Source organism: Azolla caroliniana, unplaced genomic scaffold (genome assembly GCF_043228905.1).
Source record: "Azolla caroliniana isolate FFs.n. ecotype wild unplaced genomic scaffold, voAzoCaro1.0.p SCAF_11, whole genome shotgun sequence".
Lineage (NCBI taxonomy): Eukaryota > Viridiplantae > Streptophyta > Polypodiopsida > Salviniales > Salviniaceae > Azolla > Azolla caroliniana.
Window position 1 is genome coordinate 4763161 of NW_028230446.1, and position 72089 is coordinate 4835249.

Here is a 72089-nt window from a genome sequence, read left to right on the forward strand (position 1 = left end):
TCGAGAGTTCGCGCTGATGAAGATCCACACGACCGAGAACGAGTCAAATATGTTGACCAAAGTACTGATACCCGACAAGCTGGATGCATGTCGGAAGCGGATCGGACTAGTAAGACATCCCATGCCGGAGTGAAGGGGGAGTTTGTTAGGAAACAGGTCCCTCCACATGGGATGTGAGAACAATAGTGTTGATGGGATGTTGATGTGAGAATCCGGATGTGAAGTACCCGACAACGGAAGACCCGGCGAGAACCGGATGTAGAGTACCCGACAATGGAAGACCCGGTGAGAACCTCTCATCGGATGGAAGGGACATATATGTAAATATGTTCCAAAGAGCCCACTAGGGCTTTATTTGTAAATAGCCCGAAAGTCATATTAGTATAAATATGACCTAGGGAAAACATAATAGTTACGATGATGATGATAGAGTTATTGGTGTAACTTCTGTACAGTACGTAAGAGAGAGAGAGAGAGCGATATACAGAGATTGTGTCTCTGTTGTAACCGCCGCTAGGCGAAGATTGTGAGTAAGAGGTCGTTGCCTCTGTGCTCACTCTTGTATTACTTTACAGAGTGATAGTTTGGAGTCTGTGGGCTCCCGTGGTTTTTCCCTCTCAGGGTTTTCCAAGTTAATATCCTGTGTATTCTCTTTCTGTTTTGTGTACTTACCTCCATTCCCATTTCGTCTGTGTTTTGATTGTCATCAAGTGATCTACACTTTGGTTGTGGCTAGAGATTAATCCGCGTATTCCACGTCAGTCATTGGGGGAGCTTCCATTCCGGTGTGAGCCAACAAAACTCGATCGAATACGGATATTGTGGAAAAATCGGTCACCTCCATTCCCATTTCGTCTGTGTTTTGATTGTCATCAAGTGATCTACGCTTCAGTTGTGGCTAGAGATTAATCCGTGTATTCCACGTCAGTCATTGGGGGAGCTTCCATTCCGGTGCGAGCCAACAAAACTCGGTCGAATACGGATATTGTGGAAAAATCGGTCACCACGAAGAAGAGTGTAAGAAGATGCGTGAATCAACTTCCACTAGCCGACAACTCACCAATTATACCACCAACTCCGACTATGATGATCGTGGCGGAATGTTCGTGATGAGACATAGAGAAAATTCTATGTCGGTGTTGAGAGACAAGCTCAACATCTGCCAGATCGGCTGAAGAAGCCGAGGACCGGATCGGCGGGGACCGATCATTTAGGCCGAGTGCGTAAACCGGGAGGTCGTTAGGAAAGATATTCCATGAGGAATATATTTGGGAGTTAGTGTAGGAGCTCTTGATGAGCATTGAAGTACTGTCAGTACTTCAGTCAATCCTTCTAGGACTTGTATAAAAGTTTTCACTGAGCACATCTTATGTACAGATTGAGTATTATTGTTGAATATAGTTCTTGTCTTCTCTCTCACTCTCTCTGTCTCTCCCGCATATACTGCGTAAGCTCAAGCTCTCCATTGAACCTGAGTTTCCTTCCTTCTGTTCCGTCTTCATATCTGCTTCCGCACCCTACTTTCCACATGGTATCAGAGCGCGAGCGTTGAGAACCTCTCTGCAGCCGACACAGCTTGACGAAGAAGAACCAGAACAACGATGGATAGGGGCATGGCGAGCTCGCTTCCAACAGAGAAGCTCGACAGAACCAACTACGCGTCTTGGTCTTACAAGATGCACCAGTACCTGCTCGGGCACGACTACTGGAGTTATGTCGAAGGAGCTAATGACGCGGCACCCGAATCGACACACAAAGACTTCCCGTCGTGGGAGCAATCGGCGAGCAGGGTATTGTACTGCTTCGCGTCGTGTGTGGGCGAACAGCTATTGAGCTATGTTCGGGATGCAAAGACGCCGAAGGGTGCGTGGGAAAATCTGAAGAAGATTTTCGCCGCGAGCACCACAGCCAGGAAGCTTCAGCTCCGACAAGAGTTGAGCAACCTACGACAACGCGACTTGTCGGTGGCGGACTATACCTCGAAGATCAAGGATATTTGTGACTCGCTCACCTCCATAGAGGTGAACATCGAGGAGAGCGAGATAGTCCAGATCTGTCTCGGAGGTTTGGCGTCGAAGTTCGGAGCGTTCCGAACGGCTGTGTGTACCCGGGAGAATACACCATCCTTTTTCGACTTACAGTCGATGCTCCTGGTAGAGGAGAACCACGCGCGTGCGTCTACAAGCACGCACACAGACAATAGAATGTTGTACACCGAGGGAGATAGGCCCCATGGACGTGGAGGACGAGGCGAGTCGGCGCGCAATGGAGGCGGCCGACGAGATCAAGGAAGAAGGCACCGAAGTGATGCCGACAGCAACTCCGGACCCTCCGGAAACAGGGGGAGTCGAAGCGATGAGTACCGGCAAGGGAAGGCCATCGCGGAGTGTTGGTACTGTGGCAAGAAAGGCCACAGGGAAAGTGAGTGCTGGAAGAAGCGCGCCGATTCGGAGAGAACCAGTTCCAGAAACGGCCCCGAACATACTGACAAGGGAAATCGACAGTGATCGCACTACGCCGAGAACTCCGGGAGAGCCAGAGAAGGGTCTGTCTTCGTGACGAGACACGAAGTAAACTCAATGAAGCAGACCACCCCGAGATCGGATGAGGTGTGGTACGTAGACTCCGGTGCGTCAAACCACATGACGAGCCATAAGGAGTGGTTCTCGTACCTTGAACAACCGATACAACCTGGAGTAGTCGCAACTGGAGACGACACTCCGCATCCGATGGCGAATGTCGGAGAAGTTCCCCTTAGCCATGTCGGGCAGAAAGGGAAACTCATGAACGTGCTGCATGTCCCGACAATCATGAAAAACTTGGTCTCGGTCGGATAGATCGTCGACCAAGGGATGGAGGTTCGGTTTACACACCTCGGGTGCTTCATTGAGGAAGAAGGCCGTGTGATTGCGCAAGGGGGCAGGGACGGGAGGATGTTCATCCTCGATTCCACTGACGGCGGCACCGCAATGTTCGCGAAGGGACAAAAAGCCAAGTCGGACATCGACTTGTGGCACAAGTGGATAGGCCACGTCAACTACCAGCGGCTTCAAGATCTGCAATCGAAACAGGTAGTGTTTGGATTGCCCAAATTTAGTGGCCGAAAGGCACAAATTTGTGAAGCCTGCTAGCTCGGGAAGTAACATCGGCTTCCCTTCCCCAACGAGCGAAACCAGAGCCGGAACAAGCTCGACCTTATACACTCCGATGTATGGGGGCCGGCACAAAACGTTAGTCTTGGCGGGAGCCGATATTTCGTCTCCTTCATCGACGACCACATGCGGCACACGTGGATCTACCTCATTGAGAGGAAGAGCGAAGTCTTCGACTGTTTCCGGTACCTCAAAGGGTTCGTGGAAACCGAAACGGTGTCGTAGTGTATTTCATACACTACGTGAAAAAGTAAAAATAATATAACCGATTTAATTACATATAAATAAATAAAATAATATATCAAGATATTTATCACGTGCATAGGGCAGGATTCGAACCATGTACCTCCACGTAGCCAAACCTCAACTTTACCATTATGCTACCTTATCTTTAGTGTTCTATAAATAGATTTAATAACTATAACTGCTTTATTTGCGCCTACCTTTATTAAAAGGTAAATCATGTATTTTTAGAGTGCGTCAATATTTTATAGAAAAACGCAAGCAACTAAAAAGTGACTCATGCACATCTAGCGTGCATGAGCACTATATTTAGCAAATAAAAGCAAGGATTAGAAAAGCATCACATGCACATTTAGTGTGCATGAACATATTAGAAAAAAAGCATGTAGCTATGCTTAGTCTCTCCCATCACTATATAAGGATGGGGAGCACATTGTAGTTTTTGTTGATTATTTTTCTATAATGATCAATCAATCTAAAATATTCGTGGGATTCACGAATTTGCTAAAATAATTCTCTCTTACTACCTAAATATTGACTAAATATACTAAACTCGTGGGATTCACGAGATTCTTATCTTATAACTCTTTATACCTATTCTTTACTAGCCTTATTTGTATTTTTCTTTCTCCTAGTCCAAAACCCCGGTGGTTCCCACCCGACTCACGCAAACGATCCGGAGCCGAAAGGCACGACAACGGGACGAAAGATCAAGTGCCTGCGGTCGGATGGCAGGAAAGAGTACTTTTCTGGTCAATTCAACGGTTATCTACAACAAATGGGAATTCGGCACGAATTCAGTTGTAGATACATGCCGGAGCAGAACGGCATGGCCGAGAGGAAGAATCAGTCAGTTGTGGAAGCGGCACGGGCAATGCTGGTGTTATTCGGCTAATTACTAACTACTACCGATACAGAAGAGAAAACGTCGCTACTCAACGTTCTAACAAGGAATTGTGTTTTATGAATGGAAATATACTATAATAATCGGTAATTACCGTGATCGTTACTTAGTTATAAATTAGGAAGCTTGCACTTAACAACATAGACAATAGAAAGAACACAGAATCCGTACATGATATTCCTAACTTAAACTTATATTACTAAATAAACGACCTTTCTTACAATGCCTTCGGTTCCCTTTTATAGGTATACCGAAGGTCTTTTCTCATCAAGAACTATTCCTACTTACTATCAAGAATTACAAAATTATCTAACTAACTTAGTTCTCTTCGTTCACTGCTGAGTCATTGATCCGAACAGTCGATCCGAACCGACTCCGTTTTCGACGCTTTCCCACTTGTTCGGTAAAACTGACTGTCCGGTTCCGGGTAACACTTGGCACGTCCGTGGGCCAGGACCTTGTCCAGCGAACCCATGCCTATTCCTGTAGCTCTTCATCTGAATCGTTCAGAATATCAAAAATCGAAGGCTCTTCTGGCCTTGGATGTATTCCATCTATATCTTCCTCTTCATCTTCATCTTTATCTGTGTCACAGTCGTCATTCGGAGCAGGTTTTGAATGTTGTGATTCGGTTGGCTGCTCTGGTTCACTTCTTCCGGGAGCTTGAAGACCAGGAGTCTTGCTGGTTCTTTCAGCTTCAATTTTATCCAACTAGACGGAAGTGCCTATATCATTTTTGTCGAATTCTTGCATAATACGTTGAATTTCCTCTCTGTAAAATGCCGCAATTTCGTCCATATCTTTCATGATATCCTCTTGGATATTGTCAATATCCTTTTGTGCTATTTTAAAAAAACCTGCACCTTGGACCTGACGGTTATTTTTGTCGGCACGCAATAACTGTAATTCCGCCGCTTGTGCTGTCCATAACTTCCATCCTTGCGCAAGGGATTCATCGATCATTGTCTTTGCTAGGTTTCGATGTTTCCCTATGATGCGCTGCACTTTGTCCCTAGTGATGCTTGCGACGAATTGAGCAGCTTGCAACTCTTTCCGTAAATCCGTAATAGTGGCTCGGTTTTCACTTTCAGCCCTCATTAGTTTGGATTCGACTACATATATGTCCAGCCGCCTTTGTTCCGATATCTTCCGAATTTCGTTCAGTTGTTGTTCGAATGCCGATTTCTCTTTGCTCCATTCCTCCTGATGTTCCGTAATTCTTCTGTTGACTTCTTGAAGACTCCGTTCTTTTTCTGTCAATTGACTTTCCTGTGACACTATATACCTTTCGAATTCCTCAATTTGTTCGGTATATGTATGATTGGCCGTCTTAGCTTCCTCTAGATTTTTCTGTAATTCGTTTATTAATTGATTTTTTTCTTCGAGAATTTTGTATTGGCCATTCTGAATGGTTTCTATTTGTTTTTCTAATTCTGTAGTTCGAAATACAGCATTGTTGGCCCTTGTTGTTTCTGCTTGACGTGCTTTCTCAGCGTCCTCCAATTTCTGCTGCCATTCCGACTCCGACACCATAGGCCGTGCCTGTGTTTCCCATTTGTTTAGACTTTCTTTTAGTTCTTTATTTTCTGTCTGTATGTTACAAAACTGCTGTTTCAGCACCTCCGCCGATGCTGATACACTTTTGTATCTTTCAGCCATATCACTAGCTGCTTTGCGTGCCGTTTCATATTCTCTATGAATTTCGACCAGTGCTTCATGTAATGGTGGCATTTCAATAGCCTCCCCTCTATTCTGTGCATTTCTTTTCCGGCCGATTTTCTCTATCTCTGCTTTTTCTTGAGGTTCCAACACTCCTCGTAAGGCCTTCTATATCATTATTCAGTCATTATGTTCTTGAGCCAGCCGTTCTGATACTTCTGTCAATTTTTTAGCCAACCATTCAACCAGTTCGTATGAAGTTCCGAACTGTAAAATGGCAGCTAATTCATGTGCTGCTGGTGGAATATCCAAGCACCCATGTGCTTCCTGAATTGCTACTTTTGAGGATTGTCCTTGTTGAGGTTGTGTCGAAACGCTCTCATTCCCTGGTTTTATTACTTCTGCTACTACAGGCGTATTCGAATTTTCCTTTGTGCGTTGCCTTTTCGGTGCTGACCCATCACTGTTTTCTGGTTGGAATTGCCGATTAGCCTTTTGTTTAACCCTTGTCCTTTGTCGCATCTTCTCTGCTTGTTGTCGATTTTCTGTCGGCTGCTGCTTGTTTATCAAATGGTCAAGTGTTTCTTGTTCGGCTTCTGGTTGCCTGTTTTCGGAATTCTCTGGTCTTGGTGGTTCCGACTGAGGCATATCCGTTCGTATATTATCGGCATGTGCCGATTCTTCCTCTATCCATTCTTCATGTACTACCTTTCGGTGTCTTCGAGGTGCTTGTACTATCGGTGGTCTTCTCGACTGAACAGGAGTTTCCGATTCTTGAATCGGAAACAATACCGATAGCCAACGACCAAAAATTTGCTTCATTGGTTTTCCTGTTTTTACCCCTTGTAGTTGCTCTCTCAGAGCTTCCCCCGACAATAGTGGCCAGTTGAAATCCTCTTTTTCGTATGCGGCTATGATAAACCCAGCCCTTTTTTTCGGCATACAATAAAAACGGGGACTGACAAATCCCACCTCTAGTAAAAATCTAGCCACTTCATGGAAAAACTCATCCCGACCTCCATCTATAATCACATTTCCGATTTCTTGCCCGTAAAGTATTACCTTAATCGACGGATTCTGTTCATCCATGATCGAAGGGTTATTACTTGGCTGATTGTAGTGTACTGCTATTTGTTCGGAACCTTTATATGCAATTAATGCTGCTACTTTTTCTGTAAACCTTGGTACTAACTTAAGTAAGCCCGTAAGTGGCAATGACACTTGGCAATCCGCCAACAATTTCCAAGTTTCTTCCTGTTCGTTATTCCCCAATGACTGTTGTACAACGATGTTCTGGTCAATGTTATTGTCTTGTATCATTCGATTCACATTACTTTGATTTGCTTCGTCAACCCATTCTTTTGCCGCCTTCCGAACTTCTTCCTGAATTTCCCACTCTGATTGTTTGCTTTTGCTACGTGTCGTTACTTGCTGAACTTCCGGTATTACCATATTAACTGCTAGACCCTTTCCTTTAACCGGACATTGATTAGCATAATGGCCTAGTTGTCGACAAATATAACAAGTGGGTACAAATGTTCCACCGGTCTCTCCATGTGCAAATTGGCCGTTATTAAATTGCTGCTCTTCATTACCACTCGGGTTTTGTTGGTATTGACGTGTAGCTTTTGGTTTGTAAAATCTTTTATTTTTATACCGATTCTGCCTAAATTGTTCGGTATTATCATTTGGTTGTGCTACATTTTGTGTTATGCCGAACTCCTGATTTGGCGGAAAATTATTCTGTTGAAACATTTGATTATTTTGTGGAACGGTTTGAGTATTATGTTGAAAGGTCATATTACCCGGTTGAAATGCCGGATTCGGTTGCACATTCGGACAGTTCTGTTGAAACCCTTGAAATGGTGGGTTACCTTGTTGGAAACTTTGATTATTTTGTTGAAAATATTGATTCGGATTCTGTACGAATGGTGGGTTGGATTGAGCAAATCCTGGTTGAAATGCTTGAGTCACTTGAGTGGGTTGCATATTTTGTTGTGAAAAGATCTGATTTGGCTGTAGAACCGGATTTTGTTGTACATTTTGCTGATTTTGTGAAAAATTATTATTTTGATAACCATTGAACGGATTAGTGTTATTTTGGTAACCATTGTCAGTAAAAATTTGTCGTACTGACGCCGTAGTTTTATTAAGCAGATTATATTCACATTGTTCTACTGAATGTAATTTTGAATGACATATTGTACAATGTGTTCTTAACGTACATTCAAATGCCGAATGCCCCGTATTTAAACAAGTGGTGCATTGAACTGCTTGTCGAAATTGTAACTCCTCTATTGTTGGTAATTTACGGTGTAATGCCGACATGTCCATACTCTGAACATTGACCGGTGGTCGACCCATTTCTATTGCTTTATCAATTACTTGTTCGATAGTCTGAGTTCGAAAATCGAACACTTTCAATGTCGTCCTTAATGGTTCTTTTACAGCTTCTAGAAAGACTTCTTTTAATTCATTATCCGGAATCGGCCTTGAAATCTGAAGCTGTAAGTTCTGAAATCGTATCACAAACTGAGATACTGTTTCATTTTTTTCTTGATATAACGCATAAAATTGCGCAATCAAATCCTTCTGCGGAATTTGTTGATGAAATAATTGTAAAAATTTACTAGTTAACACTTCAAAGGATGGAAATCCTTGAAGACCATTCTGCGCAAACCAATTGGCAGAATATCCGTCTAATGATAAGACGAACTCAACGATTTTTGACTTATCTTCGGCATCTGCCGACAATCGCTGAGCTGCATGGTTAATCTCCCATGTCGTTAAGAAATCCCTAACATGTGCTTCCGCATCTGTTCCTTCCCGGAACTTAGAATAAGTATAAGGCATATCGTCCCAAATGTCGTAAAACGATACCTCTTCCGTCTGTTTTTCGTCTGAAGGTAATTGATCGGATAAGTCAGGAAGTTTCGACCACTTTGTGCTTGATTCCGGCTGTTCTTGCGCAATGAACGCTTCCTGCACTGCCTTCGTAACTGACCTTGTACGAGGGCGCTTACAACTGACCAATGTCTTCTCTTCATACGACATCCATTCGATTTGTTCTCTGCTTAATTGGAGATGTAACCGGGCGTGCCAAATTTCTTCTGTGTTATTCGGCTAATTACTAACTACTACCGATACAGAAGAGAAAACGTCACTACTCAACGTTCTAACAAGGAATTGTGTTTTATGAATGGAAATATACTATAATAATCGGTAATTACCGTGATCGTTACTTAGTTATAAATTAGGAAGCTTGCACTTAACAACATAGACAATAGAAAGAACACAGAATCCGTACATGATATTCCTAACTTAAACTTATATTACTAAATAAACGACCTTTCTTACAATGCCTTCGGTTCCCTTTTATAGGTATACCGAAGGTCTTTTCTCATCAAGAACTATTCCTACTTACTATCAAGAATTACAAAATTATCTAACTAACTTAGTTCTCTTCGTTCACTGCTGAGTCATTGATCCGAACAGTCGATCCGAACCGACTCCGTTTTCGACGCTTTCCCACTTGTTCGGTAAAACTGACTGTCCGGTTCCGGGTAACAGCTGGAGGAGAAGAGCTTGCCCAAGTTCTATTGGGCCGAGGCAGTAAGGACCGCGGTATACATCCAGAAGCGGATCGGAGACAAAGTGTCGGCGCACAAGCAATATTTCGGAACAAAGCCGAACCTTCGACACTTGAGGGTGTTCGGTAGCATTGCGTATGTGCATATACCGAAGGAGAAAAGTAGGAAGCTGGACGCAAAGGCCGAGAAATGCATCTTGGTCGGTTACTCGGATGAGCAGAAGGGTTATAAGTGCTATAACCCTTGCACCAAACAAGCGTGTGTCAACCGCGACGTTGTGGTTGACGAGTCCGCGTCCTGGTACCAGCCCCCGACTCCGAACCCCGAGTCCAATCCGTGTTCTGACGATGAGGTCAGCGAGGCCGAGATGCCTCCGGATGAGCCTGAAATCGAGACCCGCGAAGAGAGTCCGATTTCACTCCGGTTAAGTGGACCGATTGGACGACTGAGTCGGTACGATCAGTCCGATGGAGAGTCGGCGAGTAGTGGAGACTCGGCCGTGCATTCCCCCCGCAGGAAGCCGAGGAGACGGATAAGAACGAGTCTGACCGACGCAAGTCTGACTCCAAGGGAACTGGTGACGGGTCTTTAAAGGTAAAGACCGCATCAACCGAGAAGGCCTCGACATCGGCTAATGTGAGGTTACGCCGATCTACCCGCCAGAAGAATCCTATTTTGCGGTTCGGATACGAGTACATGGCGCATCATTATGCGTACATGACCCGTGTAGCGGAAGTGCGTGAGCCGGAGAGCTACGCAGAAGCGGCTAAAGACGCGAATTGGCATGCCGCGATGGAGGAAGAGATGCACGCATTGGCAGAGAACGAGACCTGGGACCTGGTTGACGCACCAACAGGGGTAAAACCGATCGGGTGTAGGTGGGTGTACAAGGTCAAGTACAACACCGATGGCTCGGTCAACCGGTACAAGGCTCGACTAGTGGCAAAGGGCTACGCGCAGAAACACGGCATCGACTACGATGAGACGTTTGCGCCGGTCGCGAAAATGACGACCGTCCGTGTTTTGCTCGCAGTAGTCGTGGCCAAGGGGTGGCACTTACATCAGATGGATGTAAAGAATGCGTTCTTGCAAGGTGACCTTGAGGAACAGGTGTACATTGTACAGCCCCCCGGATTTCACTCTAGAACGAACTCCTCAACAGTATGCCGACTAAAGAAGTCCCTTTACGGACTGAAGCAAGCCCCGCGTGCCTGGAACGCGAAGATCACGCAACAACTGCGTCGGCTGGGCTTCGTCACGTCAAAATCGGACTCTTCCCTGTTCATCCGGAAAGGTCGACTCGGACCGGTTACTATTCTACTATATGTTGATGACTTGGTCATCACCGGCGCCGACCTAGGTGAAATCGACCGCATGAAGCTCTAGCTTGAGGCATCGTTCGACATGAAGGATCTGGGGGACCTTCATTACTTCCTCGGGATCGAAGTGATCCGTACCCCCGAAGGCATATTGATCAGCCAACGCCATTACGTGCTGAGTCTGCTCTTCAAATTCGGGATGGCCGACTGTAAGTCCGTCTCGACTCCTCTGGATAGAACCGTCAAGCTTCGTCCCGATACGGGAAAGGTATGCGACCCGACGAGGTTCCGACAAATTGTCGGAAGCCTCATATACTTGACCATCACCCGACCCGACCTCAGTTATCCGGTCGGGGTGATCAGTCAGTTCATGCCGCGACCTACCGAGGAGCACCTTCAGTGTGTGCAACGCGTACTGCGGTACGTAAGTGGCACTAAGGACCGAGGACTGCTATATCGGACCGGTGCAGCCGCGCAGTTAGTTGGCTACACCGATGCTGATTGGGCTGGCAATGCCGCCGATTGTTGATCCACGTCTGGATACGCGTTCTCCCTCGGGAGTGCCGCGATCGCGTGGAGCAGTAAGAAGCAACCGACAGTTGCACTGTCGAGCACCAAAGCTAAGTACCGAGGAGCGGCTGTCGCAACATGCGAAGCCATATAGTTGAATCGGCTACTTAAGGACCTGCAAGTGGAGGTGTCAGATCCGACGACGATCTACTGCGACAACCTCAGCAGCATCCAGCTCGCGAAGAACCCCGTCTTCCACGCACGGACCAAGCACATTGAGGTGCATTACCATTTCGTCCGCGAGCGTGTCCTTTCCGGTGAAGTCGAACTTCAATATGTTCTGACGGCTCGGCAGACTGCCGACATCTTCACCAAGCCTCTTGGTCTGGACAAGTTGTGGCAATTCTCAGGTGCGCTCGGGTTGCGTCACCTCGATGTGCCGACCTTGAGGGGGAGAACAGTCCCGAACGACCAAGCAAGGCAGCAGGAAAGGAGCGGAGACCGCGACACCGAGTCTACCTCGGTAGACTCGGTTGTCAAGTTCGAGTTCGGATCGGCTGAAGAAGCCGAGGGCGGACCCACGGAAAAGTCCGAAAGCGGACAGAAGGGGAGCAACCGAAGGAGAGAGCCGAAGCCAACCACGCATGGGGGAGATGACGCCATCGAGGGCAAGAAGACCGAAAACGAGTTGGAGACAGCCAACTCGGACGAGAGTGAAAACCGATCGGAGGAAGCCGAGTCGGTTCGGATGTTTGATTCAGATACGCTGAATCAACCAAGCCCCAAGCGGAAGAAAAGGCAGCAGGAGAAGCGTCAACACCGCAACAGCAGAAGAGCTTATAAGGGCCACATGAGCAGACAAGCCGACCAGAAGGGTCAAAGCGCGCGAAGTCGAACAGGTCGAGGAGCACGAGCGAGGCGTGAAGCCAGGAGCAACCGGAGTTGTGAGCCCGAGGATCCCGAAGAGCCTCGAGTTGAGCTTGAGGGGGAGTGTTGAGAGACAAGCTCAACATCGGCCGGATCGGCTGAAGAAGCCGAGGACCGGATCGGCGGGGACCAATCGGTTAGGCCGAGTGCGTAAACCGGGAGGTCGTTAGGAAAGATATTCCGTGAGGAATATATTTGGGAGTTAGTGTAGGAGCTCTTGATGAGCATTGAAGTACTATCAGTACTTCGGTCAGTCCTTCTAGGACTTGTATAAAAGTGTTCAGTGAGCACGTCTTATGTACAAACTGAGTATTATTGTTGAATATAGTTCTTGTCTTCTCTCTCACTCTCTCTGTCTCTCCCGCGTATACTGCGTAAGCTGAAGCTCTCCATTGAACCTGAGTTTGCTTCCTTCTGTTCCGTCTTCATATCTGCTTCCGCACGCTACTTTCCACAGTCGGCTTCTACTTCGAATAGCGCATCTAGTCCGGAAGACGTATGGTTCGTCGATTGTGGTGCCTCAAACCATATGACAGAGCGACCCGGCTATGTCGAAATCAGAGACAACACTACGCATCCGATGCGACACATCGGTAATGTCCCAAAAAGAAGGTAACCAAAATTTTATTAAGAATGTCTTGCATGTACAAACCAGTATGAAGAATTTGGTCTCCGTCAGGCAAATTGTTGAGCAAGGGATGCAAGTACGATTTAATCAAGGCGGTTGCTTCATTGAAAAAGAGGCCCGACTCATCGCTCGTGGACGAAGAGAGGGCCGAATGTTCATTCTCGACTCCCACGAGATGAAATCGGCCATGTTCGCAAAGGGCACGAAAGCCAATTCCGACATAGAGTTATAGCACAAGCGGATTGGCCATATCAACCTCCAAAAGCTCAAGGCAATGCAATCGAAAGGAATCGTCATCGGGCTCCCAACATTCAAGGAGAAAGAGATTGAAGGCGTGTGTGCCACTTGCCAATTCAGCAAGCAACATCAGCACCCATTTCCGAAGGAGCGGAATGTGAGCAAAGCCATACTCGACGTAATTCATTCCGATGTATGGGGTCTGGCTCAAACGGCTACATGTCGATACTACGTGGCCTTCATCGACGAATTCTCCAGGCACACCTGGATCTACCCCATGCGGCAAAAGAGCGAAGTATTCGGACACTTCCAAAAATTGAAGAATGAAGTCGAGAAAGCCACGGGCCGACATGTACGATGTCTTCAGTCGAATGGAGGCAAGGAGTACTTCTCCGACGAATTTTCGGCGTTTCTACGGAAAGAAGGAATTCAGCGAGATTTTTCGTGTCGACATATGCCACAACAAAACGGAGTCACCGAACGAAAGAATTGGCACATCCCCGATGTAGCACAGACCATGATGAACAAAAAGCACTTGCCGAAGTCATACTGGGCAGAAGCGGCTAACACAACCGGATACCTCATGAATCGGTGTACGACATCGGGTGTGCCTGAACTTACTCCGCACGAGAAGTTTTTCAGAAAGAAGTCAGACCTATCACATGTTCAGATAAAAGCTGGACCCGAAGTCGGAGAAATGTATCCTCGTAGGATACTCACTGGAGCAAAAGGGGTGCAAGCGCTATAAACCCTCAACTCGAAAATCTCAAGTAAGTCTAGACGTCGTTTTCGGCGAGTCCACATCCTAGTACACACCAGAGACAACTTCAACTCTGATTCCGGTCGACCCGGAATCCGCCGAAATAGAGATAGAAGCCAAAGATCGGCTCACGCGCATGTTCGAAGAAAGCCCGATTGCGACAAGGCTTAGTGGGCCACAAGAGCCTCCGAGCAATCAAAGCACATCTCGGCCGAGTCCAAAGCTGGACAAAGGGAAGGCGAAAATGCCGGAGTATGAAGACGATCACTTCGACAGCAATGAATCGACTCACTCCCTCGATAGTGAGTTCGAAGGCCTTGACATCCGGACAAATGGAGCGAAGAAAGCCTTAGTATCCGCAAACGAGAAGCTCTGCCAATCCACCCGTGAAAAGAACCCCGTAAGCCGATTCAGCTACAACGATTATATGGCGTACCATTACGCCTTTATGATGAAGGTAGTGACAGTACGGGAGCTGGAATTGTTTTCCGAAGCTGCGAAGGACCCCAGATGTGTTGAAGCGATGAATGAGGAGATGCAAGCACTCTCCAAAAACAAGACATGGGATCTTGTCCCCCACTCACCACACAAGAAGGCGGTCGGCTGCAAATGGATCTACAAGGTGAAGTATAATGCCGACGGCTCCGTAAACCACTACAAAGCTCGACTCGTAGCAAAAGGATACGCACATACACATGGACTCAACTACGAAGAGACATTTGCCCCGGTGGCAAAGATGACGACTGTGCAGAATGTGATCGGACTCGCAACGGCGAAAGGGTGGCACCTCCACCAAATGGATGTCAAGAATGCCTTTCTTCAAAGCGAATTAGAAGAGGAGGTGTACATGGTACAACCATCCGGCTTCGAATCCAACATTCATACGAAAGCCGTATGCCAACCCAAGAAGCCTCTCTACAGCCTCAAGCAAGCACCGCGTGCTTGGCATTCAAAGATTACGCAATATCTTCATCAAATCGGCTTTCGAATGTCGAATGACTCTATACGTGGGCATCGGCCACACCAATTCGACTCGAAGGGTACACGGATGCCGAGTGGGCCGGCTACAAAGCCAATCGACGATCAACCTCTGGTTTTGTCTTCTCCCTTGGCAGCGAAACAATTTCGTGGAGTAGCAAGAAGCAACGAACCATAGCTCTTTCGAGTACGGAGACGAATACAGGGGCGCAGCCGTAGCTGCTTGTGAAGTTGTATGTCTCAAGAGGGTTTATAAGGATATGGGCATTCCCATCAAGGATCCAACTCCCATTTACTACAACAACATGAGCAGTATATATCTGGCTCAGAACCCAGTGTTCCATGCATGCACAAAGCATATCAAAGTGCACTACCACTTCATTCGAGAGTGTCTTCAAGCCGGAGACGTCGATCTTCTACACATCAACATGAATCTTCAAATAGCTGACATCTTCACCAAGGCCATAGTAGCCAACAAGATTCAACAATTCATGTTAGACCTTGGATTGACGATCCCTGACTTTCCAAGCTTGAGGGGGAGTACAAGCGAGAACCGGATACAGTCTGAACCGGGTACAAGCCGAAGCGGACATCGGAGATCGTCTGAACCGGATACCAACCGAAGCAGACATCAATCAAAAGGAACCGACCCGAGTTAAGCTTGAGGGGGCTTGTTGAGAATCAAGCTTAACATAGTTCAACGTATGAACACACCTTTTGAGAATCTATGATTACTCAAAGGTCAAGAGTCACACCACTACTCTCTACACATTAACAATGTGTCATAGAATCATATTCTATGACACATAACTAATAAGTTACATATTCCCCATGACTATGAGTCTTCACATTCCCCAAGAGAGAGTGGTTTTTGTAGTTAGTTAATGAAGAGAGAGGGTGACTATATATAAAGTACCCTCCTCATACTTCATACCAAGTCGGTTGTGACTCCTTGTAATGCTACATTTTATATTTCTCATTCTACTTGTGAAATATATACCCTCTTCTTGAGTATTCTATTTTCCTCTCATTTATCTATCTTGTGTTCTCTTCTCTCTTCTCTCTTTTTCTCTCACACATACACACATAACGCACATCTATTTCGCTGCATAAGAATCACCATCAATTCTTTACACTAGCAAAGAAATTGGATAACGCCAGACAAATAGTCATAATATTATGTCGTGATGTAAACATGTCATGGGGAAACATTAATTGATATCATGATCTCACGTCAATACCCCTCTAGTCGTATGAGATGAGGTTCAAGATCAGGTTACTATGGTAAGACAAAGGTGTTTTAAAAACCATGGGGGTGACAAACGAATGTCTTTCCTTGATCTCTATATTGATTTTTTCATGGGAGCTCCCTGAGGCTCAACCATGTATATTTGTGTCATGAATAGTTTAAACACGAAAAAATGTTAACAATATACTATGTCTCTGTGCCCACCCATGTGGTTTCGGCTCCCCGAAATGCATTTAGACGTAAAGTCTAAACATGTCTTATAGTTATATGCATAGAATGAACCATACGTATCATACGTGTATTCGCATTCGAGAATGATTCAATCAAACGTGTATGGTAAATCATCTCAAAGTTGGATTGGATTGACTAGGGTCTATATTATATATTGGTTCACTCTCAATCCCAATAAGTGGACTTTAATCCATTGTGAACCACCAACATAAGTATGGTTGCAATATTTGCATTGTATCACATGCATACTTTTGGGATGCAAATCAAGACATCTCTATCATCCTCAGTTTAGAACTTTACAAAAAAATGAGTATGAACTATAGAGATTGAATCAAAATATGTCATTATAAATTATAATCAAACGTTCAAAAACTCATAAAACGTATATTCGAGAATATGAAGAAAACATGACATAGGCAATAGTAGCATAACAACTTACCACTAGGGTGACCTAATTTCTAATAACAAAGAAAGAAAGAAAGAAAGAAAAAGGAACATGACACTAACATAAAATTTTGCCATGATATAGGCAGTAGTAGCATAACAACTTACCACTCGGGTGAGCTAATTTCTAATAACAAAGAAAGAACGAAAAAGAAGAAAAAGGAACATGACACATAAATTTTGCCATGACACTAACAAGAGGATATGAGAAAGTTGGGAATTGAACCCAAGACACAAGTAATAGTAGCACAACAACTTACCAGTAGGTTGTGTCAAACCCAAGACAAAGACAACAATAGCATGACTCCTTACCACTAAGGTGAGGTGAACTGTAACGAGAGTAAATGAAATAAAAGAAAAAAAAAAGGAGCATGTATTTTTCCCATTTCAAACGTGTTCGTTTCCAAACGCTTGAATGCTTGCACGAACACGAATATTACGTTCTATGGTTATATGTATCAACAATGTTGTATGGTCTTGGTCATATTTGAACTCGAGACCTCGAGAACAAATACATTAAACACTTGAGCTAACCAAATGGTTTGCTTCTTTTAAATGTTCCACGTTTATGCGTATGAGAGATATACGAAGGCATTTGCCCATATATGTTTTGTTAAATGAAAACATATATGTCGAGAGTCCTTATTTCCCCCTCGTTAACCACAAAATTATGTTGGTACGTTACCCAACCTCAAGGCTCATCATTACGACGACATACCCCAAAGTGCAAGCTAATGGTCAAACAACGCGAGCCCTCTTTTCGTAGTAGGCCCACGTGGCCCATCACATGGTTACATCATTACGAATGCCTTTTGTAATGATGATCTCATGGTGGCATCGTAAGCATGTAACGAGGGAGGGATGTTGGATGTGTGTGTCATAGGGGCGACCTCACTTAAAGTGGGTCAAGCCCTACGCTCTCAACATCATTATAGCTATGATCGTTTCGTTATAACGTGTAGTAAGATCAAAGTGACCAACAGGGATTACGACAAAAAAAAAAAATGATGGTGACTACACCATTCTCACAAAAATGTGAGGACGGCCACCAAGATCCTTTCCCCGAAAAGGACAACGTTCGACATACACAATCATGTAATAAAAACTAATATATATTTATGTTTATCACATGTATTTGATTAAATACGTATACACGTGATTACATATGCATATATTTAAAAAAATCGTAACATCACATAGCCAACGAATGATGTAAATCGAGATACATAATCGAGGCATATAGCCTCCACGCACACGAAACATCCAAAAATAAGGGTGAACGTAATATGCAATTGAGGTATTGACCTCTTATGCATACGACACCAATTGCATATCCGTTACATAGAAATCGAGGTATTGACCTCATACACATACGTAACATATGTATGTGAATGTAATACGCAATAGATATATTAACCTCGTACGCATACGACACGAGTCACATATCAAATATATGTCAAATGAGGTGTTGACCTCATACACATATGTAAATGTTTTATACAACCAATTAATTACCACTACAACATCATTGAATCAATGAAAGAAAACACACATTAACTATACATGATTAGATTGAGAGAAGAAAGAATAGAAATATAAATAAGAAAGAGTTACCGAAGTTCATTTTGTTGATAGCTATCTGGATCAATCTCGATTGTACATCGATCGATTGCCATCCAACAAGAAAAAAAACAATCAATAAAAGAAACATTAGAAACATGGCTCACATACCAATTGTTAGAACTTAGCTACTAATGTAAGCATATGATAAGGATAAAAGATAGATAAATAAGAAAGGAGAGAGAGAAAGAAGGGTGTCGATCCACCCGACCACCCCCAAGCAAAGGGATCGAGACTGACTCGAGCCTCGATTGGCGTCCCATACCACCGCTGTCGTGCCTTTCGGCTCCGGATCGTTGCGTGAGTTGGGTGGGAACCATGGAGGTTTTGGACTAGGAGAAAGAAAAATACAAATAAGGCTAGTAAAGAATAGGTATAAAGAGTTATAAGATAAGAATCTCGTGAATCCCACGAGTTTAGTATATTTAGTCAATATTTAGGTAGTAAGAGAGAATTATTTTAGCAAATTCGTGAATCCCACGAATATTTTAGATTGATTGATCATTATAGAAAAATAATCAACAAAACTACAATGTGCTCCCCATCCTTATATAGTGATGGGAGAGACTAAGCATAGCTACATGCTTTTTTCTAATATGTTCATGCACACTAAATGTGCATGTGATGCTTTTCTAATCCTTGCTTTTATTTGCTAAATATAGTGCTCATGCACGCTAGATGTGCATGAGTCACTTTTTAGTTGCTTGCGTTTTTCTATAAAATATTCACGCACTCTAAAAATGCATGATTTACCTTTTAATAAAGGTAGGCGCAAATAAAGCACTTATAGTTATTAAATCTATTTGTAGAACACTAAAGATAAGGTAGCATAATGGTAAAGTTGAGGTTTGGCTACGTTGAGGTATAGGGTTTGAATCTTGCCCTATGCATGTGATAAATATTTTGATATTCTTATTTTATTTATTTATACGTAATTAAATCGGTTATATTATTTTTACTTTTTCACGTAGTGTACGAAATACACTACGACACCGCCATGGCGTCGAGTCGTACCTAATGCTGGCGCGCTCGCTACAAGAGTTGACCCACCACAATCTCAGAGTCTCAATGTAGTCGATAATGTGTCAAATGAGGGTAGCTAGGCCTCATTTTATAGCCAGACCTAAGGCCCCAAGCAAGTTCACACTTGGCCTAATGGGTTGTCTCAATCCCGAGGATTAAAAGTAATCCTCCCCTTCTTTACACTCTCGTTTAACCCTCACACTTTATCCACGTGTATAGAATATAATGGTAAATTCTCACCATAGGATATTATATGGTCATGCCTGTAACAACTCCTGTGCCGGATGTTGAAGCCATGTTTATTGAAAGTGAGATTTTCTTACCTGGTCCTTTCCTTAAGTTGTTTCTTCTCTGCTCAAGTTTGTGCTTCTATTGCTACCGAACTGCAAGTCACTCTGATACCACTTGTTGGAGATAATAGGTAGAGATGTTGGTGATGATGCGGAAGCATGATTCAGGACCTGATAATCAATCTAGCAAACAACACAAGTGGAGAGGTATGCACAATAACACACACACACACACAGACATGCTCAAAGAAGATTATATTACATTAACCGTCGAACTTTTCTTTACAAGGTAAGTAACCCACTTATATAGTTAGGTTAACTATATGTTCACACTAGAGATACAAGGAGGGCGGAGTGGGACTTTTATCCCAACACACTTAAAGCCCTCTACAACCTCGAGGCCATGACCACGTTCTCTACTTGTTGTGCCCCTTCTGCAATCTCTAGGCCATGACCACTATTTCTACAACAACGTCTAAGCGTGCTCCTCTACAACAACCGGTAACACGACAACGTCCACGTGTGCTCTTCTACAACAACCTCCATTGTAGGCTTTGTTGCATGTTTTGCACTAAACTATTGTCGAATAACTTGCCACTCTGCAACATGTTTTTTGCAAAGCTTCAACTTCAGAAGAAGAGGTATGTTCTTTTGTTTGTTTGTTGTTGTTCTCCATAAACTTCATACTATGTCTATGATCTATTTGTTGATGTTCTGTCCAATAACCTCAACTTTGGCAGAAGTGGTGATTTGTGCCTGATTTAGTACTGGTTTGATGATGTGTATATGCTCTATTTTTTTTCTTGAGCTTGTCTATTATGTTAGGTTCTTGTAGACACATTGTGGAAATCTTGTGCTTGAATTAGTATTAGTATGCTATTATGTTTAATCTTAGTTATTTTCTTGAAGATACACTTATGGATGATTCTTGTACATGTCTATTGTAAAGAATCGGATATGATTCTTGTGAAGCGGAAGATATGTGAGTTATGTGTGTGTATGAGAGAGAGAGAGAGAGAGAGAGAGAAGGAATAATACACAGAGAATACGCAAGGTAGATTGTATTAACAAAGGAGAAAGACTCAACATTATACAAAGAGGGAGGAGGGTGCTTTATATAGTCACCCTCTTTCTTCATTAACTACAGAACTCATGGAGCATGGGGAATGTGAAAGCTCATAAGTTATGTGTCATAGAATATGATTCTATGACCCATACTAAATGCTAGAATACAAAGTGGGGACTTAATGGTGACTCTTGACCGTTGGAGTGTCTATTCACTCTCAAGGTGAGTTCACACACTAGACCAAGTTGAGCTTGATTCTCAACACGCCCCCTCAAGCTCAAGTCAGGTTGGTTTCAAACGGTATCCAAAATCCGCTTCGACTTGCGTTCCGGAGTCCGTGTCGACTCGCTTTTATGCGGAGTTGCGGAATCCGTGCTCTAGCTTGCGTCTTTCTTCGCGGCTTTGCATGGTAGATTGGCTCTTTGCGGCTTCGTTGCATGGTTGTGTAATCCATGCGTTCTTGCGTAGTGTGCGCAGTTTGCGGAATCCACGTGTTATTGCGTAATGTCTTCAGTACTCCCCCTCAAGCTTGGCAGGTCAAGGATCGTCAATCCGAGCTCGGTCATGAATTGCCATAGCTTGTCGGCTCCTAAGGCTTTAGTGAAGATGTCGGTTGTTTGAAGATTGCTGCTAATGTGTTGTAGGTCGACATCGCCCGCTAGAACGCGCTCTCGGATGAAGTGATAGTGCACTTCGATGTGCTTTGTCCGCGCGTGGAACACCGGGTTCCGAGCCAGATAGATACTGCTCATGTTGTCGCAGTAAAGGGAAGTCAGATCCTTGATAGGTACACCCAGATCCTTGAGTATCCTCTTGAGCCATACGGCTTCACATGCGGCCACTGCCGCGCCCCTGTATTCCACCTCTGTGCTTGAAAGAGCGACGGTTGGTTGCTTTTTGCTGCTCCAGGATATTGTTGCTCCGCTGCCGAGGGAGAAAACAAATCCGGAGGTTGATCTTCTATCGGCTTTGTAGCCAGCCCAATCGGCGTTGGTGAACCCCTCGAGTCGTATTGGCATCGCGGTCTTGTAGAGGATGCCGCAATCCATTGTGCCGCTCACGTATCGTAGAACTCACTTAGCGCAATCCAAGTGAGCATCACGCGGTGTTTGCATGAATTGGCTAAGGAGACCGACCGGATAATTGAGATCAGGTTGAGTGATCGTGAGGTAGATGAGACTCCCGATAAGTTGCTGATACTGAGTCGGCTCACATGCTTTGGTGCCAGAGTTCACATCTTAGTTTGAGATTGCAATCAAGTGGGGTTGCCGCGGATTTGCACTCAGTCATACCAAACTTGTATAACAAGTTGAGGATGTAGTGTCGTTGAGAGATCATGAATCCGGCCGTAGTTCGAATCACCTCGATGCCGAGGAAGTAGTGGAGCTCCTTCATGTCCGTCATCTTCAACTTGTTGGAAAGGAGGGATTTGACCTTATTGATTTCGACGAGATGCTCACCTCCAATGACTAGGTCATCCACATATAAGATGATGACGATCGGACTTCCGAAATTGCTTCGTATGTAGAGGGAGTTGTCCGATTTTGACATACGGAATCCAATTTGATGAAGATATTGCGTTATCTTCGAATGCCAAGCACGCGGTGCTTGCTTGATGCCGTAGAGTGGCTTCTTGAGTCGGCATACAGCTTTCGGATGGGTGCTCGAGTTGAAGCCAAGTGGTTGTATCATGTACACCTCCTCTTCTAATTCGCCTTGTAGAAAGGCGTTCTTGACGTCCATTTGATGGAGGTGCCACCCTTTCGCCGCGGCAAGTGCAATTACGGTCCATACCGTCGTCATTTTTGCCACCGGGGCAAAGGTCTCTTCGTAGTCAACTCCGTGCGTTTGGGCATAGCCTTTCGCTACGAGTCGCGGTTTGTAGCGGTTGACGGAACATCGGCATTGTACTTCACTTTGTAAATCCATCTGCATCCAATCGCCTTTTTGTGCGGTGAGGTGGGAACGAGATCCCACGTATTGTTCTTGCGTAGTGCCTGCATCTCCTTGTTCATGGCTTCAATCCATCGCGGATCCTTGGCAGCTTTAGAAAACGTTTCCGGCTCACGTACTATCGCCACCTTCATCATAAAGGCATAGTGATATGCCATGTAGTCGTTGTAGCCAAATTGGCTCACCGGATTCTTTTCACGGGTGGAGCGATGGAGCTTTTCATTTGCAGAGATGACGGCTTTCTTAGCTCCGATTGGTACATCGAAGCCGCCGAGCTCACTGTCGAGTGATTGAGTCGACTCATCGTCGTCGAAGCGATCTTCTTCGTATTCCGACATTTTCTCCTTGCCTTTGTCCATCTTCGGGCTAGGCTGTGATGTGCTTTGATCGCTCAAAGGCTCTTGTGGTCCGCTCAGTCGGGTTGTGATCGGACTTTCTTCGAACCTGCGTGTAAGGCTATCTTCATCCTCTATCTCTTGTTCGGCGGACTCCGGGTCGAGCGGAGTTGGAGTCGAGGTTGTCTCTGGTGTGTACCAAGATGCGGACTCGTCAAAAACGACGTCTTGACTTACTCGAGATTTTCGAGTTGAGGGATTGTAGCACTTATACCCCTTTTGCTCCAATGAGTATCCTACGAGGATACATTTCTCCGACTTCGGGTCAAGCTTTTGACGCTTCTCGTCAGGGATGTGCACGTACGCTATCGCACTGAATATCCAGGTGTGCGATAAGTCTGGTTTCTTTCCGAAGTATTTTTCATGCGGAGTGACCTCGTGCACGCCGGATGTTGCGCATCGGTTCATTAGGTAGACAAGCGTACTTGCAGCTTCGGCCCAATATGACTTGGGCATATGCTTCTCGTTCATCATGGCCCGTGCTACTTCGAGGATGTGCCGATTTTTGCGCTCGACTACTCTGTTTTATTGCGGAGTGTGTCAGCAAGTGAATTCTCGCCAAATTCCTTCCTTTTGGAGATACGTCGTGAAACTGTCCGAGAAGTACTCCTTGCCGCCATCCGATCGAAGACAACGTACATGTTGGCCCGTGGCTTTCTCGACTTCATTCTTGAATGTTTGGAAGTGTCCGAACACTTCGCTCTTTTGCCGCATCGGGTAGATCCAAGTGTGCCTGGAGAAGTCTTTGATGAAGAGCACGTAATATCGGCATCCACCAAATGTAGCCGTCTGCGCCGGTCCCCATACGTCGGAATGGACTACGTCGAGTAGACCTTTGCTCACGTTCCGCTCTTTCGGGAATGGGTGTCGGTGTTGCTTGCCGAATTGGCACGCTTCGCATACACCTTCAATCTCCTTCTCTTTGAATGTCGGGAGTCCGATGACGAGTCCTTTCGATTTCATTGCTTTGAGTTTGTTGACATTGATGTGGTCGATTCGTTTGTGCCATAACTCTATGTCGGAGTCGGCTTTCGTGCTTTTTGCGAACATGGCGGATTTTATCTCGCGTGAATCGAGAATGAACATCCGGCCCTCTCTTCTTCCGCGTGCGACTATTCGGCCTTCTTTTTCGATGAAGCACCCTTCTTGGTCGAATCGTACTTGCATCCCTTGCTCAAAAATTTGGCCAACCAAGACCAAATTCTTCGTGATGGTGGGAACATGCAAGACATGTTTAATGTATGTTTGCTTACCTCTTTCGCCGAATGGAACATTGCCGATGTGCCGAATCGGGTGCGTAGTGTCATCTCCGGTTTCGACATAATCGGGTCGCTCCGGCTCTCGAAGTTGGAGAAACCATTCTTTGTGGGATGTCATATGGTTTGAGGCTCCGGAGTCAACAAACCATACGTCCTCCGGATTGAGGGCATTAGTTGAGGTAGAGGCCGACATAGAGTTTGCTCTATGTTTCATCATGAACATTCCGCCACGGTCGGCGTTGCATGCATACATTCTGCCACAATCTTCGCAGTCGGAGTTGTGCCCGTACATTCTACCATACTTTTCGTAATCGGAGTTGTGCGCGTAATTCGTGAGTTGTCGGCTTGTGGAAGCCGATTCACGCATCTTCTTTTGGCACTCTTCTTCGTGGTGGCCGAGCTTTCCACAATATCCGCATTCGGTTGCGTTTTGACGGCTCGGGCTGGAGTGGAAGCTCCCCCTTCTTGCGAAGGTTCCTCATTGGCTTCCGTTTTGCGGCCGAAATTGGGAGTTGTTATCGTAGGTCGGACCTCGTCCGCCTTGTCCTTGGCCGAATCGGCCTCTCGACCATCCGCGCCCTCTTCCTCCGTTCGAGTGCGTGTAGAGCATGTGGCCTTCCGACTCATTGCTCCTTGTACGCACGTGGTTTTCTTTGACCAATAGCATTGATTGGAGCTCGAAGAAGGAGGGACATTTCTCCCGTGCTAGAATGGCGGTTCGCATCGCGCCGAACCATTGTGCGAGGCCGCTGAGACATATTTGAACCATCTCATCATCATCGATATTTACGCTTATTGAGCCGAGCGAATCGCAAAGCTCCTTGATCTTCGAGGTGTATGTCATAATGGACATGTCCCTTTGTTGAATGTTGTTCAACTCTTGGCGGAGTTGAAGCAGTCTTGCGGTTGTGTTCGCCGCGAAAATCTTTCGTAGATTTTCCCATGCCCCCTTCGGCGTCTTGGCTTCGCGAATGTAGCCGAGCATGTGATCGTGAACACATGTCACCAAGCAATACATCACGCGACTTGCGGCTTGCTCCTATGTCGCGTATCCGGGAGCCGCTTCGGCGGGTCGGTCTTCATGCGCTCCTTTGATGTAGCTCCAATAGCCTTGTCCAACAAGGTATTGGTGCATCTTGTACTCCCAAGATGCGAAGTTGTTTCGGTCCAACTTCTCGGCAGGGAGAGCGCTCCCCATTTGAGTATTCATTATGTCGATTCTTCTTCTTCTTCTTCTCTTTTCGAATGCGAGCTATGTAGCGAAGCTACGATAGCGATGAGCCGGTTCTTGGTCGTTGGCGTAGAGCACAACACACGATCACAATGAGGCGAATGGGCTAGATCGAGCTACCAAATTGCTCTGATACCATGTAAAGAATCGGATATGATTCTTGTGAAGCGGAAGAGATGTGAGTTATGTGTGTGTATGAGGGAGATCCGGATGGGAAACGGTATGAACCGGATGGGGGGAACCCGACTGCGGAGAGTCGGATGGTGTAGGCCCGGTATGAACCGGATGAGGAGTACCCGACTGCGGAGAGCCGGATGGAGCCCATCGAGGCTACATTTGTAAATAGCCGAAAAGTCATATTAGTATAAATATGACTTAGGGCAAACTTTTAGTATTTTTTTTGGTAGTTATCGTTTTTCAGGATTATTTCTTTTCTTGTTGGTGCAAGAAGAAATCAGAGCACGTAACTGTACAGAGAGAGAGAGAGAGAGACGAGGTTGTTGCCTCTGTTGTAACCGCCGCCTGTGGCGAAGATCTGAGAGCACGAGGTCGTTGCCTCAGTGATCTCATTGTTGTATATTTCTACATAGCGACAGTTTGCAGCTTGTGGGCTGTCGTGGTTTTTTCCCCTATTTTGGGGTTTTCCACGTATACCTCCTGTGTACCATTTCTCCTCTTTTGTGTCGCGTTCCATTACCTGTTTTTCTGTGTATGTAAAGAATCTCAGTTGTGGCCGAGCGTCGGACATAAGGAACGTCAAGTTCACAACAAGTGGTATCAGAGCAAAATCGACACAGAAAATGGACGAATCGTTTGGCGGCATGTTCAAGCTCACCGGCTCCAACTATTCAGTGTGGAAGTCGAAGATGAGGGACATGCTCGTGGTTAAAGACCTCTGGCTACCGGTTCAGTTCGGGGACAAGAGACCGGACAAAATCGACGCCGCGATATGGGAGGTGATGCACATGAAGACAACGGCGTACATACGGTGCTTCATCGACATGAGCCTGTACAACAACTTCAATGAAGAGAGCAAGGCTCATGAGCTCTGGGAGAAGATCGGCATGATGTTCCAGAACAAAAATGCTGTCAATCAGGCGTCGGTATTCCGGAAGCTTGTAAGACTCCGGTACCAAGATGGCTCCAGCATGGCGGAGCATATGAATGCCTTCCAGGGGCTGATTCACCAGGCAACGTCATTGGAAGTACCTCTTGCCGATGAGGTCCTAGCGCTACTCCTGCTCGGTTCCCTCCCGGATAGCTGGGAGACGTTAGTTGTTACTTTGGGCAACGCCGGACCGGAAGGAAAACGGCTATCCCTAGCAAGAGTAAAGTCGAGCTTGCTAGATGAGGAGGCTCGTCGAAAAGACAAAGATACGAGCTCCGACTCCAAAGCGTTCCTTACCGAATCGGAACGCGGAAGACATAGAAACCGTAGTCCCCAGAACCGGGAGAAGTCGGGGACACGATCAAAGTCAAGGGGGAGGCCTACTTGCTTCTATTGCGGCAAGCCGGGACACTTCCAAAAGAACTGTCGGCACTTCCGTAAAGACAAGGAAACCGACGGTACCGATTCGAAGCAAACCCCGAACCGGAACGGTACAGACCGGAACGGTAAAGACCGGAGGGGGCCGGACTGGAAGGGAATGACGGCAATTGCGGCAAGTGAAGAGGAGTTGATGCTCATCACCGAGGAGAGTGAGATAAACCATGCCGGCGATGAGATGACCTGGGTGGTAGACTCCGGAGCGTCGTTCCACCTTACCCCGGACCGGAAATGCTTCTCATCCTACTCAGCCGGTGATCACGGTTGTGTCCGGATGGGGAATGAAGGAACATGCCGAATTGTCGGCATAGGAGACGTGTGGCTGACAACACCAACCGAATGCAAGTTGTTGTTGAAAGATGTCCGACACGTTCCGGAAGTTCGTCTGAACCTGATATCAGCCGGTCGGCTAGATGATGAAGGCTACACGGGTAGCATCCGGAACGGTGTCATGAAGTTCAGCAAAGGGAGCCTGATTGTGGCTCGGGCCCGGAAGGTAAACACACTGTACCTGATGAATGCCCGGTTATGTCCGGAAGAAGTGAACGTGGCTTCCGACACTGCCGGTGAGCTGTGGCACAAGAGGCTATGTCACATGAGTGAGAAGGGGATGAAGAGGCTTGGAGACGACAACCTCATTCCAGTGAAGAACATGCACTTAGAGAAGTGCACTGATTGTCTGGCTGGTAAGCAGAACCGGACCTCCTTCCGACCAAGGCCACCGATGAGACGTAATGCACCACTGGAGTTGGTGCATACGGATGTTTGTCAAGTAGACACGAAGTCACATGCCGGAGCGCAGTACTTCGTGACGTTCATAGATGACCACAGCCGGAAGCTGTGGGCCACACCGCGGAAGACGAAGGATCAGGTGTTATCCATCTTCAAAGAACTCCACGCGAGAGTGGAAAGAGAAACCGGCCGGAAGCTGAAGGCGGTTCGAGCAGATAACGGAGGTGAGTACCGGGGGCAGTTCGAGGAGTACTGCCGCTCGAAGGGAATCCGGCTCGAATTTACCGTGCCGAAGACGCCGGAGCTAAACGGACTGGCCGAGAGGATGAACCGGACCATAATGGAGAGGGTCCGGAGTATGCTAGCGCATGCAAAACTACCCAAGAAGTTTTGGGCTGAGGCACTGTCGACGGCGACATATGTGATAAACAGATCACCCTTAGTACCCCTGGACGGAGACACGCCACAGAGAGTATGGACCGGTAAGGAAGTGTCCTACCGGCATCTAAGGGTGTTCGGGTGTCTCGCGTACGTGCATGTAGCAAAGGACCGGAGAGGAAAGCTAGATCCAAAGACCCGGCCATGCATATTCCTCGGTTACGGTGACGATGAGTTCGGCTACCGAGTGTGGGACCCGGTCGACAAGAAGATATTCCGGAGTCGAGATATTATCTTCATGGAGGACAAGACGCTCGCCGACTGGGAGTCGGAGAAGAAGATAGTGAACTCCGAGTCGACCGGTAAGGATAGACTCTACAATGAGCAGACCCAACCGGCAAGAGACCGGTTAGCACTCGAGGAACCAGCCGGTTACGGTGAGGATACCGAACCGGCAGAAGAAGAAGTAGAGGAAGCTGAGACCGGAACCGGTCAAGATCCCGAATCGGATTCGGATAAAGAGCAAATGGAGGAACCGATTACCGAAGCCCGAAGACGTAGATATCCTCTCAGAGAGAGAAGGGCGCCCCGGAGATTTCCGGATGCAGAGCATGTCCTGCTAACCGATGAGGGGGAGCCGGAAAGCTTCGAAGAAGCGAAGGAAGACACCCACAGCCGAAAATGGTTAAGTGCCATGCAGGATGAGATGGATTCCCTACATGAGAACCATACGTACGAATTGGTGGAGCTGCCGAAAGAAAAGCGGGCACTCCGAAACAAGTGGGTGTTCAAGTTGAAACTGGGAGATGCCGACAACCCCCCGAGATACAAAGCCAGGATCGTGGTGAAGGGGTTCCAGTAGAAGAAGGGCGTGGACTTCGACGAAATATTCGCCCCGGTAGTAAAGATGACCTCCATCCGGACGGTGCTGAGTATAGCAGCAAGCATGGATCTCGAGGTAGAGCAGCTGGACGTGAAGACGGCATTCCTCCACGGCGACCTCGAAGAGGAAATCTACATGCAGCAACCGGAAGGATTTGTGGAGAAAGGGAAGGAGCACCTGGTATGCCGGTTGAAGAAGAGCCTGTACGGACTGAAGCAGGCTCCCCGGAAATGGTATCGGAAGTTCGACTCCTTCATGACCGATCAAGGGTACCACAAGACGCAAGCCGATCACTGCGTGTTTGTGAAGAAGTTCGAAGGAGGGGACTTCCTGATACTCCTCCTGTACGTGGATGACATGTTGATCGTCGGACGAGACAAAGGCAAAATACGGATGCTGAAGAAGGCTCTCAACCGGACCTTCTCAATGAAAGACCTGGGTCCGGCAAGACAGATGTTGGGGATGCACATCATTCGGGACCGGTCAGTGAAGCAACTATGGCTGTCACAGGAGAAGTATGTGACAAAGGTGCTTCACCGGTTCAACATGTCAGATGCAAAACCGGTCGGATCGACACTCCCGGCAAACTGCAAGTTGTCTGGCAAGCAAAGCCCGAAGACAAAACGAGAGAAGGCAGATATGATGAAGATTCCATATGCCTCTGCCGTCGGGAGCTTGATGTACGCAATGGTTTGTACCCGACCGGACATTGGATACGCAGTCGGAGTGGTGAGCCGGTTCATGAGTAATCCCGGCAAGGAGCATTGGAACGCGGTCAAATGGATACTCCGGTATTTGAAGGGCACTTCAAATATGTGTCTCTGATTCGGCACCGGAAAACCTCAACTGGACAGTTTCACCGATTCGGACATGTCGGCTGATGTGGATACCAGCCGGTCTACATCCGGGTATGTGATGACATATGCAGGGGGAGCTGTCTCGTGGCAGTCGAGGCTGCAGAAGACGGTTGCATTGTCAACCACAGAGGCGGAGTACATGGCGGCTGTGGAAGCCGGCAAGGAAATATTATGGATGAAGGACTTCATCGGGGAGCTCGGTATCCGGCAAGAGGAATACCGACTCTACTGCGACAATCAAAGTGCCATCCACCTTGCTAAGAATGCGGCCTACCATTCCCGGACGAAGCATATCCAGCGGAGGTATCACTGGATCCGGGAAAGGGTAGATGACCAGGAGTTCGCATTGGCGAAGATCCACACGGCCGAGAACGGGTGAGATATGCTGACCAAAGTGCTGACACCCGACAAGCTGGACGCATGCCGGAAGAGGATCGGGCTGGAAAGACACCCCATGCCGGAGTGAAGGGGGAGTTTGTTGGAAGACAGGTCCCTCCGGATGGGAAGGGAGAAGAACAGTGCCGACGAACAAACTCGGCCAAGGCCGACAGGCCGAGGCCGAAACGGTATGAACCGGATGGGGGGAACCCGACTGCGGAGAGTCGGATGGTGTAGGCCCGGTATGAACCGGATGAGGAGTACCCGACTGCAGAGAGCCGGATGGAGCCCATCGAGGCTACATTTGTAAATAGCCAAAAAGTCATATTAGTATAAATATGACTTAGGGCAAACTTTTAGTTTTTTTTTTGGTAGTTGTCGTTTTTCGGGATTATTTCTTTTCTTGTTGGTGCAAGAAGAAATCAGAGCACGTAACTGTACAGAGAGAGAGAGAGAGAGAGAGACGAGGTTGTTGCCTCTGTTGTAACTGCCGCCTGTGGCGAAGATCTGAGAGCACGAGGTCGTTGCCTCAGTGATCTCACTGTTGTATATTTCTACATAGCGACAGTTTGCAGCTTGTGGGCTACCGTGGTTTTTTCCCCTATTTTGGGGTTTTCCACGTATACATCCTGTGTACCATTTCTCCTCTTTTGTGTCGCGTTCCATTACCTGTTTTTCTGTGTATGTAAAGAATCTCGGTTGTGGCCGAGCGTCGAACATAAGGAACGTCAAGTTCACAACTAGAGAGAGAGTGAGAGAGACAAGGAATAATACACAGAGAATACGCAAGGTAGATTGTATTAACAAAGGAGAAAGACTCAACATTATACAAAGAGGGAGGAGGGTGCTTTATATAGTCACCCTCTCTCTTCATTAACTACACGACTCATGGAGCATGGGGAATGTGAAAGCTCATAATTTATGTGTCATAGAATATGATTCTATGACTCATACTAAATGCTAGAATACAAAGTGTTGACTTAATGGTGACTCTTGACCGTTGGAGTGTCTATTCCCTCTGAAGGTGAGTTCACACACTAGACCAAGTTGAGCTTGATTCTCAACATCTATATTGTGGTAATGTTGTGTTTGGTTTAGTATTGGTATGATTCTATGATATTATGGATATGTTATGTTCTTGTACATGTATGTATTGTGGTAATCATGCCTGATTTAGTAATGGCATCATGTTATGTATATTTATGAGTGTGTTTAAGTATATAAATATGGTATTGGGAGGCAATGGATGTTGTGGTATTATTTGTTTTTTATGTTGTGTGGAAGTCTTTTTACAAGAAGAGCAAAAACTAGAAAAATGACAAAGAAGACACCCACGAAAGAATAAGGATCCCCCAACAATGAAAATATGAAGACCCCCACCAAGAAAGGGTGATGACCTCCATAACTCAGAGCAAGAAGATGTGCACAAGTGTCCTTCGAGGGAGAAGAGTAGTATGAGCATGACTTAGCATGTGTTTGGTATTATAGTATATAAGGTTGAGTATGACTTGGCATGCAAGTATTAACATGCATCACGTCATGTATAAAAAGGGTCGATGTCCCTTGTTAACATCAAGGAGATCAACACCTGTCATGGAGTAAGTATTGTTAACATTGTTTGATAAAACTCTAGTCTCACTCATTGTCATCAACTTTCCCACTCTCCCTATCTCCCAATTGGTCATCCATGACAACTTCATAGTTCATCGAAATTTTCAATTAGTTAAGATTTGGGGATTATAAACATATGGATATAGCACAACCGCATGACCTACAATCAACCTCTTCAAATGATCTCCAAGGCTATCAATGCATAGTTGTTTGTAAGTCCATTATATTTCCATTCACATTTATTTATGATATTCTTTGAATGCTTTTGAGCACAATGTTGTAAATGAGTATGTTTCTAGAGTTTTACATCACTGTTAGTTAGGTTTCCGGCCATTAAGAGTGTTACTAAAAAACATTTCTCCAATTCAATGAACTAGCCAATATCTTAAAGAAACTAGTACACAATCCTCCAAAAATGTGTATTCCTCAGAAGTGGCAAATGGAAATGAAAACCAAAATCAAGAAGTCTTTACAATTGTTGATAGGATGTAGAAATGTGCCATACAATCAATACCTTATGAACTAGAGAGAATTTCTGCACAAATAATCTAGTTTACACGTGACAAGTAGGCATTATATGATCCAATAATAAATTTCTCCATAGCTCCACTCCGTCAAATGTAGTGATGGGAGAACCCATTAATATTTGTATGTTATAGTCCTTGTTGTAAGGGTACTTGAAACCTGCTTTTGAATGGTTTGAAATGTCATGCTCTTTCATTACCAATACAACACTCTGTAACCATGCTCTTTCCCGTCTCTAGGTGCCTAGGTATTTGTAGAAAGCCTTTTTCTCATTTGAATCTCATCGTAGAATGCCATCATGCTATAATACGCGCATTTCTATCTCAATCACATTGTGCCCCACCAACAACAATGGTCAATGGTAACATTTTTTGAGCATCTAGAGTACTTGTCAACTTCACACATGCTACATAAAAGTTTTCAACTTCGTCCCATTCGACATGACTTTCTACTACGATCATCCTCTGGGGTACATTCACTATTTTAAAAATAGAGGGACAAATGGGATAACACTTTCAAGAATATAATACTTACGGGCATAGAATATTGGATAAAGGAAAAGTGTTACATAAAGGAATTAGGTGTGTTGACTAATGTTAGGATTTTTCTGAGACTAACTATATATATTGTTGAGATCAAAACTAGTTGATGGTCCATTGACTGCGCACAAAAAAAGGTTTATTCCAAGATATCATGATGTCGTGCCCATCACCTTGGAAAATATCACGGAGGTGTTAAAACAACAAGATTTGTTTCACCTCCAAGATGGGGTTTATAAAAGAAAACCCGAAATGTTTCCAAACGCATCCGTGGAAACCAATACTACGAAGGTCAGAAAAAAAATCTCCTCCAAGATGGGATTGATAAGAAAACCCAAAATGTTTCCAAAGGTGTCCATGGAAACCAACACTACTAAGGTCGGAAAAAAAAATCCTCCAAGATGGGATTGATAAGAAAACCCGAAATGTTTCCAAAGGTATCCATGGAAACCAATACCTCGAAGGTCGGGAAAAAAAAATCTCCTCCAAGATGGGATTGATAAGAAAACCCGAAACGTTTCCAAAGGCGTCCGTGGAAACCAATACTACGAAGGTCGGAAAAACAAATCTCCTCCAAGATAAGGTTGATAAAAGAAAACCCGAAATGTTTCCAAAGGCATCCGTGGAAACCAATACTACGAAGGTCGGAAAAAAAAATCTCCTCCAAGATGGGGTCGATAAAAGAAAACCCGAAATGTTTCCAAAGGTGTTTGTGGAAACCAATACTACGAAGGTCGGAAAAAACTCTCCTCCAAGATGGGATTGATAAGAAAACCCGAAATGTTTCCGAAGGCTTCCATGGAAACCAAGACTACTAAGGTCGGAAAAAATTCTCCTCCAAGATGGGGGTTGATAAAAGAAAACCCGAAATGTTTCCAAAGGTGTTCGTGGAAATCAATGCTACTAAGGTCTGAAAAATTCTCCTCCAAGATTGGGTTGATAAAATAGAAACCCGAAATGTTTCAAAAGGCATCCGTGGAAACCAATACTACGAACGCCGGTTTTCGGAGAACACTTGAAATATGGCGGATCGTGGGCGAGATTGTTGTTCCGGGGTGATTGTTTTGAAAAGATCTGAGCCCACCCAATTGGGGGAAAATGATCAATATCAAAAAGAGCAGGGCTCAAGGTGGAGAAGTGATTGATGGATGATGTACATACATTATGCATACATACATACATACATACATGCTTTACTGTACTAAGAGGGAATGACACAGAAACAGAGGCACAGAAGTGTGCTTCTAGACAGGACAAAAAATGTACTCTCAGAGAGAGAGAGAGAGAGAGAGAGAGAGAGAGAGAGAGAATGTACTGTTTTTTGGAAACACCCTCACACACACCTTGTGAAGTAGCAAATTATTACCTCTAATGGGTGCACTGTCTTGGCTCCTCTGTTTCTTATTCATTCATTCTTGATTCTACTCTCTGTTTTGTGTGATTGTGTGTGTGTCAGGGCTAAGATAGAGACAGGGGCGAGGGGGGGGGGAGAGAGAAAGGTATTGTCAATCATGAGTATTTTTATTTTCTTCCTTTCTTTTGTCTCCGAAATCTTTGATTTGTGTGTAAGTTCATCATGCTTTTATACATACGTACGTACATACAGATATTTATATGCATGTATGTATGTATCCACCCTCACCATTATCTTCTCCACACAGTTTTAGGCACATTAATGCGTTTACTACAGTGTTAATGCTGTAGATTACTGCATTAACTACTGTGTTGATTATACAAATTATCTCTCTCTCTCTCTCTCTTTCTATATATATATCTATACATATACATATATTTATATATATACATATATATTAATGTTGATATGCCTAGTGTATGTAGCATAAACTACATTGAACTGGTTTTTCTTTTTGATGATCCTTGTTGAGATTGCTTATAAGTGTTCTATATATACATTGTGTATGTACACCATAACTACTTTCAATTGGTTTTCATTCTGTTAATCCTTTTGTGGTGTTTGCTTGCTTGCATCATGGTAAAACTTGAATGTGGGTCCTTGTCTTTTTGGGTTTAATCCTTGCATTGTAGGTTAAATTTATGCATATAGTAGGATAACTGCTTGCAAGTGAATCCTAAGCATATGTGCATACAAAGAAAGACATATAATAAGAATGGATCGATCGAGCTCTCGCCGAGGTGTTCTTACGGCACCTCATAGCCCCATTGGAAGCCCTTTTAGATGGAAATCCATCTCTAATCTACTTGGGAAAGGATCCTCTAACATTGGTAAAAAGCAGCAGCAGCAGCAAACACAACAACAAAATCAGCATGGACATTGGACTACATTCTTTCACAGAACTGCACCATCAAGTCCTCGCGAAGAGCAATTTTCCACGGCCCCGCAATTAAACTTGCGAAGTAAAACTGTGCACTACATTGAAGAGATCGAGGTCTCGGATCAAACAAAATTCGGAAACAGGCTAGGCTCGATCGATAATCATCATCATCATCATGAGAATGACTATATTAACATGACCATCGAAGCTAGTCACGAGCGCATCGCATCCACGACAATGACAAGTTCTTCCAAAGGCTTCAATCAAAGCAAGAAAGATAAGGTTCGGCATCGGAAGAGTCATAGCCATGAGGGCTGCGAGTTATCGTCATGGAGCTTACACCCTACCAAAGAACAGGAATCTTGTGCTAATTTGCCCAATTTATCAAGTGATAACAATGCTAATCTTGGGCCTTTGTTTCTCAAGCTCGCAACCGCCATGTATTTGGCTGGCGACGATTCTACCAAGTCATTAGAATGTGCTGCTCGGGCCGCAAAATTGATAGCCATGTCGGGCCAACCAAAGGATCATGCCAACATAGCAAAGAGCTTTCACATTCTTGCATCTATTCATTGTAGGTTGGGTCAATACGAAGAGGCGGCCGAAGCTCTAGGCCGAGCAACTCAAATAATAATGCGTTTCTCGGCCAACCAACGTCACCACTCCATTATCGAAAGTGCCGATGAAAGTGATGTCCACTATTTGCACTCTTCTTTCTTGATCAATATGCAACTTGGGGATGTGTTAATGATGGTCGGGCACCAAACCGAAGCATTAGCATCTTATAACAAAGCATATGGTGCTCAAACTAGGGCTCTCGGAGTGAATGACCCTCGAGTGGGACGGACTTGTCGATACTTAGCCGAAGCATACTTGCAGGTCTCTTTCTCACAAATATATGTATGTACTAGGGGATGGTTTATGGGGGTGTCTTTTGTATGCTCGTAGTGATATCATTCTAAATGTTAAACATGGCACATAAGAGGTTTCTAGCCATGTTGCTCCTTTGGCATATGTGAAGAGCTAATTACCCACTTTCCCTTAAGATTCTTCTACATTGGTCAAGATTATGTATGAGCTTCTTATGTAGGTGAGGTGTGTGAAAGCACACATTTTCCCTTATGTTTCAGCCCTCACCTATATAAGCTTACAAATTTTTCAAGGCAAAATACACATTCATGTAGGGGAGGGAAATTGGAATGTCTGAAGAATTCTTTTCATACTTACTATTGCATCAGAAGTATTAAATGCTAATATTATACTTTTTTCTATATACCCTTTTCTTGTAGGCACTACAATTAGAAGAAGCATCCCAATTTTGTAAGCAAGCACTCTCCATCCACATCGTGAATGGAAAGGCTGGTTCGGTCGAGGAGGCAATAGATAGGCAACTCATGGCACTCATCCTAAGGGAGAGTGGACAATACAAGCAAGCATTGGAACAACTTATCCAAGCGAATGTCGTGCTCACGGAGAATTGTCGAGCCGGTATCATCGATGTGGCTCTAGTCGACTTAAGCATCGGGGAGATGTATATGGCCCTAGGACGTTATGACGAGGCCCTATTCTCGTATCAAAGGGCATTGAGTTTCTTCAAGTCGAGGTATGGAGAAGACCATGTAAGTGTGGCCCATGTCTATGTTAGGCTAGCCGAGCACTATGCAAAGACAGGTAAAGGAAGTGATGCCAAGTCATATTGTGAAAGTGCCTTAGGGATATATGGGAGGCAACACGTGCACCATTCACGAGGGGAGCATGCCACAGGCTTGACCGAGCTTGCATTAGTTTATGAGAGAATGAATGAGCGGGAGCAAGCATTAACACTTCTCCAACGAGGTCTCGATATTCTCAAAGGTGTTCCCGGCCATCAAAGTGATGTACTTGGTATTGAAGGCCAAATGGGTGTTTTGTATTACGCCTTAGGACGGTATGAGGAAGCTTTCGTGGCTTTTAATAACGCTGTGTCGAAGCTTAGAGCAGGAGGTGAGCATAAGTCGGCACTTGTGGGAAGCTTACTTAACCAAATGGGCTTGGCATGTCTCAGTTCAAACGACATTTACCAGTCGATAGATCTTTTCCTAGAAGCTAAGGCCATCTTTGAGGAGATGTGGGGGATTGAGCATGCTTACACACTTGCCGTGTTGAGCAATTTAGCCGGTGCTTACGATGCATTAGGCAGGTAAAATCATTTCCATAGTTTCATATATACATTGCAATAATGTGCTCTTATACCATGTAAGGGTTCAGAATATACATTATGTAACATCATCGTTGTGCATGTTAGGGTATATATGTGTTAGTGCTTGTCCATATTTGTTTGTGTAATGATATTGTGGTTTAGCCATGTTCATGTTTATTCATATTTACATATTGCAGTAAGGTTCATAGGTACATTATGTAACAATGGTGTGGTTCTAGTATGTTAGGGTTCGTATATAACAACATTATGTTGTATGTGTCATTGTATTAATGTTGCTTCTTGGATGTATAGGTTAGAAGAAGCCATTGGTCTACTAGAGAGTATAGTAATGATTAAAGAGGAGTGTTTGGGCACGATGCACCCTGATACAGAAGAGGAGAAACGTAGACTTGCGGATTTGTTGAGCGAGACTGGGCGCGAACGAGTCCAGAAAACCAATACCTTAAAAGACCTCTTATTCCATAGTGTTTGTGCATAAAGAGTTCCTAATTAAACCATATATGATTCCATTGGTAGCAACACATTTGGAATTGCTCAACACATTGCACTACAAACGTTCACATGTTCACGATGACGACATGGCTATGTACTCTTAATTGAGAATGTTTGTTATCAATAACTATTCTCTTTCAAGGTATGGAAGGAAAAGCTAAATCCTTTATGATCTTCCCTGTAGAGAAAAAATATTTGAACCATCTTTTGTTCCCATAATGAACCCCTTTTCCATACATTTTCAAATCTCGAGATCATAATATGCCATGTTCGTGTATTGAAAAGTGTATCAATCCTAATGTTTAAACCCCACAAGTGCCAACCCAATTTGTATTAGTCCCCATGAGATAAGAAACTTTCAACTTAATGAACAAACCACTACTAATGAGAAGAACCTTATCTTTGTTGTGGTGAAGGAGCGTTCCAAATTGTATGGAAATTATTTGCACTATTTCAGCATTATTAATTGTCTTGATGGGTGATTTTACAAAATTTTATTTCAAACATCGAAAAGAAGTTGTTATGGAGTCATATGCTTGACAAATGTATGGCAGACTAATTGCAAAAACAAATAGGTTTTTGATAGGTGAAGTCGAAGAATGTGTTACTTGTGAGTGAATGTGGTTGGTGAACAACAATTTGAAGTTTTATCGAAATAAGATAACAAGATGAAATTTGTAAAGAATATATAACAAAAGGATAAGGTAAGCTAACAATTCTACATTACAATCATAATGCCATGGTAAATAGAGTCTTATCCATGATAGGAAACACATGGAAATCACCATCTACATATATGAACATCTATTGCCAATGTAATTCAGCTATATTAATGTCCTTTTGTCAACCAAAAGTTTTATAATGGCGTTGTAGTAATTTGCTTTTTACAAAACAATATTGGAAAACAAGAATATGAAGTTTTCAAATAAATTAAAAGACAAGATCTCAAAACGATAAAATAGGTTACAATTCTTCATTGCAAGTTGTAAGCCCATAATAAATAACATTATGTGGTTTGTAGGAAACATTAGATCCACTTCTACGTCCATGAATGTGGATTGACGATGTAATAATACTACATTAATCTTTTTGGGAAAAAAATAAAAAATAAAACTGCATTAATGTCTTGATAGAAGTAATCATAAAGATTTCTTGAAAATAGCACTAGCAATGTGAAAGCGCGATCTCTATACCCCAAATCAGAAATTTAATACATGGACTAGTTACAAAACGACACATATATATCTTGATATAATATTTGGTAGAATTGTCAAAATGTTGCGTATTAGGTTTCGATTTGCAACAATCATACTATTCATGCAGCGTGCAAAAGTAAATTGCTATACAAGAATTGTTTTATTGAAATAATGCTACCTCAATTTTACATTCCTTCATTTAATTTATTTAGAGTATTAGAATTTAGAACTTAGCATGGGATTCTTATTTTTGTCAACATAACCTCACCATCTAAGGTTTCACATTTATCATGACCGTTTTAAATATCTTACTTCTTATTGCTAATTATTTTAAGAAATTTGTAAACTCTTCCAAGTGTCTTTTTAAGGTTAATTGGCTATTGTTCCCATAAGAGATAAGTGTAACAAAAGTGCCGAATATACTTCCATATATAATAATCATTCATAAAGTATATAACGGCGATGGTCAACACTTTTGTTCAATTCCATAATTTCATTGGCTATGTATTGTTAATAATGCACAGAGATATACCCTCAAAGTCTTATTAGAAAGGATGCAATTTGATTTGAAAGTGAACAACGTTTTCCAATTAGATAACATCTTTTTATGCTTTATAGTGACCCTCATAAGATAATATTCAAATGTGTTGCAAAATGGACTATAGATGGACGACAAAGATATCTTGAAATAGGATACAAAACAGAAAACAACAAAATACTTTACATGGAAACCCTAAAACAGGGAAAACCATGGCGCATTAGATCTTCACTATAAACAGGGGTACAGGAAGAACGAACAAATTACAACTCTCTTTGTAATTCAGAGGATACCCACTTAGGGTTCTTGGCAAGTTCCACTGAATTGTGCCGCCACACACTCTCTCTCACGTCCCTCTCTCGTGGGCCAATTTTGGCCTTAGAAGATGTTAATATATCTTTCTTTCTTTCTTTCACCACTATAGAAGCTCTATTCACATGTTACACACACACATTGTAAGTTTGCCCTAGCTATTCATATTTATAGGAGGGAATAAGTTATTGTTATTATTATTATTATTATTATATAATAATAATAGTCGTTAATTAGTGAAATGATCGATTTGACAGTCCGACCCACAAGTCGATAGTCTAATCGATTCGACTAGCCGACTCCTTTGTCAACTGTCCAAGAGTGATACACAACGTTCTTGGCTAGATGCATGGTGTGACAGGAAGTACACGCTCCCGATGAACAACGCACGGCCACAACCGAGCCTAGAATAAAACACAAAAACAGGGAATGAAACACAACACGATAGAGAGAAGAGTACACATGATGTTTACATGGAAAACCCAAACTAGGGAAAAACCACGATAGCCCATAGGCTGCAAACTATCACTATGTTACAATGTACAACAGTAAAGCACCGAGGCAACAACCTCTCTCTCTCTCTCTCTGTACACAGTTGCGCGCACTAATCTTGCACCAACAAGAATAACAACAACATCATCTAAGTTTGCCCTAAGTCATATTTATACTAATATGAATTTTCGGCTATTTACAAATATAGCCCCAATGGACTCTCAGAAAACCTATTTACGAATATATCCCTTCATTCGGTGAGCACTTCTCACCGGGCCTTCATCATCCGGCTCTTGCCGGGTACTCCTCATCCGGTTCTCACCGGGTCCTCCGTAGTCGGGTAATCCTCATCCGGCGCTTGCCGGGTACACCACATCCGGTTCTCACCAGGTCTTCACCATCCGGCTCTTGCCGATTACTTGTCATCCGGTTCTCACCGGGTCTTCCGTTGCCGGGTACTTGTCATCCGGTTCTCACCGGGTCTTCCGTAGCCGGGCAGTCCACATTCGGTTTCGGCCTCGGCCGAGTTTACTCATCAGTACTGTTCTTCTCACTTCCCATCTGGAGGGACCTCTTTCCTAACATGGTGCTCTACCTATCGCAGTGGAGCAAGAATTCTCCTTGCTTCATTCCTAGTTCACTAATAAATATCTTCATCCATATCATCTCCTTTCCGGCTTCCACCATAGCCATGCCTTTTTCCTCTATGGTCGACAAAGCCACAACCTTTTGCAGTCTTGACTACGACGACACTACTCCCCCTGCATAGGTCATCACATATCCTAATGTGGAACGGCTTGAGTCTACGTCCCCTGGCATGTCTGAATTGATAAAACCTTTGAGCGTAGGTTTTCTGAAACCATACCTACGACACACTCTTGAGGTGCGTTTCAAGTACCTGAGCTGCCCAGATTACTCATGTATCGGCTTATTCTTCCGACCGCAAATGCTATGTCTGGTCTCGTATAGACCATAACATACATCAAACTGCTGACAGCCGAGACATATGGTACTTTCCTCATCTCGGCGTTGTCCTTCTCCCCTTTTGGACATTGTCTAGCATTCAACTTGCAACTAGTCGGTAGTGCAAACCTAACTGGTTTTGCTTCCCACATGTTAAATCTTTCCAAAACCTTTGTCGCATACTTCTCTTATGGTCACAACCAAAGCACATTCTTAGTTGTGTCTCTAACTATGTGCATCCCCAATATTTGCGTTGCCGGTCCAAGATCTTTCATGGAAAATGACTTGCCTAGTGCTTTCTTCAAGCTCGCTATCTTCTTGGTGTCTTGTCCAACCACTAACATGTCGTCAACATATAGCAAGAGAATCAAGAAGTCGCGTTCATCTTACCTTTTTACAAACACAGAGTGATCAATTTGTGTTTTATGGAACCCATGTTCTAGCATGAAGGATTCAAACTTCTTGTACCATTGACGTGGAACTTGTTTTAGACCATACAAGCTTTTCCTTAGTCAACACACCAGATTCTCTTTTCCTTTCTCCACAAAGCCTTTGGGTTGATGCATATCGATTGCTTCGTCTAATTCCCCATGCAAGAATATTGTATTGATATCCAACTGTTTAATCTTCAGATCCATGTGTACTATCTATGTATTGACGGAGTTAAACCCTCGATGTCGTTTGCGAAGTTCGGACCGGTGTATACCCTTTTGATGGTGAATCGGGCGGAGGTAGTTGTCAGGTACCTCCGAGCCAACCTCACACTCACTTAATGATTGGTAAATGATTAAGCACGATATCTCTCTCACTCTCTCTAGCTCTCTCTCATAAACAATAGGTTAATAGATATAGACAATAAGAAGGAAGAGTATGTTTATTAACCCTCTTTGCTAAGAGGTCTAGTACCAACAAGGAGAGAGATTAGTGTTCTCTAACTAAACACCTCACTAATCTCTCTTAAGCTCAAGCGTTACAAGAAGGAGGAGAGGAAGCTCTAGCTCTAATCAATAAGAGATCTTTACAAATGGGAGAACCCTTACAAAGCCACTACCATGTGGTTTATATAGCATTTACATTTAGAGTATGGACCTTTCACATTTTGATGTCCTTTAGCCCTCTTTCCTCTTCTCATTCCCTCTGTGTAGGTCCTTTAGCCATACTATGTCCTTGTTGATGCGCTCTTCTTCGTGACTGGTTGGGTGGTTTCACGCTCTGGAGTTCGTCGACATTGGTGGGGCGTGATTCGAGAGTTGTTGTAATGAGTTTCTTGGCCCTCACACCATTTGCAGTTTGGAAGGAAACAATGTTCTTGCTTGGCGACAGGAGACATTCGCTTATGTGACACCAATCCAAACCGTGGAGGCACGGGGTGTACAACACTTTCAGTGGGAGGACCCAAACTCTAATTGAGTGGTCACTGTATTTTGTCTTGAGGTTACACATGAAGGTTTCGAGGCAGAGCGATGTAGAACCATCGAAGCCAAGGAATTTGTCATTGCATACTTCGAGGTTTGGGGAACCTAGATGTTCCCACGTTTCGAAGGAGAAAAGGGTTAGTGATGCTCTAGTGTCGACCACCGTTGTTAGAGGTACATTGTCAGCTAAGCATGGTAGATGCGTCGTTACGTCATTAGAGGTGTGTTGTGGTCTCTTACAAGCCACCGCCCTACTCCCTTGTTCATAGAGTCTGAATTGTTCCGGGAAGTCCACCTTTGTCGAGGTTCTGCCAAGTGGTCGCATCCTCTTCTTGGCGCAATATTCATTGCGTTAGGCCCGCGTCTCTTACGTCTGCCTGTTTTCGTCAGGGTACGAGAGTGGTGTCATTAAAACACGAGATCGTGTCTCCATCCTCATCGCGACACATTGTACCAATAGGGTACTTTGCATCGGTCATGGCGAGGGCGTGCACCCAATTCATCTCTGATGCATCGGAGGCTACAGATTGGTCTTCTCTTTCTCCTACGTTCTCCGCCTTAGGATTAGTGGATTTTTGAGGAAACGGCTGACCGCTAGCCAAGATTGGGATTGTCTTTGTAGGGTTACATGCTAGGAGGTTGGTCTCGAACTAGGTGGTTTCTGACCAATCGTCGACGAGAGGGCTGCCTTCTTGTTCGTGCACCTTTTGTGTGTATGCTTTGATGCGGAAGGTTTTGTTGTTTTTGCGCATATAGATTGTATCATTCCCAAAATCCATGACAAGGCGGCTTATACATAGGAATGGTCTCCCTAATAAACACTCGTAAGCCACATGACTGGATGATCTTGCGACGACGAAGTTGAGATTGAACTCGACCCCGTGGATAGTGAAGTGGTGTGCAGGGATCATGCCTTCTGACCGTTGGATAGACCCATCTGCCATTCGGAGTTTGACGTCCAAAGGAAACATTTTTGGGCTCCCCCACTTACACCAGCATTCGTAGCTGACTATGCTTACCCCCGCTCCAGTGTCGATGATCGCGTCACACGTCATGCCGTTGACGCAGACGGGGAGAGTGAAACTAGTGTCGTCGCTCTCGAAGTGAGCTTCACATATATCGACCGGCATTCCTTCGGGTTGTTTGGAGACTGTGGTCATATGAGGGATGAGTGTGTGTATCTTTTCTCCATAACCCGCTGACAGGCCTCCATTGAGGCGCCGAAGGACGTCATGGCATGGTTGGATGTCGAGTTTGAGCAGCACTTCAAGTGTGAACTCTATTTCCTTGGCGAGTATAGGTTGTAGTTGGGGGTTGTCAATCACGAAGGTGCCAGTGTAGCTTTGTACTTCGCGTAATGTGAGTCGTAATTTTAAATTTAATATTTGTTCGAGCAAGACTGTGTTGACTTCTTTGATTAGGGTAGATTGGGAGATGGGAGTGTCGGTTGGTGTTATGACGAGGGAGGGTGTACTTGTGTGTTGGGGTGGAGGATTTACCCATTCTTCGATTTGGTTGAAGTTTAGGCTCGGGAGACTAAGCGATCTTTCACCTTGTTCGTGTTGGATGAGTTTGATGTACTCTTCGACCTTTTGTTTTTCAACCGCTGGGTTTGGGTATGTTGTTAGGTGTGCCGGCCACTCTTGGTTAGGGTTGACAGGTATTGTTTCTACGTCTCCCTCCGGTTCTTGTTCTTGCTTTGAGGTTTGCGTGGATGCATTTTTTTGGGATTTTCGTCTCTTACGCATAGTCGTGGGGAGGCCTTGGCCGTGACACTTTAAGTTATGAGCTACTCTTTGAGCTCGTGTGATGACGTTGGCGCCAACCGTTGATGGTATGATAGATAATAGATTTGCACCAATCCTTTTCTTTTTTTCTGGGCAATCGGGTACTAAGTGATCTTTACCACACCTTGGGCACGATGCTTCTCTTTGGAACCACTCGATAAGGTCATGTGACTGTTGGGTGAGACTTGGCACCGGTGGTTGTGGGGGGTGTTTCGAGTGAGGGGTATCATGGTCGTTGTGCCATCCGGTTGTAGTATTCATGTTTGGTTGGGCACTCGCTAACCATGTGTGGGCCTTGGCTATTGAAACATTTCAATTCTGGTCTCCTTAGACCACTATTGTTGCGATATCCCGTCAATGGCCCCTGTTGTTCTCCTCTCAAGATGTAGACTGGTATTTGGTCTCCTTCGAAGTCAACAAAGTGGGAAAGTACCTCTTCTTCAACACCATACCCATGGTATGCTTCATATTCGGGGGTGCTCCTCCCAACCTGAGTTTGGTTATCAGTGGTATATTCTAATTCGGCGAGGTGAGTACCGATACGCGGTAGTGGGGGTTGTTGGGGCAATATTGTTGGTAGTTGTGGGCGGCTAAACGGTGGAGGTGAGCGTGGACGCTCTACCATTGGTGTTTGGCTATACCTTCTGTTTGTGGCTTGCCAACAGTTCTCTTGAGAATGCATCACGAAAGCTTTGCACCACCTACAATATTGCGGCCATTGTTGGTGGAGGCCATGGCATACTGTACGCCTTACATTTTCTCTTTGGGCGTATGCTTGGGGTCTTTCTATACGGGGTGGTCTCGGTGGCATGGTTAGAGTGGCGTATGAGGGCTTCTCACAGTTGTTCGTAGGCGCTTGAGTGGGTATCCGTAACCCGCTCATTGAATCCTCAAAGGTCATCACTACCGTGCAAGCTTCAACGAATGACCGACACATCTTGGCAATCAGGAAGTTTTGGAGCATAGGATCGAACAACCCATTGATGAAGCAGCTCATCAATTTGTCTTCCGACATCTTGTCGCTCAGACTACAACGATGGTGTAGGATTTTCGTGCGACGTATGTAGTCCCTAACCGTTTCGTTCGCTTCTTGCTTGAGGGAGAAAAGTTGGTCAATAGGGTTCCATTTATTCCCTCGACGAGCGAAGTTTATCAAGAAATCTTCGACGACATACTCGAAATCCACGACGATGTCTTCATTCAAGGTTCGAAACCAAATTCCAGCTTGGTCATCAAGTGTAAGCCCAAATGCGGCTACCTTGGTGATCTCTATGAGGGGTCCATAAGCGCGACAGATCTGTTTGAACCTCTCGACGTGATCATAAGCGTCACCGAAACCAAGAAAACGGGGTACTAGTTTAGAAATGGAAGCACTCTTCCCGTTGTCGTTTGTAGGGTTTCTTGAATGGTCTGTGGGTGCTCGCTCTTTTTCCATCAATGCCACGAGAGTTTGGATGGATTGTAATGCTAGTGCGAGTTTGGCGTTTGGGGATGGCGAGGCAGTTTGGTCGGGTGTAGGGGTCGTGGCCATACGTGGTGGTGTCGGGTGTCGTTGCGTGTGGGCTTCATTTGGATTGTCGCCCGTTGTGCTCGAATGCAGCGCGAGGCTGCGCTCACGGCCTCGACGGTGTGTATGCGACGATGCTTCTAGGAGGTGAAGTTTCTGTTGCACTCATGCGAATCTGTCTTTCCTTTCTGCCAAAGCGGCTTCGATATCTCGGGTGATGCTTTCCGGTTGTCCTCCTTTTGCGAGTTGTACTGTCCATATATTGATTTCCTGTTCTATCACCCGTAACTCTTGTGCGGCATCCCATATGTGTCGCTCTACGTTGAGTGGATCTGCCATTGGGCTCTCTTGTAGTGGGGGTGTGGTGAGAGGTGCTTTAGTTGCTGGGCTCAATGGGAGGTTCATGTTTGGTAGCGTCCCCGGAGTTAACCACCCTCCGTGGTATCGAGTCGGGTTAGATGGGTCATCACCGTGTGTTTGGTTGGTTTGGGTGGACTCTTCCTGGCGTGTAAGTCGGTTTTTGAACATATCTGTCCATGAGGATCCGGCCATGTTTTCTTGTCAAGCTTTTGTAGGTTCGTCGAACTTTGAATCTTTCGTCGAATGATGAACCTTCGTAGAATGAAGTGAACCTTTGTCGAATGATGAACCTTCATCGAATGATTTGAACCTTCGTCGAATGGTGAACCTTTGTGGAATGATGAACCTTCGTCGAATTGTGAACCTTTGTCAAATGATGTGAACCTTCGTGGAATGGTGAACCTTCGTGGAATGATGTGAACCTTCGTCGAAGGTTGCTTCCCTTATCGAAGGATGTTCTTTTGACGAACTTTGCGTGGGAAATTTGATTTTATTTTTTATTTTTTATTTTTGGCGCCAACGGTCGTTTCGTGTCCCGTGGGATGATCGTAAGCCGCAAGACTCGCGGTGGTTACGCTTGCCCTGTAACGGCTCAATCTCCACAATGTTTAGTGTTAATCGAACGAATAAACAAAACTCTACTTAATTAAACTATGAAATAGTGAGAGAAAAATAGAAAATCAACTTAATTAAACTATGAAATAGTGAGAGAAAAACAAAAAATCAACTTAATTGAACTATGAAATAGTGAGAAAAAACAGAAAATCAACTTAATTAAACTATAAAATTGTGAGAAAAAACAGAAAATCAACTTAATTAAACTATGAAATAGTGAGGAAAAACAGAAAATCAACTTAATTAAACTATGAAATAGTGAGAGAAAAATGGAAAATCAACTTAATTGAACTATGAAATAGTGAGAAAAACAGAAAATAGTGGTTCTCTTGCGATTTCTTCCTTCGTTAAGTGGGTTACCTCCGAGCTTTTGACTACTCGAAAATAGGCTTCAAGCGTCGGTCGTATCCCCGGCAGCGGCGCCAAATAGATGTGTACTATCTATGTATCGATGGAGTTAAACGCTCGATGTCGTTTGTGAAGTTCGGACCGGCGTATACCCTTTTGATGGCGAATCGGGCGGAGGTAGTTGTAGGGTACCTCCGAGCTTCACACTCACTTAACGATTGGTAAATGATTAAGCACGATATCTCTCTCACTCTCTCTAGCTCTCTCTCATAAACAATAGGTTAATAGATATAGACAATAAGAAGGAAGAGTATGTTTATTAACCCTATTTGCTAAGAGGTCTAGCACCAACAAGGAGAGAGATTAGTGTTCTCTAACTAAACACCTCACTAATCTCTCTTAAGCTCAAGCGTTACAAGAAGGAGGAGAGGAAGCTCTAGCTCTAATCAATAAGAGATCTTTACAAATGGGAGAACCCTTACAAAGCCACTACCATGTGGTTTATATAGCATTTACATTTAGAGTATGGACCTTTCACATTTTGATGTCCTTTAGCCCTCTTTCCTCTTCTCATTCCCTCTGTGTAGGTCCTTTAGCCATACTATGTCCTTGTTGATGCGCTCTTCTTCGTGACTGGTCGTGGTGCTATCCAAGGGCTTAACAATCCATTCTGGCAACTATGGTTAAAACCATTCAGATGGATGTCATCTTCACTACTGTAGTGAATATCTCATCAAAATTGACATCCTTTTTCTGTTGAAAACCCTTCACCACAATGCAGGCCTTGTATCTGGGTGTGTTGTTGTGTTGTTGTCTTCTCTAGTTTTCATCTTGTAGAGCCATTTATTTCTAAGTGTCTTCTTTCTCTTAGGCAACTCCATCAACTCATAGGTCTGGCTCTCATGCAAGCAATTCATCTCATCTTGCATGACACTATCTCATTGTGCACATCTGCCATGGCTTCATCATAGCATTCTAGCTCACCTTCATCAGTCAAGAGGACGTATTGATTGGCATATCGGATGGGTGCTCTCCTTTCTCTATGTCGGTATCTCCTTCCTCCCATTGTCAGCTCAGGTTCGGATGTCTCTGCCAACTCTTCATCCAGATCGTGTTCAACCATGTCGTTCGGTTGTTGAAGGTTAACTGACTCCGACTTGTATGCCTTAATCAACTTCTGTAGGTTTGTCGAATCCGAGTCATATGTATTAGTTAGTTGCTCTGAGTCAACTAATTCCGATTCGGTTGTGCCGACTGGTTGTCTCCTAACAACCGATTCTGTAGGGTCGACTAGTTTTGAGTTGACAATAGTGGGAGTTGACTAGGAAGCAGGTTCAGACTTTTGTTGTTTCCAATACTCGATTGTTTTGTCTTCCAAGAACATGTTGTCCCGACTCCTCACCACCTTCTTATCGAGTAAGTCCCATAGCCTGTATCCGAATTCATCGTCCGAGTACTGCAGGAATATGCATGGTTTCAACTTGATGTAAAGCTTCAACCTCTAATCCTTAGCTACATGTATATATGCCAGACATCCGAACACCTTCAAGTGTTGATAGGAGACATCTTTTCCTGTCCACACCCTTTGTGGGACATCACCTTTTAGGGGCATTGAGGGAGACTTGTTGATTAGATAAACAACCGTGTACATTGCCTCAGCCCAATACGATTTCGGCAGCTTTGCATATGACAACATGGTCCTCACTCTTTCCATTATTGTTGATTCATCCTCTCTGCAAGCCCATTCAAGTCATGGGTCTTTGGCATTGTATATTCAAATCTTATGCTTTGGTCCTTGCAATACTCTTCGAACTATCCTCTGTACTTGCCACCATTGTTGGTTCAGACAGTCTTCAACATCCGACCCAACTCCCTTTCAGCTCTGGCCTGAAACTCTTTGAAGAACAATAGTACTTGATCCTTCAAGTTTAGTACGAAAGCCAACAACTTTCGACTATAGTCGTCAATGAACGTTACGACGTACTATCCGCCACGATGTGATGGAGCATCCACGTAGCACACGTCTTTGTGTACCAGTTCCAATACAACTTCTCTTCTCTTTTGTGGTCTCAAGTGAAATGCAGCTCTGTTATGCTTTCCAACTAGGCAGTCGATACATCTCTCCAAGTGCACTCCTTTTACTTCTGGAAGAAGTTTCTAGTCGGCTAGGATATGCATGCCTTTCTCACTCATGTGGCCAATCCTCTTGTGCCATATCTCTCCACTCGAGTTGACTGCCACGTTCGCTTCATCCTTGCAAAACTTGGCATGCATCATGTACAAAGTGCCCTGTTTTTGTGCTTGGGCCACTATGAGATTTGCACGACAGAACTTCCATTTGCCATTTCGAAAACTACCACTGTAGCCGTCATCATCCATTCTTCCAGTCGATATCAGATTCATCCTGATATCAGACACATGTCGAACATCCATTAGGGTCAACCTACAATTGATCGATGTTGTCAGGCATACACTTTTGATGCCATCTATCTTGCATTCTCCATGATCTCCCATCCTTACATAGCCATAGTCACCAACTATGAAAGACGAGACAGACTCTCTCGAGGGAGTTATATAGAATGATACACCTACGTCAATCACTGAAGTGCACTCTTCATTTGCAAGATTTGCACTTGCTTGCTCACAAATGAACATAAGCTTTTCTTCACTTGTAACCACGACTGAAGTGCCCTTCTCTTCAGAAATCTTTTTGGGTTTGAGATTGTTTGAAGCACCTTTGTCTTTCTTAAGGTGTCAACAGTCCTTCTAGAAGTGTCTAGGTTTTCCACAATAGAAACATGTGAGCTTTCCTTTGAACTTGGACCTGGCATGAGACTTGTTTCTATTCTGTTGGCTCCTTTGCTTGGTTCTTCCTCTATCGGAATGTTGTGCAACATTCGCCTCCGTCTGAGACAGGATACTCTTCCTTCTTGTTTCCTCGTTCAAGATACTTGTCTTTACCACTTGTAGAGATAGGTTTACTTCTTGAAACGAGGTACTGAGAGACACGACCAGGTTCTCCCAACTATCCAGTAGGGTACATAGTAGTAACAAGGCATGCATAGCATCATCTAATGGAAACTTTGCTACCGCAAGTTGATTCACCAACCCCATGAAGGTGTTAATGTGTACCACAAAGTGTCATAGATAGGATGCCACATGGAATGGTGGGGAACCCATGACCTTCTGGTCTTATTGGGAAACCTTACCAGGTGAGCTACATCCATCTATACATTATTGTATTGTATAAGATTCAACTTATTTCATTGATCACTAGAAATTTCAAGAACCTTCTGGAGAATGCATCTTCATGCACTCTATAGAAGTTTCCATGCACTCTCTAGAAGTCTTCTAGCTTTTGTGCATACCTTCAACTTCCCATTTTCTAAGCCCCAGCATGTCGGATCTTGCCGAGAGAATAAATCAGCTCATGGAAGCCATGCATCAACTTCAACTTGAGAACGACAACCTTTGGGAATCGTTACAGAAGCTTCATGTTGCTACACCGATGGAACTTGAAGAAAAAAACAACTCTCCTCCTGCATCAACAAATGTTCTACCTATAGAGTCTGGTTCCTCGTCTAGGCTTTCTCCAACTCCTCCCCATCCCACTACAAGTATGGAGCCCAAGATTAGTTTACCTGAAAAGTTCGATGGCACAAGGAAGCATTTCCGAGGGTTCATAAATCAGATCAAGATTATTATCCAACTACAGCCTCAACGATATGTGAATGATTTTCGTCGAGTTGGTTTCATCGGGACCCTTCTGTCAAGAGCTGCACAAGCCTAGTTTGCACCATTGGTTGAAACTTCATCACCACTTCTACAAAAGTTTCCTACCTTTCTGGTAGAGTTTGAGGCATCATTTGGGTATACGGATCGACGCCTAATTGCCATTACCAAACTCTATTCATTATATCAAGGTATGTTTCCGCTATCCGTTTATGCCTCAGAATTTAGACAATTAGCATGTGATGTTCAATGGGATGGCCAAGCGCTCTGCGACCATTTTCGTCGGGGCCTTCGAAGTGAGATAAAAAATTTACTAAACGCCATCACGCAAGCAGTTAGTTGTGACAATCAATTGTTTGAGCTTCATCAAGAGGAACGAGAAACTTCAAGTTGGCAACCCTCTTCGAGATATTCTCCATTGTCATCGTACGATGACCCCGTGCCAATAAAAATTGATCGACCTCGCACCCCGCTGTCGTGAAGTACGAAAGCTTCACATTAAAAGTCTACAATAAGATAAATACGTAACTAAAATAACATTTGATAATGTTTTATATATAAAGATAATATTAACAACACATGATAATATTAGATATATATGTAAAGAAAAATAATATATATATATAGATAAATATATTATATTACACGAACAAGAGAGGACTTGAACCAATAACCCCACCCTATGACTCTCAAATCTTAACATTTACTCTATACTAGTAATATTACATAAAGGATTTGCTTCATGATATAAAAATAAAGTTGTATGTTGTATTCAATAGTATTTTGAGACTCAAACCCACAACCTCATACACCAAAGTCAACACAACTACCATTAGGCTAGGTCCTTTCTCTTTAAGATTATATTTTCATGTTTATTGTTATTGCATATATTGTTTCATACATAAAAGCTCAAATGAGCGAGATGTTTATCATGCATCACATGTAATGCATGAACGCCAAATGGCGATCATGCATCACATGCATGTCTTGTACCCTCCAATGCATCATATGCATGGGGGCACCTATTTAAAGGGTGAAAGAGAAGATCAAAAGGGAAGAGGTATGAGACATCAATCAAATTATGTATTACATAAGAGATACCATTAAAATAGAGAAAGAAGGGAAGAAGTTGAACATAAACATGGAGCTCTAGCTTGGCGGTCGTGGTGGTCAACTTTCAAGAAGAGGGAGGTGGTTCGAGCCTTATCTTCATCAAAATATTGAAGTGAAGATTGTAGTGGTCTACGATCAAGAAAGAGAAGAGCGATTACCTTGCAAGACAAAGTTCGGAGGTTCAACGATGTGTACAATCATTTTATAACTCTTTCATGAAAATAATTATAAATTTCATACACTTTCTCATATATTCTTTTATATCTTATCTTGTCTTATCTTATATTCCTTAAAAATCCTAGTTTGTCATATCTTATTGATCTCTATTCCCTCCATCTCTACTCTTTCGTCTCTTCCCTCCATAATCCCAGTGATTCCTTCCTCACTTTCATGTTATCTTTTGTGTGCGCAACGCTACGCTTCTAGGCGAGCCACGTCATGACACCGCCACTCACCAAGGCCGAACAGAGTTATCGCCGAAACAACAAACTATGTTTATATTGTGGTGCATCTACCCATCTAATTCGTTTTTGCCCAATCAAGAATAAATAACGACAAATATCTACAAACAATACGACAAGATGGCCCCAACAACCGGAAAATGATGGTGTCCAACTACAGTAAGAACAATGTGGTTGGACAATCTGCATTCGTATCACTCCCATAATTCAGCTACCTTGATAGAAGATTTATCCTTTTCGGTAAGCATCCATTTCAAGTCGATTTCAATTAGGTCCTTAACACTTCTCGATTCCGGGGTAACAATGTGTTTTATGGACAAAAGGTTCATTCGTAAACACAAATTTCCGATTGTCCGATTGTCCGATTGTCCAAGCCAATCCCAGTGGAAGCTATTGATGGACGCACTTATCTTGCAGCTCGAGGACCACCAGGAGGCCTTAACGTTTTATTGTTGAGCGGCAAGCTCAACCGGATCTGGATCGGCATCCGGAAGGATGAGCCGGATCGGTGAGCTAGTGAGCAAGTGAGCCGGTGAGTTGGGGAGCCGGTTAGCCAGATCCAGCAGTAACTGGAAGCCTAGTAGCAACCTAGACTGCTAGGTAGTTAATGACTCGTAGTTAGTGTCAGACGCTCGTGTGAGCATTGAAGTACACCATACTTCTGTCAGTCCTCTTAGGACTTGTATAAATAGTGTTGTTGAAGCCTGTTGTATACAATGAGAACTATTATTGTTTTGTAATAGATTTTTAACGTTTTGTTCATTCTCTGTCTCTCCCGCGTACACTCTGTGTTTGTTTATCTCTCTCTCTCTCTCTCTCTCTCTCTCTCTCTCTCTCTATTGCTATCCGGCGGAGCCGGTTTGTCTGATGCTTCCGCACCTTCATTTTTACATGGTATCAGAGCGCGAGGGTTGAGAATTGTATAAACAAATAGCGTGCAGAAGCAATAGAAAACATAAAACAGAGAATAGGTTTAATGGACAGCTTAACAGTACGCGGGAGAGACAAAGAGAGTAGAAAGAGAATCACTATTCCAAATATTATATCAACACTCTGTACATAGTATGTGTTCAGCGAACACTTTTATACAAGTCCATACAGACTGATAGAAGTACGGTGTACTTCAATGTGCACTCAAGCGTCTGACACTAACTACGAGAGTAATAACTCCCTAGTAGTCTAGTTGCTACTAGGCTTCCGGTTACTAATGGATTCGGCTAACCGGCTCCCCAACTCACCGGCTCTTTGCTCACTGGGTGCTCACTGGCTCACCGATCCATCTCGCTCACTGGCTCAGGCTTATTCAGCCGATCCGGCTCCAATTGAGCTTGCCGCTCAACACTCCCCCTCAAGCTCAACTTGATGTCCGGTCGTAGTGTCAACGTCTGTGGCAACTGGTCCTTCTGCCCGGCTCCCTCTGGGGTCACTCCGCCTTGCTCGCACTCCTCGTCCGGTCCGGTTATGTTTGCCGCGACCCCTCTTGTTCTGCGCACCTCGACCTCCTCGGTCGGCTTGTCTGCTCAACATGCCTAATTCAGCTCCCTCGTTGCTGTGACTTCGGTGCGTGCCGGTTCGCCGATTCTTTCATGTTGGCGTTGACTTTCACCCCCTTCTCGTCCTCTTGGCCTTGAATTGATCCGGTTCTTCCGAATCTGTCTGTTGAACCGAATCGACTGTCTCTGATTCGTTCCAACTCTTGTCCGAATCGGTTGCTCCCGATTCGTCGTCTGGTTCTAGGCCCTTCACCACATTGGCCCATGTTCGGGTCTTGGCCTTCTTCTTCCAGTTGGCTCTGTCCTTCTTGACTCTGCCGCCGCCGCCGCTTGTTTCGACTTGTTCGGATGTATCGACTTCCTTTGTCGACTTAGCTCCTTTCTTCTTCTTGACTCTCCCTCTATCGGTTCTTCCCTCACCGCTCATGCGGCAGTCTCTTTGCCTTTCCCGTTCCAGTGTTTTTGCCCGTTCTCCCCCTCAAGTGTGGCATGTCGAGATGCTGAACACCAAGTATTTTGGTGAAGTGTTGCAACTTGTCTGATCCGAGTGGTTGGGTGAAGATGTCGGCAACTTGCCGATCCGTGTGAAAATACCGAAGTTCGACCTCACCGCTCAGGACACGCTCACGCACGAAGTGATAGTGCACTGTTTCTCATCGCAGGCCGGTCCGGAGTCCGGACAGAGCTTCTGGTTCCGGTCCAGGGGAGTAGAGATAGGTCGGCATTCCGTCATGCCGAACTTGTACAACATATTCAACACATAGTGACTTTGTGAGAGCAATATGCCATCGAGGGTTCAGATCACCTCGATCCCAAGAAAATAATGAAGGTCCCCCAGGTCCTTCATGTCACACGCATCCGACAACTGGGACTTGACTCAACTGATTTCATCGAGTCCGGGTCCGGTGATGACCAGATCATCAACATACAACAAGATGCAAACCGGACAGTCCTGACCTTGTCGGATGAACAACGAAGAGTCAGACTTGGAGGCCTTAGTGATGAAACACGAGGCTAACTTGATGAAGAAGACCACTTCCAAATCGGAGGAAGTGTGGTACGTTGATTCCGGTGTGTCGAATCACATGACGAGCCACAAAGAGTGGTTCTTCTTCTTGGAGAAACCGGAACAACCGGGAGTCGTCGAAACCGGAGACGACACCCCTCACCCAATCATGCATGTCAGAGAAGTCCATTTGAGCCACATCGGATAGAGGGGGAAGCTGATGAACGTAATACATGTTCTGACTATCTTGAAGAACCTGATGTCAGTCGGTCAGATCATTGACCAGGGGATGCAGGTCCAGTTTACGCACCTTGGGTGCTTCATCGAGGAAGAGGGTCAAATCATTGCGCAAGGGCATAGAGACGGGAGGATGTTTATCCTACACACCAATGACGTTGACACCCCTTTGTTCGCCAAAGGACAAAAGATTGAATTGGATATTGATCTCTGGCACAAGCGGATCGGCCACGTCAATTACCTGAGGCTTCAAGACCTGCAATCGAAATAAGTCGTTTTCGGTTTGTTGAAATTTAATGGCCGGAAGGTCGAAATTTGTGAAGCTTGCCAACTCGGGAAGCAACACCGGCTTCCATTCCCCACCGAACGAAACCATAGCCGTAACAAGCTCGACCTCAATTACCTGAGGCTTCAAGACCTGCAATCGCAACAAGTCGTTTTCGGTTTGCCGAAATTTAATGGCCGGAACGTCGAAATTTGTGAAACCTGTCAACTCGGGAAGCAACACCGGCTTCCATTCCCCACCAGACGAAACCGTAGCCGTAACAAGCTCGACCTTATTCATTCGGATGTATGGGGACCAACACAAAATGTTAGTCTTGGCGGGAATCGGTATTTCGTCTCCTTCATTGACGACTACAGCCGGCACACGTGGATCTACCTCATTGAGCGGAAGAGCGAAGTCTTCGAGTGTTTCCGGAACCTGCAAAGCCTGGTTGAACGGGAGACGGAGAGCAATATCAAGTGCCTACGGTCGGATGGCAGAAAATAATATTTTTCCGGCCAATTCAACAGTTATCTGCAACAGAAAGGAATTCAAAGAGAGTTCAGATGCACATACACACCGGAGCAAAACGGTGTGGCCGAGAGGAAGAACCGGTCGATTGTTGACGACGCAAGGGCAATGCTGGAGGAGAAGAGCATGCCCCATTTCTACTGGGCCGAGGCAGTCAGGACGGCCGTCTACATCCAAAACTGGATCGGTGACAAGGTGTCCGCACATGAGCTGTATTTCGGACGCAAGCCGAATTTGAGACACCTTTGGATATTCGGTAGCATTGCATATGTGCATGTGTGGGATGAGAAGCGAAGGAAGTTGGATGCAAAGTCGGAGAAATGCATCTTGGTCAGTTACTCACATGAGCGAAAGGGGTATAAGTGTTAGAACCCCTGGACGAAGTAGGTTTGAGTTAGCCGGGATCTTGAGTTTGATGAGACGGTGTCATGGTATGCCTTACCGGCTACGACTTCCGACCCCGACCCGATATCGGAGGATGAGGCTAGTGAGCCTGAACGGCTCCAATTAGAACAGGAAGACTGTGGCACTCTAAAAGAGAGTCCGATCTCATTCCAGCTAAGTGGACCGAATGAGCGGCTGAGTCGGGATGACCAGACAGATGAGGAACCGACGAGTAGTGGAGACTCTGCCATGCTCTCCCCGCGCAAGGAACCAAGGAGACGGTTCACGCGCAAAGAAAAGGGGAACAAGAAGATGTCAGAATACGAAGCCGGCAATGATGAGTCAGATCGGAGCAAATCCAACTCCGGAAAGGATGAAGGCGGATCTTCAGGAATGAAGTCCGACCTGGCCAAGAAGGGTCCCAATCCGGGTAATACCCAGTTACGCCGGTCTTCCCGCCTGAAGAACCCAGTTACGCGGTACGGGTACAATGAATACATAGCACATCACTATGCATACATGACTAAGGTGGAAGAAGTGCGTGAGCCGGAGAGCTACGCAGAAGTGTTAATCATAGGGCCGGACAACAGCCTAACATAGGGTGTCCACTTAAGACCCTTCACCAAAGGGTGGTACAGCAGAATGACTTACGACACAACGCTTAATTAGACCTTAATTGGTTACCTAGCAATCCGTAATTAACATGCGTAAGATATAACAATGAATATAGAACGGTAATCAACACTGGAAGATTAAGACAATAAGCTCTATTAATTATCCGTTGTCGATTACATTGTAACCGGGCCTTTATATAGGTCTCCGGTGTGAAATACAAAACGGTGCCAACCGGCACCTTTTCGGGATCGGTCCGGATCCAGGTCAGCATACCGATTCCGGTCCGTCCGTCCATCTTCTCATATATTACTATATATTTTAAGACTACTAATTACAACAGTTCCCAAATAAACTATTCCTTTCATACTCTGGTTTGGACCTCCTTAAGCCTTCTTGCCAGCCGGTAACACATGGCACGCCCGTGGGACAGTACCTTGTACGTCGAACCCATTATCCGGCCCTTTTACGCTTTGTCCAAAATGTCCAGAATACTTTGCTCCAAAATTTCCAATGGTTCGTCGGGAATCTGTTGGTGCTGTTGTGGCTGCTATTCCGTTTGTGGCTGTGGCTGCTCCGTTTGGGGCTGCAGCTGCATTTGTTGCTCTGGCACCGATGTTTCCTTCGTTGGTTCCTCCGTCCGAGTTGTCTCTAGCTGACTAACCCTAGCCTAGTCCCCGTCTGGTCCTTGCACCGGCGACGGTTCCTCATCACTAAGGTTGACCGTTGCCTCCTTCCTCGCTTTTTCTTCCCGAAGTCGGGATCGCTCATAGCTTTCGAACTGGATTTGAGCCTCCTGCCGATCGTCGTCCAGTTGAGCTACGAGCTGCTGGACCTGCACCAATTGTTCATCCGCCAGGGTTGTGAAATCTTCAGCCAACTCATCCCTTATGGCGGTGAAGTCCTCCGATGTCAACGTATAACAATCATCACCCTCCTTCCGCCGGTTTTCCACGTTCGCCCTGAGCAATTGGAGTTCCGCCGTATTCTGCGCCCATTTCGCCCACCAACCCACAGAGCTGTCGTCAATCAAGCTTTTGGTCTTAGTGAGCCATGACCGGAGGATGCACTGGATCCGTTCGGCTCCCATATGTGATTTATTTTGTACGGCTTGTCGCTCCTCTTTCAATTGCTTGATGATTCGAACCGTGTTCGCGTCCTGCTCCCTATAATGCGACAATTGATTTTGATAGGTTGTTTGCAAACTCTGTAATACCATTGTCGCTCTTTCCTTGTCTTCATGGTTCTGTTTGTGGAGCTCCATCCGGTCATTCGCCACTTCCTCCAATAGCTTGGAACTCTCAACTCGTTCTTCGACGAGTGCCGTTGTGGCCCCTATCAACTTCTTGCCAGAGCTCGGCCATCCGTTCCTGTTGTTGCTTATACTCTGTCTCCAGCTACTTGTAGTCCCGATGCAGATGATCAAAATCATTGGTCTTCTGCTTCAGCCTCTGGTTGATCTGTCGGCGTGCGCGGTCCTCCCGGTCCTTCTGTTGACGGAGTTCTTCCTTCAGCCTCTCAATTTTTGTCTCCACCATCCGTCGCAACTTGTCTTTTTCCTGTAGCAATTTCTCTTTTTCCTCCTTTAGCCAGTCGTAAGCATGATGTCCTTTACGCAGGTTTTCCTCTTCCAGGCGGAGGTTCTCAACAGTCCTTTTTAATTCTTCTTCAGCTGCCTTCTTCAAGTCGTGTTCGCGGCAAGTTCATCTCGTAATTCCGCAAGCTATTGGGCTTGCGCCGCATCTTTCGATGGGACAGTTTGTGTCTCCGGGACAGTTTGTGTCTCCGGGGTCTTATTCCTCTGTACATCAACCGGAGTCACCGGTGCTTGGATCTGCGTTGCGTTCCAAGTCTTGTTCGAGGCACCGGATCCTTGACCGGGCCGTCTCCAGTTCATCGGTTGTGACGAGTAGCCGTTCCGTTTGCGCTCTTTCCTCCGCCTCTATGCATCCGACTACTTCGGAAATTTATTCTCCTAACGACCGGAGCCATTGGTTGCCGGTGCACTGTTGTTGCGCTTGCACGGAGGGTTGGTTGATGGGTTCACTCACCGGTGGCTGGTCCCGCCTTACTGCGTCGAGCTGCACTTCTGGTTCTGCCAGCTGACCACTTTGCCGTTCCAGCTCTGACTGTGTTTCGGCTTGCTGCCCCTTGTCTGCTTGTTCTTGGCTGGCTGGGACGGTTGGTCTTTGTATATCCGGCTCTTGAGTTACGGGGCTTGCCGGTGCTGCCTGTTGTGCCGGGACTTCTGTGACCGGTTCCCTCCGAACCGGTTCCGGTGCCTCCCTTGGCATGGGATGCTCATCGTGAGTTGCGGGCATTCCATTCTTCTGTGGGTCCGAACGCTTCCCGATTGATTCAGCGGTGCTCTTCACCGGCCTCCGTTGGAGGTGCTCCGTGGGTTCTTCCTCCATTTCCTCCGCTTGAGTCCCGACATTCATTCTTGCCGCCAGGGTGTCCGTTTCCTGTTGCACCGGTCGGTGGAGTGGGCTCTTCAGAGGCCATGCCGGTGTCTCCTCGTGTGTGTCCGTCGGCCGCTTCCGGTTGGCGCGCTCCTTTGCCATCTTCTCAGCGTCAGCCATCTTCCCCTTAGTGGCCTTGGAGGCCAACAATTGTTGCCGTTTCGAAGCAGGTTTCGGGGTGTCGTTCGTTGCTCTTCCCCGCTTCTTGGTCTGGACGAGCTTGACTGGTGGCGCCAATAGGGTGAGCCATTGTGTCACCGCATGCCATATTTTCCGGCCTTCCTTGCTGTCCTTTCCTCTTACGATATCAATCGCCGTGCACAACCCGTCGGCAATCAACACCGGCCAATCCACCTTGACCCCTTCGTATGTCGCGATAATCAAGCCTGCTCGGTTCTAAGGCATGACGGGGGGTCGAGGGTACACGTAGCCGAACTCATGGAGCACACGGGCAATTTCGCGGAATAGCATATCTTCACCGCCCTGTGTCCTGTAGCCCTTGCTGGCGAGAGAGTACTCACCGAAATATTTGATGAGTTGCTCGGAGGTAGGATTGTCGATCGTGTAGATGCCTCCCTCCGGAAGGCCTATTAACGCACGGATCGCCTCCTCCGTGATCACCTCTGTGTTGATTTCTTTTATAATCTTTTCGGCCTCGTGTGGCGCCGCCTCCATGATCGTTAAAAAACCCTCCGGTCCGTGCTGTCGTAGCCATTTCCTGGCGGCTTTAGACAGCGTTTGGCAGTCCATCTCTACGTCGAGGTCAGAGAGCCTTGGCGAGGTTTGGTGGTGGGGAGAGTGTGAGAGAGAAAGTTCTGAGGGACGGGGTTCTCTGTGTGCGAGCTCTCTGCAATTGATCTTCACGTGTCTGTCTGCGTCTGTTCTCCTTGGTTCGCGATAGGAGAAGGTCTCGATGCGTGGGGGTTTTTCTCTCTGCATCTTGGCGCCTTTTTTGAGCCTTCGCATGTGCAGGTCATGTACTATAATAGCATTGCGTGCCATGTGGCGGTGGTTTAATGTCCTATTCATAGCCCCTCGTACCTTTTTGACGTGCCTCTTTACTTCTTGTTTGCATGGCCGTTTCCACCACTCCTTTCCATGATTTATTTGATTCGCTCCTTTATTTATTTATTTATTATTATTATTATTTTTAATTAAGACAACTGTGTGGTTAATTTTTCTCCGGTCCTGTCAGACCCTTACCCGAAACGCGCACCTTGCCGGCCTCTTGACGGTTTGCCGTCGTTATGCTTTCCCTTGTTTCTGGCTCGTGCTCCCCCTTACCGGCTTGGTGGTAGCCGTTTTCCTCACGGGTTTCCGTCATGGTTGGCCTACCGGCGTCTGATTCGGTGGCGGCCCTTCGTTCAAATGGGTTCTTGGGCATAGGTCCTTTGTATGGTTTTAGTCTAAATCCGTTGACCCATTTACCCTGCACTTCGCCAACAAGTGTCCTTAACTAGTAGGATCCATTGAACTCGCGTGTGATCCAGTACGTTCCGGTCCATCTAAACCGTAGTTTGCCTAGCATTTTACCCATCCGGGTCTGGAACACTAGTACCGGCTTGCCGATTTCGAACATCTTTTCATTTCCCTTGTGGTGACGATCTACAAACGCTTTCCGTCGCCGCTGTTCCAATTCCAGGTGCATGATGCTCGCCAGTCGGTGTTCTTCTAGTTCACACAGAGCCTTTAACCGAATTGCATCCGATTCCTTTTCATTGAGTCGTTCCCAAATCTGAATCCGTAAGCTCGGTATCTGGAACTCGACCGGCATGACTGCCTCTAATCCGAATGCTATTTGGAATGGTGTTGTTCGGATGCTTGTTTTGTACGTTGTCCGATAGGCCCAGAGCGCACTATGCAGCTTCGTATCCCAATCTGTCCGGTTTTCGTTGACGATTTTCCGAAGGATATTCTGGAGTGTTTTGTTCATCGATTTAGCTAACCCGTTTGCTTGCGGATAGTACGGTGTACTCCGTTTATGTACTACTGCATAGAACGTTGTCAAACTTTCTACCACCTGTCCAAGAAAGTGCCCTCCTTGGTCACTTGTAAGCTCTATGGGGCATCCGTACCGGCACCAAATGCATTCGTATAAGAATTTTGCCGTTGACGCCGCGGTGTTATCTCGTAAGGCTTTGGCTTCCACCCATTTAGTGCAGTAATCCGTCGCGACGATCACGTGCCGGTTACCGGTTCTCATTGCCGGTGGTTTAAATGACCCGACAAAATCTAGCCCCCATTTCTGGAATGGTTCTAGTGGTAGGACTGGCTGATGCGGCATCCTAGCTTGTTCCGTTGGTTGGCCCATTCGCTGGCATAGATCACACTCTTTCGCGTACCGGATTGCGTCTTTCAATGTAGTCGGCCACCATAGGCCACTTTGCCATATCTTCCTTGCCGTCGCATCCTCGGCATAATGACCTCCGGTGACTCCGCAGTGTGCCTCCCGTAGTATTACCTCCTTCTCGTCACTGCGCACCGCTCGTCTCCAGATACCATCCACACCTTTGTGGTATAGCGTGTCTTGTAATAAACAAAAGCGCCGGCTTTGTACCGCCAGGCGCTTCCTCTCGTCCCGGTTCATCTCCTCCGGAGTCAATCCGGTACTCAGAAACTGGTGCATATTAGTTAGTCACTTATCTTCTTGTGCCACCGTTTCATCTGTTGCCGTTTCCGTGTTGACTCGAAAAAGCTATGCATTCGGAAACTCGTCCGGTACTCCGTCATCCGTCTCCCTAGAATCTAACCGGCTTAGATAATCTGCTACCGCATGTTGTATGCCGGGTTGGTGGAATATCTCGAATTTGAACTCTTGCAACAACAAAGTCCACCGGGCCAACTTACTGGTAAGTGACGCTTTGGATACTAGGTAGAGGAGTGTCGAATGATCTACATGGAAGGAGAACTTTCTTCCCAATAAATAATGCCTGAATTTCGTTACACTATAGATCATTCCTAAAGCTTCCCTCTCCATGGTAGAATAATTTCGTTCCGCTTGGGATAGCTTCCGGCTGGCATAGTACACTGGCCGGTACCACCTTGGCTCCGTAAGCTGCATGAGCACGCTGCCGATTGCGATGTCGGAGGCGTCCACGAACACATGAAACTCTTTACTCCAATCCGGAGCCTGCACTACCGGTGCTTGTGACAATAACACCTTTAGTGCCCGGTATGCCTTGTCTTCGATGTCGGTCCATTGGAACGGTGTTCGATGTACTGCCGCATGCAGAGGTGTAGCCAGGTTCGCCAAATATCGGAGCATACGGCTATGCCAGCGGAATTGTCCTAAGAAACGGCTCAATGCCTTTCCCGTTGCCAGTGCCAGTGCTTCCAGGATTGCTTTCACTTTGTCCGGATCTACGGCAATGCCTTCCTTGCTCACAATATGCCCTAGTAGCGTTCCGCTGGACACTCCAAATACACACTTCGCCAGATTCAGGCTTAGTCGGTACGCCCTACACTTCTCTAGACATAGTCTGAGGTGTTGCAAATGATCTTCTTCTCGGCTATAGACGGCGAAGTCGTCAAGGAATACCTGCATAAAAGCCGGTATGTATTCACCAAAGATCTCCATGATGATCCGTTGGAATGTTGTCGGTGCCGTTTTCAGTCCGAACATCATCACCACGGCAACAAACACTCCCCATTCGGTGACAAAAGCCGTTTTCTCTTGATCTTTAGCGTGCATCCGGATCTGATTATACCCGCTGAATCCGTCTAAGAAACTGTAGACTTCATGACCGGCGACGGCATCCAAAATTCCATCCGTAAACGGAAGTGGAAATGCATCCGTTACCGTTGCGGCATTGAGCTTCCGGTAGTCGACACAAACTCTAATTTTGCTGTTCTTCTTCGGTACGACTACGATCGGGCTGAGCCAGGTAGATTTCTTTACGGGACGGATGAAGCCAACCCTGAGCAATTTGTCGATTTCCTCCTTGACTTTGGCAGCGTAGTTTGGGTTCATCCGGTACCGACGCTGTGCTACCGGCTTGGCGTCTTTGCTCAGATGTATCTGGTGCTGATACAATTGAGGATCCAACCCTCTCATATCCTCGTAAGACCAGGCAAATACGTTGAGGAGTGTAATTATCGCCGTTTTGTTCTCTGCATTCATTTCTTTGGCGATGTGCACTGGTTTTGCCTCCTCTGCCCTTCCTAGATTTACCTCTTCTAATTGAGACGCTTTTACGCGTTGTTGCGTTGTTACACACGTGCGTGGAGAAAGGCGGGACCACGGGGGTCTTGGACTAGGGAGCGACGGAGCGTAGGAAGCCGTGCTTCACGGCTTCTAGGGCATCTCAAAAACGCACCGGAAGCAACCGAAGGGGGAGAGAGAGCGAGAGAGAGAGAGAGCGTGCTTAACACCGACTCACGCACACACACGCACACACAGCCCGACCCGACTCACGCCCTTATGTACAGAAAACGCAGGGAAGGAGTGGAGCACCCGACACCAACAAGACGCCAATATACACAGACAGACGCAAACGTATATATATATAGAGAGAGAATACACTCCCGGCTTCAAGCCGGACCAAGATAGTTTACAACAGTCGTCTGCTGTCAAGCCGCCGTCGGGGAGCTCTCGGGCTCGTCGCGCCGAGCGGGGTCTTACACAGGAGACAAGCTGCAGCCAACCCTAAACGAAGATGAAAGGGAAGAAGAAGAAGCAGAAGAACCCTAACCCTGAACCTACCGGTATACCCTCTAATCCAAAATGGGCAACCCTTTTACAAAGGGCGTTCCCTCCCTTTTATAGAACAAGGAGAGGGACGCGTTACAATGTGGGACAAATCCCGACTTTCATGGGATCGTCAGTCCCGACTCGACTACTCTTCGGCGCCATAAAGGCACCCTCGATATTCACACCAATTGTACATGGGTGCGTACACACGCTGCACCTCGCCGATGTAGACAATGTTTCCCGGTTTCCACCTCTGGCCGAAATTCTTCACGACAGCGTTGTGATACGGCCATTTCTCTTTCCAATGCCTCTTGCGCTTGTCATAACTCCCGGATTGCTTCTTTATCCGGTTCCGCTTCGGATCCGTCCGGTTGCAGTAAGTAGGGTGATACCGGTTCGGCAACGTCAATTTCGAATAGGGGTACAATCTCCGGCTTCTCCTGCAAGTACTGATCTTCTTCTTCGTCTGCTAATCCTTCCAGCATATTGACGCACTCTGCATATAACGGTGTCAGATCCTTGCCGGTGCCCTTCCTTGGTTGTGTTGGTACCCATACCTTCGCTATTCCCCGCCGGAACGTAATCATATTCCTCCTCCAGTTCTGCTTGATGTGAGTCGTTTTTAACCAAGGACGTCCCAACAATAATGGGTACGCTCCTTGAGCCTGCAACTGGAGAACTACGGCTGAGATTCGGAATGTGTGGCCCCGGATGGTTACTTCTAAGTCCCGTATTAATCCTGTCGGTTGCACCGAGCTTGTGTCCGCCATTTGGAGCCAGAACGGACATCGCACGTCTGGAGGCTTATTACATTAACGCCGGAGCCTCCGTCTATTATCGTGCCGGGGAGTTCTTTCCCTTTCACAATGGCAGTAATTGCCGGACTGTTGGTGTCTACCACCGCTGGTCCCTCCTCCGGATTTGAGAAGAATGCCGGCGCCGGTGGTGTGCCGCCTGTCGTCATGCCGGGCTTGAGTCCTTCTGTGAAACTTGGTACTAGTTGCAAGAGTCGTCCTAACGGCAGCGAGCTCTTCGGTGTTCTCCTTTTGCTGTGCAAGTTCTTCTACGTTTCACTCATTTGCCTTTTTCACCCATTCCGTTGCCTGTTTCCGGATGGCCTCTTGTGTCTCCCATTCCGTCGTCTTGCCCTTCGACCTTGTGGTGACCTGCTGTAGGTCTACGACTTCAGCGACTACCATGTTTAGTGCCGGTCGCTTATCATAGCTCTTTGCCGAGCATTGGTTACTGTAATGTCCTTCTTGCCGGAAATAATAGTAATATGCTTTCCGGGTATTGCTGGATTCGGCATTGTTTCCTGTACCCGGTGGAGAGCCTGTGGTAACCGTAGGGCTCTTGTCCGGTTGGCTGCTTGAGGCGTCTTTTTCGGGTTCACGTGGGTGGCTCCCTTTTTTGAAATGCCGTTTTCTATTAAAGTTCTTTTTGTTGCGGTACCCTTGACGGGGTTGGTCGTCATATCTCCCGTAATCTTCCCGTCGTTGGTGATACCCGGGGGAGTGATCCCAGTTGTGATGCTCGTACCGTCCATTGTAATCTCGGTACTTGTCATATCTCTTGTACCGATCATAGTTGTCTCGCTGATTGTCGTACCGGACATCCTGTGCCGGTCGATATCACTCCTCTCGCCGCTAGCATTCATCTTCTTCGTCTCGGCTGCTACGTGGCTCCATTTTCCGGACTGGTGGTGCTTGCCGATTCAATAAGTTATATTCGCACCGGTCCACCGTGTGGCTTGTAGATTGGTAGAGTAAGCAGTGGGTCCGCATGGTGCACTCCAGTGACGAGTGTTCGGAATTCAAGCAGGTCGTGCATTGGATTGCTTGCCGGAACCGGAGATCCTCATCAGTTGGTAACGCTCGTTGGAGGGCTCCCATTGTTAGCCAAGAGCTTGTTTTCTCCATTTCTCTAACCCGGTCGATGACCTCGTCGACGGTGCTTGTGCGAAAGTCGATGACCGTGCATACTGTTCGTAGAGGTTATCGGAGCGCGTCTAAGAATATAATCCGTGTTTCTTCCTCCGGAGGTGCGCGGGTAAGCTGACTGTGCATCCGTTGAAATTGGATGACAAACTGCGGAATGCTCTCCCCGGGGTCTTGCCGGATGGTATTAAGTAGGCCCACCATTTCTCTCTGGTCCACCTCCTTCTGAAAGAAGTGCAAGAATTTATCTTTCAGGTCCGCAAAGGTGGTGATGGTGCTGCGATCCTGCGTCCGGTGCCATCTGGCGGCCGGTCCTTCCAATGTCACGCCGAATTTGGCTATCTTAGATTGTTCCTCTTCTGCCGCGGTTAACCGTTGTGACACATGGTTCGCCTCCCATGTTTGTTGAAATGCGTGAACATGAGCCTCCGCGTCCGGATCATCCCTATACTTGGAGTACTGGAACGGCATGTCGTTGTCCGGTGTCGGTACGCGGGCTGGTGGTCTTTCCTGTTGTTCCGTGGGCGTTAGAGGTCTTTGCCGGTCTTCCTTTGGTGTTGCCGGCTCGACTTCCGGTGTTGGATGTTTTTGCCGGTCTTTTTCCGTCTCCAGAGGTTGCTCCATGTCTAGTGCCGGAGGTTCCCAGTCTGCCAACTCTGGTTCTGATGTCAGTAATGTATCCGACTCCTCGTCCTCCGGTCCTCCTGGGGTGTCGTTACTGCTGTGATAGTTCGTGTGTACGTTGTAACCCCCTTCCGAATCCGATTCCAGCACTGAAAATGCTTCGGATTTGCCGTCTCTTCTGGCCAAGGCCTGGAGAAGGGTTTTTCCGCTTCTCGGAGGCTGCTTAAGCTGCTTCCTTCGTCCGGGTAGGCGTTTTATTGCAGACAGAGCGACTCCTCCGCCACTTTCCGGATCACTTTGGAAAATGATCGATCCATTCGGATTTCTTCCGCTGCTTGCTGGAAAGCCTCTCGCCGCCTTCTCCGTTCAGCAAGTCTTTGTGCTCTCTCTGTAACCGGGTTGTCTGTTGGCCTAGTCATCCATTCCTGCCACTGTTCACTGCGATTGTGCAGGAATCGTGGTCGCCAAAAACTGTGTTAATCCCAGGGCCGGACAACAGCCTAACACAGGGTGTCCACTTAAGACACTTCACCAAAGGGTGGTACGACAGAATGACTTACGACACAACGCTTAATTAGACCTTAATTGGTTACTTAGCAATCCGTAATTAACACGCGTAAGATATAACAATGAATACAGAACGGTAATCAACACTGGAAGATTAAGACAATAAGCTCTATTAATTATCCGTTCTTGATTACATTGTAATCGGGCCTTTATATAGGTCTCCGGTGCGAAATACAAAACGGTGCCAACCGGCACCTTTTCGGGATCGGTCTGGATCCGGGTTGGCATACCAATTCCGGTCCGTCCGTCCACATCTTCTCATATATTACTATATATTTTAAGACTACTAATTACAACAATTCCCGAATAAACTATTCCTTTCACACTTTGGTTTGGACCTCCTTAAGCCTTCTTGCCAGCCGGTAACAAGAAGCGGAAATGGACGCAAGTTGGTGTGCCGCTAAGGAGGAAGAAATGCGGGCACTTGATGCCAATGACACATGGGACCTAGTTGAGCCTCCCCGACACTTTAAACTAATCGGATGTAAGTGGGTGTACAAGGTAAAGTACAATGCTTACGGTTCGGTTAACCGGTACAAATCCTGGTTAGTGGCCAATGGATACGCGCAGACCCACGGAATCGACTACGACGAGACCTTCGCTCCGGTAGCGAAGATGACAACGGTTCGTGTGGTGTTGGCGGTTGCTGCAGCAAGGGGTTGGCCTCTTCACTAGATGGACGTGAAGAATGCATTTCTTCAAGGCGATCTTGAAGAAGCGGTCTTTATGACCCAACCCCCCGGTTTCCAGTCGGAGATGAACAAGTCGGCAGTATGCCGGCTGAAGAAGTCACTTTATGGTCTAAAGCAAGCCCCTCGAGCTTGGAATGTGAAGATCACGCACCGGTTGTGTAAGATGGGGTTTGCGGCCTCCAAATCCAATTTTTTGTTGTTCATCCGGCAAGGTTCGGACGGTTCGGTTTGCATGTTCCTGTATGTTGATGATCTAGTCATCACCGGACCCGGACTTGATGAAATTAGCGGAGTCAAGTCCTAGCTGTCGGAAGCATTTGAGATGAAGGACCTGGGGGACCTTCACTATTTAGTTGGGATCGAGGTGATCCGAACCCATGACAGCATATTGCTCTCACAAAGACACTATGTGTTGAATATGTTGTACAAGTTCAGCATGACGGAATGCTAACCAATCTCCACACTCCTAGACCGGAACTAAACGCTCTGTCCCGACTCCAGACTGGCCTGCGATGAGAAGTGATTCTGATAAATCATCGAAAGCCTTATATATTTAACAATCATCCGTCCCGACATCAGTGATCTGGTCAGCGTGATCAGCCAATATATATGCAGAAGCCGACCGTGGAGCACCTTCTATGTGCACATCGAATTTTGCGTTATGTGAGCGGCACGAAGGACCAGGGACTATTATACTGGCATGATATAGGGTGAAAGCATGCGAGTGGAAACAATTAGCTATGTCCTTGACATAGCTAATTAGCTATGCAAAAAGCTACCATTGATAAATAGTCATTTTAGTAAAAATCCATCATTAATAAATTAAGTATGAAAAAAACTACCATTGAAAATACTAGAGTGTTTTAATTACATATGTAAATGAGTGCCATAAATGTGCAACATAAATTGATGTGTGCACCATAAATGTGTACCATAAATTATATATCGAATTCCTAGGTCCATTATGCATGATCCTTTGCCACATCACGTAGGTCATCTCTAGTTGAGTATTGTGGGTTAGTTGCTACCACTGTTGCTAAACCCTATCGAGTCCACCTGCCGCCACTCTACACTGAGGGGCTGCTACTGTGCGTTCCAAGCATCATCAAAGAGCTGCTCAATCTGACGGGGTTCTCTTCTCTGTGACACTCTACACTCAGGGGCCACTATTGTGCATTCCAAGCATCATCAAAGAGCTGTTCAATCTGACGGGGTTCTCTTCTCTGTGCCACTCTACACTCAGGGGCCATTACTGTGCGTTCCAAGCATCATCAAAGAGCTGTTCAATCTGAGGGGGTTCTCTTCTCTGTGCCACTCTACACTCAGGGGCCATTACTGTGCGTTCCAAGCATCATCAAAGAGCTGTTCAATCTGACGGGGTTCTCTTCTCTGTGCCACTCTACACTCAGGGGCCGCTGCTGTGCGTTCCAAGCATCATCAAAGAGTTGTTCAATCTGACGGGGTTCTCTTCTCTTTGCCACTCTACACTCAGGGGTTGCTACTGTGCGTTCCAAGCATAATCGAAGAGCTATTCAATCTGACGGGGTTCTCTTCTCTTTTCCACTCTCACTCAGGGGCCGCTACTGTGCGTTTCAAGCATCATTGGTAACTGTTCAATCTGACGGGGTTCTCTTCTCTATGCCACTCTATTCTCAAGTGCCTTCTATGTGCGTTTCAAGCATCATCGGTAACTGTTCAATCTGACGGGGTTCTCTCCTCCATTGCCATCATTCTATACTCAGTTGCCACTACTGTCCAGTCCCGGATTGCTTCCACATTTCGATTTGACGGAGTTCACTCATCCAACGGCAACATTCTACACTCAGTTGTTGCCATTGGTCGGTCTTGGATCGCCTCCTCAACTGTTGGATCCAACAGAGTGAAATCCTCTACTGTTCGGTCTTGGATTGCAATAACTTTTCTGTCTATTGATTATCTTGTGTATTGTTGTGTCTAATCTTGTGTATTGTGTGGAATATTTTTGTGTATTGTTGTTGCCCATAGCCATCTTTAATACTTGTTTTTTTTTCTGGAAATTTAGGGTTTTAACATGTCTAGCCAAATGGAAGGGGAAGAAGGGTGTTTAGAATTACCCCTCAATGATCATAAGGATAGGGATGATGTTATCAGGACACAACAAGCCATACGAAACTATTGGGCAGAAAAAAAAAGGAAACATCGTCAATTGTTGAAGGATACGAAAGCCACACTCAGTAAAGGTAAGGATAGTTTAGATGAGAATGTAAGTAATGCGACTACCATCATAGAGAGAAAGGTTGTAGACTATTTCAATGTTCAAACCAAGCACATCAGCAATGAAGAAAAGAAGGTAGTACTTTATGGAATATTAAATGATCCATCGATAAAGGACTTAGTTGATTGTGATGGTCTTAATGCAAACATATCATCTATTTTAGTAAATAATCTTCGTAATAGTTTCGTATCCATGAGCAGGTCAGAAGATGATCTTGTCTTAAAAAGGTCTAGTCTAATGATGTTACTTAATAGTGATGTTGACGATATAAACATCAGTGAGCTATCTAAGGTAATTGGTGTTAGTAGAAAAACAGTGTACAATACAATGAACCGTATAATTTCCTCGGGTGAAGGAACTAGTCTACTAAAGCTAACTACAAGATGTAAGCCAATGACACCCATAACATTTGAAATCAAGGATGTAATCACAATGTTTTGGACTAATGAGAGTAGGGTTTCACCCAATAAAAAGGATTTATGCAGGAAACGTGTTGGAAGAAATCAATACGAGGAGCATCCCATTCATCTTCTTGATGTACCTCAGGTATTTACATTTATCTCAACATTTGTTTTGACTCTACTCGGAAAGTTAATTAGCTCAGTTAGCAGAAAAGCTAATTAGCTTATCAGTTACATTTACCTCAGTTAGCTACTAGGATCGCTACTACATAGGTAACTAGCTACTCTCAATAGTTACTACCATGATAGCTAATTAGCTATTCTCAATAGCTAATTTAGGTACTACCAGATAATTAGCTGTACTGCTAGCTAGTTAGCTATCATGGTAGCTAGTTAGCTATTTCGTTATTACCAGCTAATTAGCTACTAGGAAAGCTAATTAGCTACCATGATAGCTAATTAGCTACTATGATAGCTACTACATAGGTAACTGGCTACTCTCAATAGCTACTACCATGATAGCTAATTAGTTAGGATAGCTAATTAGCCACCATTATAGCTAATTAGCTACTAGACCAGCTAATTAGCTACCATGATAGCTAATTAGTTACTAGGACAGCTAATTAGCCACCGTGATAGCTAATTAGCTACCATGATAGCTAATTAGCTACTATACCAGCTAATTAGCTACCATGATAGCTAATTAGTTACTAGGAAAGCTAATCAGCCACCATTATAGCTAATTAGCTACTAGACTAGCTAATTAGCTACCACGATAGCTAATTAGCTACTAGACCAGCTAATTAGCTACCATGATAGCTAATTAGTTACTAGGAAAGCTAATTAGCCACCATGATAGCTAATTAGCTAGTAGACAAGCTAATTAGCCACCATGATAGCTAATTAGCTACTAGGACAACTAATTAGCTACTAGGACAACTAATTAGCTACTAGGACAGCTAATTAGCTACTACGACAGCTAATTAGCTACT

The 72089-nt window shown here is 45.5% G+C and overlaps 1 protein-coding gene across 2 annotated transcripts; it reads left to right on the plus strand.

Annotated features, from left to right (window-relative positions):
* The first annotated feature begins 35074 nt into the window (after nt 1–35074).
* On the plus strand, nt 35075–38554 carry LOC147857628 (protein KINESIN LIGHT CHAIN-RELATED 1-like). 2 transcript variants are annotated; one of them, XM_087327915.1, is made up of 3 exons: nt 35075–36311; nt 36701–37590; nt 37903–38554. In XM_087327915.1, exons 1-3 carry the CDS (start codon nt 35247–35249, stop codon nt 38087–38089), a joined length of 2142 nt encoding a protein of 713 aa, XP_087184041.1. In that variant the 5' UTR covers nt 35075–35246; the 3' UTR covers nt 38090–38554. The 2 variants fall into 2 exon arrangements, with proteins under 2 accessions (XP_087184041.1, XP_087184042.1); XM_087327916.1 differs by having other exon boundaries at nt 35076–36290.
* The last annotated feature ends 33535 nt before the right edge of the window (nt 38555–72089 follow it).

What these genes read in the sequence shown, in the direction of transcription:
- LOC147857628 (XM_087327915.1), top strand. Translation starts at nt 35,247, where the DNA reads ATGGATCGATCGAGCTCTCGCCGAGGTGTTCTTACGGCACCTCATAGC. An exon ending in TCTCTTTCTCACAAATATAT is followed by an intron (nt 36,312 to 36,700) that starts GTATGTACTAGG and finishes CTTTTCTTGTAG; the next exon opens with GCACTACAATTAGAAGAAGC. An exon ending in GCTTACGATGCATTAGGCAG is followed by an intron (nt 37,591 to 37,902) that starts GTAAAATCATTT and finishes TTGGATGTATAG; the next exon opens with GTTAGAAGAAGCCATTGGTC.